This window comes from Sus scrofa, chromosome 9 (genome assembly GCF_054392235.1).
Source record: "Sus scrofa isolate SSC_HxYL_T2T_F1_AM1 chromosome 9, Sscrofa_HxYL_maternal_Yorkshire_Landrace_v2.0, whole genome shotgun sequence".
Taxonomy (NCBI): domain Eukaryota; kingdom Metazoa; phylum Chordata; class Mammalia; order Artiodactyla; family Suidae; genus Sus; species Sus scrofa.
In genome coordinates, this window is record NC_139391.1 from 3,946,657 (window position 1) to 4,018,042 (window position 71,386).

Sequence of the window (71,386 nt, forward strand, 5' to 3'; positions counted from 1 at the left end):
CCCAGGCCCTCCGGCCTCTGAAGGAGGCCTCCAACCCTCTGCCTTCCTGAAAGAGGCTGGCTGCGAGGAGGACGAACTCGGAGCATCTGATCAAGCCGGGGGACCCCTGTGGGGGCCTCCTGACCACAAGCAAGACCCAGGCCAAGCCCCCAAATTCTGGAGCCTAAAAGTGGCCTCTGTACCCCAGCCCCAGTTAGGTCTCAGAGACAGAGTTGTGGGTGAAACAGAAAGAAGAGCTTTACTGCTTTCCCGGGCAAGAGAGGCCACCGCAGGCTAATGCCTCCAAGCTGTGTCCTCCTTGAGCGGGACCAGCAAGGGGTCTTCCAGGGTTAGACTGAAAGACAGGGTGAAAGACTAAGGCGTCGCTGTTATTCTCCCTCCTCGGAGCATTTCCGAGTCCTCACGCCCAGCGTCTCAAGTCCTCAAGGCATTCACAAAGCAACCATGGAACATGCTTGGCTAGGCCTTTGTAAAGGGGGAAAAATTCTAACTGATTCTATAATATTTTGAAGTCTGGAATGGGAACGTTTTTCACAATGAGCGTTTTAGTCCTGGTCAGGTGAAGAATGGAGAAGGCCATTGCAAAGCACAAACAAGAAGGCGGACCAGACACAGAAAGGGTAAGGGAGGTGAAAAGAGAGCAATGAGGAGACGCAGGTGTCATAGTTCACGTCCGTTTCCCTTGGGATCAATACACATCTCAACAAACATCAACACCTTCCTCCTTTTGTGTAAACCCTTGCTTGAAACCCAAGGATTTCAAATAGGACCATCACCGTTGCTTTATTTTAACCTTGAGGCGGTGCCACAGATTCATTATAGGAAGCAAAAAGCTTCAGAGTGACCACTTTTCTGTTCTTCTCCATTAGGCACTCATTAGATGTCCTATTGGGCAGGTATCTGGAGACATCAAAACGTGAGTATCTTCTATGTGTTAGTTGTCCTTGACTTTCAGCTTAAGAACCTTATACAAGCCGTGTCTGAGCTCCTTGTTCTTGAGTGCATAGACCACGGGGTTGAGGGCAGGAGGAATGACATTGTGGAGCACATTGAGTAGGACTGGGATGAGGGGAACCGTCACTGCTGCTCTGTGGGTGACGGAGAGGACAATGATGACTGTGTAGAAGAACAGGATTAGGATGAGGTGGGACGTGCAGGTGCTTAGGGCCTTGGATGCAGCTTCGGCTGAGTTCAGCTTCAGCACAGAGTGAAGTATCAAAGCATATGACAACATAATCAAACCCAAGTCACTTCCCATGAGTGTCCAAGCCAGAAGGAGCTGGTACATGCTGTTGATGGTCCTGTCATCACAGGCGAGGCGGGTGACTCCATGATTCGAGCACAGACAGTGCTCAATTTCGTTTCTGGAGCAGTATTGTCTCTGGGCAGCCAACACAGGCACTGGGATGGTAAGTAAGCAGTTTCTCAGTGCCATGAACACCATTGCTTTGGCCACAAAAGATCCTGTAACTATGGATGTATAGTGTAGTGGTCGACAAATGGCTACATATCTATCCATAGCCATGCAGACAAAGACGCCCGACTCCATTGCTACAAAGCAATGGATGACATACATCTGCAGAAAGCACTCAGGGAGACTGATGGCCTTGGCATCAAACCACAAGATGGCCAAAATCTTGGGCATGATGGTGGTGGCCAGGCCCATGTCTACCACCGCCAGGATGCCCAGGAAGTGGTACATGGGCTGGTGCAGGGTTGCCTCGTGATTGATGATGATCAGGATAAGGATGTTGGCACTGAGAGCTAAGAGGTAGAGCCACGCCAGGGGCAGAGAGAGCCAGTGCTGCCAGGTGTGAATGCCTGGGAAACCCATCAGAACGAACTCAGAGACCTGGCCCTTCGAGCTGTTGGCACCGCTGAGCTCCTGGAACATCTTCACCAAGAGGAAAACATTCAGGGTGAGGACTCTGAATACTCTCCCTGACGTTGCCTGTTTCCTGGTCTTGAAGGAGAGGAGTGCTCATCCTTGCAGTTCTCATCTTACCATGACCATTTCCTGGACTCTTCTAATGAAACAGAACCTGGGATAACGCAGTTTGTACATTAGCTACGCTAATTATCACAAAAACTCCATAAGCAGGTCATGTTGAAACCATGCTCCAGACCATAGCTCTTTGAGTTTTAAAGCAAAAGTTCTTTCCTTTAGCCTCTCCGTCCTGCCTGGCCCCCAAGTCTTAAAAGGCTGACTCAGGAGTTAACTATTAGGAAATGCAGGTAGAGCTAACAACGGGTTAATGCAGCCTTCATGTTGTCATGTCCTGCCTTGGCCCCCTACCTTCCTACTCAGATGTACCTTCTAGTTAGAGTTAGATGGCACCTGATGTCTGGGGTCCCCCAATGACCTCTTCCTGGCTCAACTGCTTTCTTTTCCTAATGGTTACTTTCTACTTAGAGCTGTGTCCCTCCCAGCGCTGCCTTTTGTCATTGAACCCCTCCCTGACACCCCTTCCCTACAAGTGAGCTTCATTCCAGAGAGAAGGTCAGGAAACGATACTCCCACAGACAACCAGAAGCCCTCCCCGGACCGACTGGCCCCAGAGTTGACGACTCTGAAATGAGCTGTGGATGAAAACTACGACAGACACCGCGGTCAGTAACCCTGTCTTCTGAGCTCAGCCTCTGTCCCTCTCTGCTTTCTCTTTGCAAGAGAGGACATGGCTCTGAGGTACTAGCCTGCTGTGTCCTCCTCTGCCTCGCAAAGCAACAAGCCTGTCCTTTTTCTTCCTCAAAGAACTCGGTCTCTGAGACTTAATTGGTGCCGGTGTACAGAGCCTGCATTTGTGGCGACAACGTTACATGCACCTTGTCAAAATTAAGATACAGAGTATCAAGGAAAGTCAGGACCTTGGTCGTTATCTTCCACCGGGTACCACATTGGGGCTGGACAAGAGGAAAGCCCTCTGATGCCAGAGCCTGCTTCTTAAGTTTGACATTGCTACCAATGCATAGACTCAGAGCAGTAGCTTTTCTGTCCGAAAATAGTTTAGTAACATATTAGTTGATAGAACATCAGAAAACCTCTTTTGATCAAAGACCTTGGGAATTTGACGATACTCATAAATATGAGTTAATTTTCATGAAACTCTGGGTTATGTTAGCGTAGTCAGCATAACTTATGTTCTCCAGTGAGGAAACTATAAAATGTCTAAAAAATGGGCATGAACAGTCTAAAGACAAACTGCGCCAACAGAGAACAAGAGTAGTTGTTAGATCTCAGTATTCTGAGTCCAGTTGATTCTGGCTTTGAGTCAGTTTCCCCTACGTGGACATACGTTTGCTTCTTGGAACAGTCCAGACAGTCACCTCGTCATCAGTACAGAAGACATGAAATCAAAACACACTGAGTCTGAGATCGCTGTTATGACGGAAGGCCCGTTATAGCTCTCATATTGTACATAGGTACACCTGATGTAAACATCAACACTTGAACTTGAAAACCGAAGGCATAGTTTTATGATCTCTTTCTACCAGAAACATGCTGTTTACTTTCTTTTCTCTGCAAGCCCTAAATAGTAAGTACACCACACAAAGCCACAACACTTGAACATTCTGTGGTTCAAAATTCTGGTATGCAGAGGGGGGCAATGCTGATGCACACCTGGCGACTCTTTTAACCTTCAACCATGAACTCGTCGTGGCTATCGCTTCACTCTTCTCGTCGTGGGGGTGACTTATACTTAACACTCAGTACAACCTAACCAAAGTCTCCTACTTGCTTAGGAAAATAAGTAGGTATTTATAATAAGCCTGGAAAACCAAAGTGTGTTCATTGCAACTGGACACCTGGGGAATTGAACTTTTTTCCATGAAAACCCACTCTTCCTTAATCCTTCTGCCTCCAGATAGGGAGAGGGAATCCAATCTTAAGTCATGCAAATAGTCAATTCATGTACTTCCAGGAACAATCCCCATGTATTCTCTGTCCACAGAATGAGAAAAGGCTCATCTCCACTCCCCTATTGTGTTTCCTTTAGTACCTTTGTCTCTGGATGGCAGACCTGTGAGCTGAAGGCCACCTGCTCCAGCTGTGCCGGATCCTGATGAAGAAAGTACGACTCTGCAGGATATGTACATTTGCAGTCTTGGGCTACTACGTCTCCTGATGTTTGTCCTGGTGAACGAAATAGCTTTAACATGTGTTCTCTGTCCCCAGGCGAGTATCACAAAACACCAGAGATGCTGGTGCTGGTCTGGGAATTTAGCGGCCCCCTAGTGGAGGAGGAAGAGTGGAAAGTCCCATTTGCAGCCTCTCACCTACTGGACGAAGGAGAGACGCAATTTATCTGTGTGTTTCGATATCTCTGTGCTTGCGTGAGAGTGATACACACGAGGCAGTGAGAGTGAACCCAATTGCCTTTGAATGAGTATGAAGGACGTTAATGTTTCTTAAGGTGGTTTGTCTCTTTCCTGGTGGGAGCAAAGGCTGTGTGGGACACACCTGGAAAGCACTGACGGTGTTTCAGAAGGTTTTAGTTTCACTCACACACGTCCACACGTCATTTGACTCGCCAACATTTTCGTTCACGTGAGCATGGGGACGAACGTGGTGGCTTTGTGGGAGTTTGCCAGCAGTTCGGATGTACTTGTACAAATATTAAGCTGGGGGTATTTAGAAGAGATGCCTAAGTGTATATGGAGTAATGATGATGTGATGAGAGCAAAGAACCAATAAAACCCATGCTGATTCTAGTCTTGTAACCTGTAGCAAGATATTGAAAGCAGGACCTATAGTGTTCATTCGTTGGAAAAATACACATGATTTTGGAAGGAGATAAATTGCACCTTTGAAATTACGTAATGTGGAGGTAACTGCTGATACATTTCTTGGTATAAACTTCCTACATATGATTTTGGACAAAAATGGGGGCAGTGCCATCTTGAAACATAAATGCTGTCATTATAAAAGACCTTCACAGGTAAGTGATTCAAGGGGTGATTATTCAGCAATATCATGATTTAATAAACGTGCATAATATGTAGTTACACAATCCATTGCAGCACATTCCTAATACGTGTGTGTGTGCACGTGACCAGAGAGAGAGAAGATTTTTAGCACAGCGCTCTTTACACTGTATCAGTTGTTATTAAAGCAAAAGTCTCTTGCCATAGAATAATTATTTAAATCACTAAAAAGGTATAATTGAGGCGTTCCCCTCGTGGCTCAGTGGTTCGCAAACCAGGTGAGTAGCCATGAGGATGTGGGTTTGATCCCTGGCCTTGCTCAGTGAGTTAGGGACCTGGCACTGCTGTGAGCTCGGGTGTAGGTCACAGATGCACTTTGGATCCTGTGGTGCTGTGGCTGTGGCAGAAGCTTGCGGCTACAGCTCCGATTTGACCCCTAGCCTGGGCACCTCCATAGGCCACAGGTACAGCCCTAAAAAGACCAAAAAAATGTGTCACTGAGTGCCTGTTATTTCATTGAAAACATTGTGCAACCATTCGCATGATGTAACAGCAGGACACTTCCATTGCTTAAAAAGAAACCCTCCACAACTGTTACTCAGTCACCACGTATTGACCTGCCCCTCCAGCCCCTGCCAACAACGAAGTTGGGTTTTGATTCCACGGGTCACCTATTGGGGAGAGTTCAAGTATTGGAACCCGCAGCCTCTGGTGTCTTGGGCCTATGGCACATGGGGCCCTGAGAGCGAGATGGCCTCATTGGTGTAAAGTGACCAAGCTGACTAAAGGAGCCATTAGAAAGGCTGTTTCTAGGTGTCTACAGAAGGGAAAAGAGAGCTGCATCAAGGCCTCATTCCTAAGTTGCTGACTGAAAGAATATGCGCAACCTGAGAGTTGAGAGTTCACTTTTATTTGGGGCAAAAGGAAGCCCTAAGTCCAGGAGGCAGCATCTCCAGCTACCCTGAGGAAACCGCTCTAAGGAAGCGAGGAAGGGGCTGGGATATGGAGGCCTTTAGCGAGGAAGGGCAGGTAGACACCCAATGGTCACACACACACAGTGGCCAGGTGCTTTTAGCAATAGACCTAAGACAGGCAGAAACACACCATGAGTGGTTATCCTCATGGATCAAATCTCCCCCAGGTAACTCTTTTTCCTTCTGAACATCAGGGCAAAGTGTGACTGACACAGTCACTTTCACAAACCCAGACTCCAATGAATAGACCTAGAATTTAATGCCATTGAAACAATTTCGTTTTTTAAAAAATTATCCTCATATCCATTAAACAGAGTTAAACAAAGACTAATTCATTTTCAAAATAGGTTTGGCCCGTTGACCCTATAGGCTTTGTCACACCAACTCCGCAGTAATTCTTCAAAATGATTCTCAGACGACATCCCCCAAAGGCTCTCAAGGTCAAGAAGCCACACCTAGTGGTTGACATTAGATTTTGCCTGGGCAGATGTTTTCCTTGTAGAGGTGGCCCACGTATCTGGAGATTCCCATACAAGTCAGGAGACAGTCTTTCAAGTCCCTGATGAAGCTGCTGGGAACCCAGTGGTTTCCGGTTTCTGGAGCGACTAGGCAGAGAGAAAAGAAAAGTCTTCTATTTCCACCCACACGTGTGAATTCTCAACTTGCTATAAGTCATAGACGCCTTGAGGGGAATAGACTCTCTGCAGCTGAAAAACATAGATTAAAACCAGTAATAGGCCAGACCAAGGGTCATGGGAATTGAGTTCATATTGAGCAGTGTATTGACTCTCCCCTAAGTGAGTTCTGTTCGGAGTCCAGTTTGTAACCACTTCCCTTTTTCCTGGGAGGGCATCAGCCCAACAGCCAAGGAACGTTTTAACCCGTCCGATAAAGACGAGGTTTGCCGGGAGCCAGGAAAAGCCAAGGGGCCTTCTTGGATTTTTCCTGGCCCTTACTGCTTCTTTATAGCTGTCGGTGACCCACTCTAAGTTTTCTGGTTTGGGAGGAGACTGGGACCATGTCACAAGGACGTCAGGATGGCACCGGTCTGACAAGGAGGGGTCGATTGGTTTTCCTTCTTTTGTGCAAGTGGAGTGGACTTTATCTGCATGTGGTATAATCTTGAACTCTCCTGCGGTTGTTACCTTTTACTTGATAATGCTCTGCCTGTAATAAAAGCTGTCCAAAACATCCAGGTGACTTTTTCAAATTGTTCTGAAATGCTTCGGTGGCCCTCTGAGTTACCTCAGAATTCGCTGGAGAAAAAATTTAATTAGAACTTGACACTTGGGAAGTTTGTTAAAAATATCAAAACATGTATGAAATTTGGTCACATTGTGGAATGATACACTCACATGATCAAAGTCATGAAGGATTTGAAAGCAAGTAGGAATCACCCAACGATGAAGAAATTCACACAGTTTGCTCCCAGAGACAGCATGTTCCAAGAAAACTTGCTTCTCGTGACCGAGAGGTCAACACACAACCAAATTTCAATCTTTGTGTCTCCTATTACGGACAAGCATATATTTTATTGGTTTTACACACTGAAATGCTTCCTTGACTAGTTTGGTCGTTTTAAGCACATATTACAATTTTTACCTTTAAAAAATGTAAGCTTTAGTGAAAGCCAAGAAGAAAGCAACTGCAAACTTGATGTGATATTGGCATCCTCCGATTAGCAAACTTCAGAACATAGTCCATAATCTCTCACAACGGGCATTTTCCCAAACCAAATGTCTCCTTTATGAGGTACAGATGCATATTCAATAAACAGACGTCTTTAGCTTCCCTTTTGCTAGAAAACAAAGGTAGACAAGCTGGAATCTGTGCAGCAGTCAGTGTCCAGCCTTTCATCTCCTACGTGACCCAGACCTTTGCTGAGTCTTCATCACCTGCTCATTGAGTAGAAGTGTAGCATTTCAAGTTACCACAAATCTGGAAAAACGGATTAAGGTCGATATTTCTCAAACACAATTATTTTATTTTAACGTGTTCATTGAAGAGTTTCCTCTCATTGATCTCCATTTCATTACTCTACAACGTCATTACACCAAATCAATGTCCTGGCAGACAAATGCGGTGACAGATGTGGTATGAACTTCCTGACTCTCAGTAAACTTAGGTACAGCAGAAGTATTATACTTAACACTGATGACTCTAAAAACATGTCTGTATTAAGAAAAATGTGCTTCAGCAACAAACTTGGACTCACGTTAATACCAGACATTTACGCTAAGTACTTCCCAGATCATGGAAACCTTAAGTTCATTTAGCTTCGTTTCTCTTTTATTTAGAACTGCTTCTTTGTGTTTACTTGTCTTTAAGCCAAGGAGATAGAGCTCATTGTATCACAAAGGTACATTCAGAGACATACATATATTTCAGCAGAGAGAGAGCTTGGAGCTTATTTTAAAATTTGATCTAGGATGTATCATGCCCAGGCTGTCTTACAAAGGAAAGCCATCTTTCATACATTTCACTGGTTTGTAATTGCAAGTGGTTTCATTCTGAAGACTGCAGCTCAAGGGGCTGTCTTTAGGAGACAAAACGGAGTTCCCCATAGCTGGCACACGCATGTGCCTACAAGACAAATGCAAATATACCCACACAGAACAAAATCTGATTCTTGCAGGAGAAAGTCAAAACGGTGACATCTAACAGTTTCCTCCACTATTTTTTCAAATGCAACTTCCTCTTTTTAACAGTAAGGAACATGCCCATGGAAACATAGGGACTCGTGGTTGCACTTGACGTGGCAATTCACCTGGCGAAGGCAAGACCAAAAATAGCCCTTGGAATAAGCTGAATTTGCCTCCTTGAATGGAAAAGCCTCTTCCCTCTCCTTTCTCTCTCTCTTTTCCCTTCTGCTTGGAACGTCTACTAATTAACTCAAAGTCTTAGGCAAAGTTGGCTGTGTTGGGATACTGAGGGCATGACAAGGGTGAGCTGCATGCATTCCCCCAAGCATCTATTTGCTCTCTCAGGGTCAGAAGTCTGGAAAAGAAGTTATCAGGCAAGATTTCTCTAATGCATATACAAAGAGAGCAAGTTTTGAACTTTCAGACGCGTTTTACCTCAACCGATCTTCTCTGGAGTCTAAAGGATATCGTAGCCACAGAGTTTAAGTTGAATTTCTCCTTATTCATACATGTATCACTACAGTTTGCCACGGTTTTTCACAAGGGGCTATCCGACGGAATTGAAGAGGAAGAGATTCCCACATTTCCTTGAAGTCCAGTCTACACGCACATGGGAAGAAACCCAGAATCCTCACCAGCAGATGGAAGCCTCAAGTCCGAAAAGCAGAGTCGGACAGCACAAGGCTCAGATTGGCTTCCAAGTCCCTCTAAGCCCGGGACCGCAGCCCAAATGGTACCTTACAGATCAGGTGGATTGTCAGAAGCAAACAAACAAACAAATGCCCACATGGGACCAAGAGTTGCCCAGACAGAGCCATGTCCCAGGGTCCCCAGAGTGCACACTGGCGGACTTACCCAGATGCCGACAGAGCTGCTGCAAGGTTTTCAGACACTGTTTTCCACCTGCCCTCAAATAATTCCCCAGAGGGGGATGTAGGGCTCATGTGGGTGGGAGGAAGAGAGGCGCATCCCTGAGGCCAAGGGGGCCTTGGCAGCTGCTAGGGTGCTCTCTCCTCCGCCTGCCATCCCCACGCTGGAGTTCCTACTTCCCGCATGGCAGAATGGGCATGACTAGGGCATGGCCTTTCCCCAAGTGTCCCAGGCCCTCCGGCCTCTGAAGGAGGCCTCCAACCCTCTGCCTTCCTGAAAGAGGCTGGCTGCGAGGAGGACGAACTCGGAGCATCTGATCAAGCCGGGGGACCCCTGTGGGGGCCTCCTGACCACAAGCAAGATCCAGGACAAGCCCCCAAATTCTGGAGCCTAAAAGTGGCCTCTCTACCCCAGCCCCAGTTAGGTCTCAGAGACAGAGTTGTGGGTGAAACAGAAAGAAGAGCTTTGTTGCTTTCCCGGGCAAGAGAGGCCACCGCAGGCTAATGCCTCCAAGCTGTGTCCTCCTTGAGCGGGACCAGCAAGGGGTCTTCCAGGGTTAGACTGAAAGACAGGGTGAAAGACTAAGGCGTCGCTGTTATTCTCCCTCCTCGGAGCATTTCCGAGTCCTCACGCCCAGCGTCTCAAGTCCTCAAGGCATTCACAAAGCAACCATGGAACATGCTTGGCTAGGCCTTTGTAAAGGGGGAAAAATTCTAACTGATTCTATAATATTTTGAAGTCTGGAATGGGAACGTTTTTCACAATGAGCGTTTTAGTCCTGGTCAGGTGAAGAATGGAGAAGGCCATTGCAAAGCACAAACAAGAATGCGGACCAGACACAGAAAGGGTAAGGGAGGTGAAAAGAGAGCAATGAGGAGACGCAGGTGTCATAGTTCACGTCCGTTTCCCTTGGGTTAAATACACATCTCAACAAACATCAACACCTTCCTCCTTTTGTGTAAACCCTTGCTTGAAACCCAAGGATTTCAAATAGGACCATCACCGTTGCTTTATTTTAACCTTGAGGCGGTGCCACAGATTCATTATAAGAAGCAAAAAGCTTCAGAGTGACCACGGCTCTGTTCTTCTCCATTAGGCACTCATTAGATGTCCTATTGGGCAGGTATCTGGAGACATCAAAACGTGAGTATCTTCTATGTGTTAGTTGTCCTTGACTTTCAGCTTAAGAACCTTATACAAGCCGTGTCTGAGCTCCTTGTTCTTGAGTGCATAGACCACGGGGTTGAGGGCAGGAGGAATGACATTGTGGAGCACATTGAGTAGGACTGGGATGAGGGGAACCGTCACTGCTGCTCTGTGGGTGACGGAGAGGACAATGATGACTGTGTAGAAGAACAGGATTAGGATGAGGTGGGACGTGCAGGTGCTTAGGGCCTTGGATGCAGCTTCGGCTGAGTTCAGCTTCAGCACAGAGTGAAGTATCAAAGCATATGACAACATAATCAAACCCAAGTCACTTCCCATGAGTGTCCAAGCCAGAAGGAGCTGGTACATGCCGTTGATGGTCCTGTCATCACAGGCGAGGCTGGTGACCCCACGATTCGAGCACAGACAGTGCTCAATTTCGTTTCTGGAGCAGTATTGTCTCTGGGCAGCCAACACAGGCACTGGGATGGTAAGTAAGCAGCTTCTCAGTGCCTTGAACACCGTTGCCTTGACCACAAAAGATCCTGTTACTATGGATGTATAGTGTAGTGGTCGACAAATGGCTACATATCTATCCATAGCCATGCAGACAAAGACGCCCGACTCCATGCCTACAAAGCAATGGATGACATACATCTGCAGAAAGCACTCAGGGAGACTGATGGCCTTGGCATCAAACCACAAGATGGCCAAAATCTTGGGCATGATGGTGGTGGCCAGGCCCATGTCTACCACCGCCAGGATGCCCAGGAAGTGGTACATGGGCTGGTGCAGGGTTGCCTCGTGATTGATGATGATCAGGATAAGGATGTTGGCACTGAGAGCTAAGAGGTAGAGCCACGCCAGGGGCAGAGAGAGCCAGTGCTGCCAGGTGTGAATGCCTGGGAAACCCATCAGAACGAACTCAGAGACCTGGCCCTTCGAGCTGTTGGCACCGCTGAGCTCCTGGAACATCTTCACCAAGAGGAAAAACATTCAGGGTGAGGACTCTGAATACTCTCCCTGACGTTGCCTGTTTCCTGGTCTTGAAGGAGAGGAGTGCTCATCCTTGCAGTTCTCATCTTACCATGACCATTTCCTGGACTCTTCTAATGAAACAGAACCTGGGATAACGCAGTTTGTACATTAGCTACGCTAATTATCACAAAAACTCCATAAGCAGGTCATGTTGAAACCATGCTCCAGACCATAGCTCTTTGAGTTTTTAACCACAAGTTCTTTCCTTTAGCCTCTCCGTCCTGCCTGGCCCCCAAGTCTTAAAAGGCTGACTCAGGAGTTAACTATTAGGAAATACAGGTAGAGCTAACAACGGGTTAATGCAGCCTTCATTTTGTCATGTCCTGCCTTGGCCCCCTACCTTCCTACTCAGATGTACCTTCTAGTTAGAGTTCGATGGCACCTGATGTCTGGGTTCCCCCAATGACCTCTTCCTGGCTCAACTGCTTTCTTTTCCTAATGGTTACTTTCTACTTAGAGCTGTGTCCCTCCCAGCGCTGCCTTTTGTCATTGAACCCCTCCCTGACACCCCTTCCCTACAAGTGAGCTTCATTCCAGACAGAAGGTCAGGAAGCGATACTCCCACAGACAACCAGAAGCCCTCCCCGGACCGACTGGCCCCAGAGTTGACGACTCTGAAATGAGCTGTGGATGAAAACTACGACAGACACCGCGGTCAGTAACCCTGTCTTCTGAGCTCAGCCTCTGTCCCTCTTTGCTTTCTCTTTGCAAGAGAGGACATGGTTCTGAGGTACTAGCCTGCTGTGTCCTCCTCTGCCTCGCAAAGCAACAAGCCTGTCCTTTCTCTTCCTCAAAGAACTCGGTCTCTGAGACTTAATTGGTGCCGGTGTACAGAGCCTGCATTTGTGGCGACAACGTTACATGCACCTTCTCAAAATTAAGATACAGAGTATCAAGGAAAGTCAGAACCTTGGTCGTTATCTTCCACCGGGTAAGACACTGGGGGTGGACAAGAGGAAAGCCCTCTGATGCCAGAGCCTGCTTCTTAAGTTTGACATTGCTACCAATGCATAGACTCAGAGCAGTAGCTTTTCTGTCCGAAAATAGTTTAGTAACATATTAGTTGATAGAACATCAGAAAACCTCTTTTGATCAAAGACCTTGGGAATTTGACGATACTCATAAATATGAGTTAATTTTCATGAAACTCTGGGTTATGTTAGCGTAGTCAGCATAACTTATGTTCTCCAGTGAGGAAACTATAAAATGTCTAAAAAATGCGCATGAACAGTCTAAAGACAAACTGCGCCAACAGAGAACAAGAGTAGTTGATAGATCTCAGTATTCTGAGTCCAGTTGATTCTGGCTTTGAGTCAGTTTCCCCTACGTGGACATACGTTTGCTTCTTGGAACAGTCCAGACAGTCACCTCGTCATCAGTACAGAAGACATGAAATCAAAACACACTGAGTCTGAGATTGGTGTTATGACGGAAGGCCCGTTATAGCTCTCATATTGTACATAGGTACACCTGATGTAAACATCAACACTTGAACTTGAAAACCGAAGGCATAGTTTTATGATCTCTTTCTACCAGAAACATGCTGTTTACTTTCTTTTCTCTGCAAGCCCTAAATAGTAAGTACACCACACAAAGCCACAACACTTGAACATTCTGTGGTTCAAAATTCTGGTATGCAGAGGGGGGCAATGCTGATGCACACCTGGCGACTCTTTTAACCTTCAACCATGAACTCGTCGTGGCTATCGCTTCACTCTTCTCGTCGTGGGGGTGACTTACACTTAACACTCAGTACAACCTAACCAAAGTCTCCTACTTGCTTAGGAAAATAAGTAGGTATTTATAATAAGCCTGGAAAACCAAAGTGTGTTCATTGCAACTGGACACCTGGGGAATTGAACTTTTTTCCATGAAAACCCACTCTTCCTTAATCCTTCTGCCTCCAGATAGGGAGATGGAATCCAATCTTAAGTCATGCAAATAGTCAATTCATGTACTTCCAGGAACAATCCCCATGTATTCTCTGTCCACAGAATGAGAAAAGGCTCATCTCCACTCCCCTATTGTGTTTCCTTTAGTACCTTTGTCTCTGGATGGCAGACCTGTGAGCTGAAGGCCACCTGCTCCAGCTGTGCCGGATCCTGATGAAGAAAGTACGACTCTGCAGGATATGTACATTTGCAGTCTTGGGCTACTACGTCTCCTGATGTTTGTCCTGGTGAACGAAATAGCTTTAACATGTGTTCTCTGTCCCCAGGCGAGTATCACAAAACACCAGAGATGCTGGTGCTGGTCTGGGAATTTAGCGGCCCCCTAGTGGAGGAGGAAGAGTGGAAAGTCCCATTTGCAGCCTCTCACCTACTGGACGAAGGAGAGACGCAATTTATCTGTGTGTTTCGATATCTCTGTGCTTGCGTGAGAGTGATACACACGAGGCAGTGAGAGTGAACCCAATTGCCTTTGAATGAGTATGAAGGACGTTAATGTTTCTTAAGGTGGTTTGTCTCTTTCCTGGTGGGAGCAAAGGCTGTGTGGGACACACCTGGAAAGCACTGACGGTGTTTCAGAAGGTTTTAGTTTCACTCACACACGTCCACACGTCATTTGACTCGCCAACATTTTCGTTCAAGTGAGGATGGGGACGAACGTGGTGGCTTTGTGGGAGTTTGCCAGCAGTTCGGATGTACTTGTACAAATATTAAGCTGGGGGTATTTAGAAGAGATGCCTAAGTGTATATGGAGTAATGATGATGTGATGAGAGCAAAGAACCAATAAAACCCATGCTGATTCTAGTCTTGTAACCTGTAGCAAGATATTGAAAGCAGGACCTATAGTGTTCATTCGTTGGAAAAATACACATGATTTTGGAAGGAGATAAATTGCACCTTTGAAATTACGTAATGTGGAGGTAACTGCTGATACATTTCTTGGTATAAACTTCCTACATATGATTTTGGACAAAAATGGGGGCAGTGCCATATTGAAACATAAATGTTCTCATTATAAAAGACCTTCACAGGTAAGTACTTCAAGGGGTGATTATTCAGCAATATCATGATTTAATAAATGTGCATAATATGTAGTTACACAATTCACTGAAGCACATTCCTAATACATATGTATCTACACATGACCACAGAGAGAGAAGATTTTTAGCACAGCGCTCTTTACACTGTATCAGTTGTTATTAAAGCAAAATTCTCTTGCCATAGAATGATTATTTAAATCACTAAAAAGGTATAATTGAGGCGTTCCCCTTGTGGCTCAGTGGTTAACAAACCAGGTGAGTAGCCATGAGGATGTGGGTTTGATCCCTGGCCTTGCTCAGTGAGTTAGGGACCTGGCACTGCTGTGAGCTCGGGTGTAGGTCACAGATGCACTTTGGATCCTGTGGTGCTGTGGCTGTGGCATAAGCTTGCGGCTACAGCTCCGATTTGACCCCTAGCCTGGGAACCTCCATAGGCCACAGGTACAGCCCTAAAAAAGACCAAAAAATGTGTCACTGAGTGCCTGTTATTTCATTCAAAACGTTGTGCAACCATTCGCACGATGTAACAGCAGGGCACTTCCATTGCTTAAAAAGAAACCCTCCACAACTGTTACTCAGTCACCACGTATTGACCTGCCCCTCCAGCCCCTGCCAACAACGACGTTGGGTTTTGATTCCACGGATCACCTATTCGGGAGAGTTCAAGTATTTGAACCCGCAGCCTCTGGTGTCTTGGGCCTATGGCACATGGGGTCCTGAGAGCGAGATGGCCTCATTGGTGTAAAGTGATCAAGCTGACTAAAGGAGCCATTAGAAAGGCTGTTTCTAGGTGTCTACAGAAGGGAAAAGAGAGCTGCATCAAGGCCTCATTCCTAAGCTGCTGACTGAAAGAATATGCGCAACCTGAGAGTTGAGAGTTCACTTTTATTTGGGGCAGAAGGAAGCCCTAAGTCCAGGAGGCAGCATCTCCAGCTACCCTGAGGAAACCGCTCTAAGGAAGCGAGGGAGGGGCTGGGATATGGAGGCCTTTAGCGAGGAAGGGCAGGTAGACACCCAATGGTCACACACACACAGTGGCCAGGTGCTTTTAGCAATGGACCTAAGACAGGCAGAAACACGCCATGAGTGGTTATCCTCATGGATCAAATCTCCCCCAGGTAACTCTTTTTCCTTCTGAACATCAGGGCAAAGTGTGGCTGACACAGTCACTTTCACAAACCCAGACTCCAATGAATAGACCTAGAATTTAATGCCATTGAAACAATTTCGTTTTTTAAAAAATTATCCTCATATCCATTAAACAGAGTTAAACAAAGACTAATTCATTTTCAAAATAGGTTTGGCCCGTTGACCCTATAGGCTTTGTCACACCAACTCCGCAGTAATTCTTCAAAACGATTCTCAGACTATTCTCCCCCAACGGCTCTCAAGGTCATGAAGCCACACCTAGTGGTTGACATTAGATTTTGCCTGGGCAGATGTTTTCCTTGTAGAGGTGGCCCACGTATCTGGAGATTCCCATACAAGTCAGGAGACAGTCTTTCAAGTCCCTGATGAAGCTGCTCGGAACCCAGTGGTTTCCGGTTTCTGGAGCGACTAGGCAGAGAGAAAAGAAAAGTCTTCTGTTTCCACCCACACGTGTGAATTCTCAACTTGCTATAAGTCATAGACGCCTTGAGGGGAATAGACTCTCTGCAGCTGAAAAGCATAGATTAAAACCAGTAATAGGCCAGACCAAGAATTGAGTTCATATTGAGCAGTGTATGGACTCTCTCCTAAGTGAGTTCTGTTCGGAGTCCAGTTTGTAACCACTTCCCTTTTTCCTGGGAGGGCATCAGCCCAACAGCCAAGGAACGTTTTAACCCGTCCGATAAAGACGAGGTTTGCCGGGAGCCAGGAAAAGCCAAGGGGCCTTCTTGGATTTTTCCTGGCCCTTACTGCTTCTTTATAGCTGTCGGTGACCCACTCTAAGTTTTCTGGTTTGGGAGGAGACTGGGACCATGTCACAAGGACGTCAGGATGGCACCGGTCTGACAAGGAGGGGTCGACTGGTTTTCCTTCTTTTGTGCAAGTGGAGTGGACTTTATCTGCATGTGGTATAATCTTGAACTCTCCTGCGGTTGTTACCTTTTACTTGATAATGCTCTGCCTGTAATAAAAGCTGTCCAAAACATCCAGGTGACTTTTTCAAATTGTTCTGAAATGCTTCGGTGGCCCTCTGAGTTACCTCAGAATTCGCTGGAGAAGAAATTTAATTAGAACTTGACACTTGGGAAGTTTGTTAAAAATATCAAAACATGTATGAAATTTGGTCACATTGTGGAATGATACACTCACATGATCAAAGTCATGAAGGATTTGAAAGCAAGTAGGAATCACCCAACGATGAAGAAATTCACACAGTTTGCTCCCAGAGACAGCATGTTCCAAGAAAACTTGCTTCTCGTGACCGAGAGGTCAACACACAAATTTCAATCTTTGTATCTCCTATTACGGACAAGCATATATTTTATTGGTTTTACACACTGAAATGCTTCCTTGACTAGTTTGGTGGTTTTAAGCACATATTACAATTTTTACCTTTAAAAAATGTAAGCTTTAGTGAAAGCCAAGAAGAAAGCAACTGCAAACTTGATGTGATATTGGCATCCTCCGATTAGCAAACATCAGAACATATTCCATAATCTCTCACAATGGGCATTTTTCCAAACCAAATGTCTCCTTTATGAGGTACAGATGCATATTCAATAAACAGACGTCTTTAGCTTCCCTCTTACTAGAAAACAAAGGTAGACAAGCTGGAATCTGTGCAGCAGTCAGTGTCCAGCATTTCATCTCCTACGTGACCCAGACCTTTGCTGAGTCTTCATCACCTGCTCATTGAGTAGAAGTGTAGCATTTCAAGTTACCACAAATCTGGAAAAACGGATTAAGGTCGATATTTCTCAAACACAATTATTTTATTTTAACGTGTTCATTGAAGAGTTTCCTCTCATTGATCTCCATTTCATTACTCTACAACGTCATTACACCAAATCAATGTCCTGGCAGACAAATGCGGTGACAGATGTGGTATGAACTTCCTGACTCTCAGTAAACTTAGGTACAGCAAAAGTATTATACTTAACACTGATGACTCTAAAAACATGTCTGTATTAAGAAAAATGTGCTTCAGCAACAAACTTGGACTCACGTTAATACCAGACATTTACGCTAAGTACTTCCCAGATCATGGAAACCTTAAGTTCATTTAGCTTCGTTTCTCTTTTATTTAGAACTGCTTCTTTGTGTTTACTTGTCTTGAAGCCAAGGAGATAGAGCTCATTGTATCACAAAGGTACATTCAGAGACATACATATATTTCAGCAGAGAGAGAGCTTGGAGCTTATTTTAAAATTTGATCTAGGATGTATCATGCCCAGGCTGTCTTACAAAGGAAAGCCATCTTTCATACATTTCACTGGTTTGTAATTGCAAGTGGTTTCATTCTGAAGACTGCAGCTCAAGGGGCTGTCTTTAGGAGACAAAACGGAGTTCCCCATAGCTGGCACACGCATGTGCCTACAAGACAAATGCAAATATACCCACACAGAACAAAATCTGATTCCTGCAGGAGAAAGTCAAAACGGTGACATCTAACAGTTTCCTCCACTATTTTTTCAAATGCAACTTCCTCTTTTTAACAGTAAGGAACATGCCCATGGAAGCATAGGGACTCGTGGTTGCACTTGACGTGGCAATTCACCTGGCGAAGGCAAGACCAAAAATAGCCCTTGGAATAAGTTGAATTTGCCTCCTTGAATGGAAAAGCCTCTTGCCTCTCCTTTCTCTCTCTCTTTTCCCTTCTGCTTGGAACGTCTACTAATTAACTCAAAGTCTTAGGCAAAGTTGGCTGTGTTGGGATACCGAGGGCATGACAAGGGTTAACTGCATGCTTTCCCCCAAGCATCTATTGCTCTCTCAGGGTCAGAACTCTGAAAAAGAAGTTATCAAGCAAGATTTCTCTAATGCATATATAAAAAGAGCAAGTTTTGAAATTTCAGACGCGTTTTACCTCAACCGATCTTCTCTGGAGTCTAAAGGATATCCTAGCCACAGAGTTTAAGTTGAATTTCTCCTTATTCATACATTTATCACTACAGTTTGCCACGGTTTTTCACAAGGGGCTATCCGACGGAATTGAAGAGGAAGAGATTCCCACATTTCCTTGAAGTCCAATCTACACGCACATGGGAAGAAACCCAGAATCCTCACCAGCAGATGGAAGCCTCAAGCCCGACAAGCAGAGTCGGACAGCACAAGGCTCAGATTGGCTTCCAAGTCCCTCTAAGCCCGGGACCGCAGCCCAAATGGTACCTTACAGATCAGGTGGAATGTCAGAAGCAAACAAACAAACAAATGCCCACATGGGACCAAGAGTTGCCCAGACAGAGCCATGTCCCAGCGGCCCCAGAGTGCACACTGGCAGACTTACCCAGATGCCGACAGAGCTGTTGCAAGGTTTTCAGACACTGTTTTCCTCCTGCCCTCAAATAATCACCCAGAGGGGGATGTAGGGCTCATGTGGGCGGGAGGAAGAGAGGTGCATCCCTGAGGCCAAGGGGGCCTTGGCAGCTGCTAGGGTGCTCTCTCCTCCGCCTGCCATCCCCACGCTGGAGTTCCTACTTCCCGCATGGCAGAATGGGCATGACTAGGGCATGGCCTTTCCCCAAGTGTCCCAGGCCCTCCGGCCTCTGAAGGAGGCCTCCAACCCTCTGCCTTCCTGAAAGAGGCTGGCTGCGAGGAGGACGAACTCGGAGCATCTGATCAACCAGGGGACCCCTGTGGGGGCCTCCTGACCACAAGCAAGATCCAGGACAAGCCCCCAAACTCTGGAGCCTAAAAGTGGCCTCTGTACCCCAGCCCCAGTTAGGTCTCAGAGACAGAGTTGTGGGTGAAACAGAAAGAAGAGCTTTATTGCTTTCCCGGGCAAGAGAGGCCACCACAGGCTAATGCCTCCAAGCTGTGTCCTCCTTGAGCGGGACCAGCAAGGGGTCTTCCAGGGTTAGACTGAAAGACAGGGTGAAAGACTAAGGCGTCGCTGTTATTCTCCCTCCTCGGAGCATTTCCGAGTCCTCACGCCCAGCGTCTCAAGTCCTCAAGGCATTCACAAAGCAACCATGGAACATGCTTGGCTAGGCCTTTGTAAAGGGGGAAAAATTCTAACTGATTCTATAATATTTTGAAGTCTGGAATGGGAACGTTTTTCACAATGAGCGTTTTAGTCCTGGTCAGGTGAAGAATGGAGAAGGCCATTGCAAAGCACAAACAAGAATGCGGACCAGACACAGAAAAGGTAAGGGAGGTGAAAAGAGAGCAATGAGGAGACGCAGGTGTCATAGTTCACGTCCGTTTCCCTTGGGTTAAATACACATCTCAACAAACATCAACACCTTCCTCCTTTTGTGTAAACCCTTGCTTGAAACCCAAGGATTTCAAATAGGACCATCACCGTTGCTTTATTTTAACCTTGAGGCGGTGCCACAGATTCATTATAAGAAGCAAAAAGCTTCAGAGTGACCACGGCTCTGTTCTTCTCCATTAGGCACTCATTAGATGTCCTATTGGGCAGGTGTCTGGAGACATCAAAACGTGAGTATCTTCTATGTGTTAGTTGTCCTTGACTTTCAGCTTAAGAACCTTATACAAGCCGTGTCTGAGCTCCTTGTTCTTGAGTGCATAGACCACGGGGTTGAGGGCAGGAGGAATGACATTGTGGAGCACATTGAGTAGGACTGGGATGAGGGGAACCGTCACTGCTGCTCTGTGGGTGACGGAAATGACAACAATGACTGTGTAGAAGAACAGGATTAGGATGAGGTGGGACGTGCAGGTGCTTAGGGCCTTGGATGCAGCTTCGGCTGAGTTCAGCTTCAGCACAGAGTGAAGTATCAAAGCATATGACAACATAATCAAAGCCAAGTCACTTCCCATGAGTGTCCAAGCCAGAAGGAGCTGGTACATGCTGCTGATGGTCCTGTCATCACAGGCAAGGCTGGTGACTCCATGATTCGAGCACAGACAGTGCTCAATTTCGTTTCTGGAGCAGTATTGTCTCTGGGCAGCCAACACAGGCACTGGGATGGTAAGTAAGCAGTTTCTCAGTGCCATGAACACCATTGCTTTGGCCACAAAAGATCCTGTAACTATGGATGTATAGTGTAGTGGTCGACAAATGGCTACATATCTATCCATAGCCATGCAGACAAAGACGCCCGACTCCATTGCTACAAAGCAATGGATGACATACATCTGCAGAAAGCACTCAGGGAGACTGATGGCCTTGGCATCAAACCACAAGATGGCCAAAATCTTGGGCATGATGGTGGTGGCCAGGCCCATGTCTACCACCGCCAGGATGCCCAGGAAGTGGTACATGGGCTGGTGCAGGGTTGCCTCGTGATTGATGATGATCAGGATAAGGATGTTGGCACTGAGAGCTAAGAGGTAGAGCCACGCCAGGGGCAGAGAGAGCCAGTGCTGCCAGGTGTGAATGCCTGGGAAACCCATCAGAACGAACTCAGAGACCTGGCCCTTCGAGCTGTTGGCACCGCTGAGCTCCTGGAACATCTTCACCAAGAGGAAAAACATTCAGGGTGAGGACTCTGAATACTCTCCCTGACGTTGCCTGTTTCCTGGTCTTGAAGGAGAGGAGTGCTCATCCTTGCAGTTCTCATCTTACCATGACCATTTTCTGGACTCTTCTAATGAAACAGAACCTGGGATAACGCATTTTGTGCGTTAGCTACGCTAATTATCATAATAACTCCTTAAAACATATCGTATTATTTTCACCTTGTCATAATTAAGAAGTAGAATATTAGAGAAAATTTGATCCTTGGTCACTGTCCTCCATCTGGTAAGTCATGGAAGCTGGAGAAGAGGAAAGCCTTCTGATGTCACAGCCTGGTTCCTAAGTTTGCCCTTGCTAATGAGTTGTTTCCTTTGGAAACCAACTGTACAGATTTAGAGCAGTAGTTTTTAGGTATGGAGAAATTTCATTAACATATTAGTTGGTAGAACATAAGAAAAACCTGTTTTTAAATTTCTTAATTTTTTTTTAGTGCCACACATATGGCATATAGAATTTCAAAGGCTCTGGATTGAATTAGAGCTGCAACTGCTGCCTTTGCCACAGCCACAGCAACACGGGATCCGAGCCACATCTGTGACCTACACCACAGCTCACAGCAAAGAGAGATTCTTAACCCACTGAGCGAGGCCAGGGATCGAACCCACATCCTTATGAATACTAGTCAGGTTTATAACCTGCTGAGCCAGAACGGGAAGTTAAGGTAATGTAATAATCAATTAACATACTTCCAAAAACAATCTCCATATTTTTTTCTTTCTACAAAGTTAAAAAAATCCTATCTCCACACCCCTTTTGTAAATCTTTAATACCTTATTTTCTGGATAGCAAAACAGTGAGCTGAAGGCAACCTGTTCCAGCTGTTCAGGATATTTGGTGGAAAAAAAATCATGATTCTGCGATTTATGTACATTTAGGGTCTTTACCTTCTAAATCTCCTAATGTGTGTATTCTTGAACAAAACATTTAAAAATATGCTCTCTATCCCCACGGGGATATTACAAAACACCAGAGATGCTGGTGCTGGTCTGGGAATTTAGCGGCCCCCTAGTGGAGGAGGAAGAGTGGAAAGTCCCATTTGCAGCCTCTCACCTACTGGACGAAGGAGAGACGCAATTTATCTGTGTGTTTCGATATCTCTGTGCTTGCGTGAGAGTGATACACACGAGGCAGTGAGAGTGAACCCAATTGCCTTTGAATGAGTATGAAGGACGTTAATGTTTCTTAAGGTGGTTTGTCTCTTTCCTGGTGGGAACAAAGGCTGTGTGGGACACACCTGGAAAGCACTGACGGTGTTTCAGAAGGTTTTAGTTTCACTCACACACGTCCACACGTCATTTGACTCGCCAACATTTTCGTTCAAGTGAGGATGGAGATGAACGTGGTGGCTTTGTGGGAGTTTGCCAGCAGTTCAGATATAAATATTGTTAGGGATATTTAGATGCCTATATTTTGAGATAATAATGATAATAGCAAAAATAATAATAAAACATGCTGATTCTAGTTTTATATGCCTTAATAAGTTCTTGAAAGCAATGCCTGTATTTTTCATTAATGGGAAAAATAATCATGATTTTGGGAGTAGATAAATGGAACACTCTAAATTATGTGATGTAGTGGTAACTGCCGATGCCTTTCTTTATATATATTTTCTTTATATATTTTTTGACAAAAATTAGGTTAATGCCACATTAAAACATGAATTCTATCTTTTTAATTGACCTTAAATGATAAGTAATTCCACTGATGATTATTCAGCAACCTTATGATTAAATAAATGTGCATCATATGTATTTACACAATTTCTTTAAACATTTTCCTCATATATGTACATACATATGAAGGAGAGAGAACAGTTTTAGCACAGTGTTTTTTACACTTTGTCATTTTTTATCAAAGTAAAGTTCACATACCATAAAATAACAATTTAACTCACTTAAAAATGTATAACCGAGTGGCTGTTATTTCATTCAAAACGTTGTGCAACCATTCGCACGATGTAAGAGCAGGACACTTCCATTGCTTAAAAAGAAACCCTCCATAACTGTTAATCAGTCACCACGTATTGACCCGCCCCTCCAGTCCCTGCCAACAACAAATTTGTTTTTTGATTCAATGGATTGCCTATTCTGGAGATTTCATGAAACTGAATTCATCCAACAGGTAGCCTTTGGTGTCTTAGGCATGATATATTGGGTCCTGATAGTGAGATTGCTTCATCAATTTAAAGTGATCAAGCTGACTAAAACGAGCCATTAGAAAGATGGTTTTTAGCTGTCTAAAGAAGGAAAAAAGATGTGTATCAATGCCTGAGTCATTAAGTTGATTAAAAAACTATGCACAACCTGAAAGTGAGGATTTGATTTTTCTTTGTCTAAAATAGGACTTTAGGCTAGGAGTAAACCTGAGAAAACTGCTCTAAGGAAGTGAGTGGGGAGGTAGGACATGTAGGAGTTTAGCAACCAAGGGCAGGTAGTAGGAACACAAGATTACTGCTAATGATAGAAAACACGAGGAGTTCCCATCGTGGCGCAGTGGTTAACGAATCCGACTAGGAACCATGAGGTTGCGGGTTCGGTCCCTGCCCTTGCTCAGTGGGTTGGCGATCCGGCGTTGCCGTGAGCTGTGGTGTAGGTTGCAGACGCGGCTCGGATACCGCGTTGCTGTGGCTCTGGCGTAGGCTAGTGGCTACAGCTCCGATTCGACCCCTAGCCTGGGAACCTCCATATGCCGCTGGAGCGGCCCAAGAAATAGCAACAACAACAACAGCAGCAAAAAAGACCAAAAGACAAAAAAAAAAAAAAAAAAAGAAAACACGATATCTCAAGTTAAGGAGTTGAGTGCTTTTCAATGTATAGGAAGATGCATTGTCTGTGTTCACTGCAATGATTCCTTTCCTATGCACCTCAGCTGTCTGGGGCCAGTATCTTGTGTTTTCACATCCTGAGTTTCCAACCATGGTGCGTGGCTGCAGTCTAATGGCTACTAGATGGCTTGGAACTCTTTGTGGCCTTCCTGTGCTCCCTCAGGGCCCACCCGCGCAGAATAGCTGCAATGCTAATGACGCTGACATCCTCTGTATACTGATACGGCAGGCAGTATTTTATTTCTCATTGTCAATATGCATATCTCTCAAAGAACCAAGGCATGATATATTTTCCATTTATGTCACTGGTTTAACCTGGGAGCTTGGCATGTAATAGGCACTCAGTATATATTTTTATGTTAAGTATTGGAGGAGGATCCCACAGTTTACGTGTCTATGATTTTTGTATCATTCATGAGGAGGTTAGAGTGGCTGAGAGAAGAGTGTGTTAAGTACTTGAAGGAATGATGGTGGGGGTGTGGCGGAAATAATCACATCACAACAATAAAACATCATCGGATGCTGAAAAAAATATTTTTCAAACTGGAAATCCCATCCTCATTTGGATATAGGACAAAGAAGCATCTGGCTGTAGATGAATTCGTCTACACCCAAGCATTCATCTCAGCTAATTTTGTTTCTTTCAATGGTCTTGGCAGCCTAGTATGTTTTTATTTGCAGAAATATGGGTTAATAATGAGATCGATCCTTCACAGGGTGAGAAGCTGAAAAACTCTTAGGAAGGGTTGTGGGCATGCCTGTGATGCTGGGATTCTTAGGAAGGGTTGTGGGCATGCCTGTGATGCTGGGATTCTTAGGAAGGGTTGTGGGCATGCCTGTGATGCTGGGATTCTGGAGTCACTAAATGGGAATGCACCATTGGACACTCTCCCCTGTCATGGCCAAAATTGTTCTCTCAAGGAAGGCATTATTAGACCCCACCTATATCACCAACAGAAGTCACTTTCTTTCCAGTTCCTCCCCTGGCTTCCTGTGCTTCCCCTCTTCCCTTCATTCCTCTTCCTTTCTCTGATACATATCCTTTTATATGGTATGGGATTTTGTATCCTTAGAACGTGAAAGGATCCTTATGACACAGTCTCGTATCTGCTTGGTTTTCACCCCATAGACGATAGGGTTCATAGTTGGAGGCAAGAGCAGGTAGATATTGGCCACGATGATGTGACACGATGGAGGGATGGTGTGGCTCCCAAAGCGGTGGGAAAAGAAGCAGAAGAAAGCTGGGCTGTAGGAGAAGACGATGGCACAGATGTGGGCAGTGCAGGTGCTGAAGGCCTTCTGCCGAGCTTCTGCCGAGGAGAGGCTGACCACCGCCCGGAGGATCATGGTGTAGGAGACAGTGATGCACAGGATGTCGAAGCCCCCAATCAGGAGGGCCACCATCAGGCCATAGATAACATTGACTTTGATGCTGCCACAGGATAACTTGGCCACAGACATGTGGTCGCAGTAGGTGTGGGGTATGATATTTCCTCTGCAGAAGGGCAGGCGCTTGATGATGAAAGTCAAGGGAATGACAAGCAACACACCTCTCAAGAAAGTGGCAAGCCCAGCCTTGGCGATGACGGGATTGGTGAGGATGGTGGCGTAGCGCAGGGGGTAGCAGATGGCCACATAGCGGTCCAGGGCCATGAGCATGAGCACCCCGGACTCCATCCCCGTGAAGGTGTGAATGAAGAACATCTGGACCAGGCATTCTTCAAAGCTGATTTCCTTGAGATGGAACCAGAAGATGCAGAGGGCTTTAGGGATTGTACTGGAGCACATGACAAGGTCGGTCAGGGAGAGCATGGCCAAGAAGTAATACATGGACCTGTGCAGGGAGTCCTCACAGCAGATGAGGTAGAGGAGCCCGCAGTTGCCCACCACAGCCACGACATACATGGAGCAGAAAGGGAAGGAAATCCAGAGGTGCAGGTCCTCCAGTCCTGGGATCCCAGTGAGAAGGAAGGAAGCTGGTGTCAGGTCTGTTTTGTTCAGCATTTTCATGATCATTCTGGGATAATCATTAAACAGCTGATAGGACTTTTCTCTGTTTCTTTGTTTTTTTGTTTTCAGATCCTCCAGGATTAGGGAGGAGGAAAAGAGGAGAAAAATCTTAGTTGCGCTCTCTCTCTTACTCTCCTTTTCCATCTCTGTCAAATGTGCATTTTAATATCAAACAACCAAACCATTTAAATGTAATAGAATGCTTAAAGTTAAAATCACGTATGTATGGTTAGTTAGGTTCGTTAATTTATCAATTTATTCAACACATGTTTAGCACTCACTATGTTCCCAGGTTCTTTCAAATGTATTGTTTCCATACAGTTTTAAAACTAAAACATGACAGAGCTTAAATCCTCAGAAATTTATAATTAAAAGTAATTATGTTATGATCTTTCTAATGAGGTTTTTGTTAGTGTATCTTATTTAAACGTTAATTGCCATACACATCTCCTTTTGAGTATTTTCTTAAGGCAAATTTTTTTTGATCACCTGTCCAATGACCTAACAGATATGATAAGATTGTTTTTATTGTTATTATTTAATGTCATATTTCTGCTACACTAAATGATGTTGTAATAATTCTACCAATATTAACCCACTAATCCTCACTATAATCACAGCACATATTTTTATTAATCTACACTTTATAATTGAGCAAATGGAGGCACTATATCTGAATTACTGTGCATTCAATTCCCAAATTGAGCCTTCTCTGACCACTTCTTAGTAATTTATTTCTTCCAAATTTTGACAAAGAAATGTGTGTCAGAAAAAAAGAAAATAGTTCCATAGGATAATAATGAAAATAAAAAGTATCCAGCTCCATCATTTTGATTGTTGAAGTTAACCTTCCTGTATTTCAGATCTCCAGTAGCCTTGACCTTTGCATTTGTAAATTTGTCTAGTTTCCTTTTTCTTCCTTTTTCCCTTAAAATTGTCTCTGTTAAAATTGTTAATTAGGGGGAGTTCCCACCGAGGCACAGCAGAAACGTTTCCAACTAGGAACCATGAGGATGCCTCTGGCCTCTCTCAGTGGGTTAAGGATCCGGCGTTGCCATGAGCTGTGGTGTAGGTCACAGACGTGGCTCAGATCCTGCAATGTAGTTCTGATTCGACCCCTAGCCTGGGAATCTCCATATACTGGGAATGTGGCCCTAAAAAGCAAAAAAAAAAAAAAAAAAAAAAAAAAAATCAATTGGGTTTAATGTTTGTTATGGTATTATTGCTTGTTAAGTCACATGAATGGCAATTATATTTTCTTCCCCATTTGATATTTTGCCTTTTGTTGATAATTTCCTTCATGCGGCTTACTCTTTGATGTAGATATCTCAAAAATTTAGGAAAAGCATAGATATCCATAAATTGAAAATAGAAAATGTTCTGAAATTACTTGTGTTCTATTATTAAGAATATAATTCTTAAATATGAGATAAATATCCTATTTATGTCCTTTGTATTTTCATTCTACAGTTCTAGTGTCAATTAATGAAACTACTTTATCATTATGTGAAGAGTTAAGGTCCTATTTTCTGTAAATTTGTAAAACTCTTAATTAAAAATCAAAGCTTATACCAAGTAACAAAATAATAACCACAAATTAAATTAGATTTTTTTCCATATTATATATAAACTGATTTTGATTCATTAAGCTTAACTGTTCTATGAGGAACATAGAGTCCTATCGTGTTGTAGGTGGGCAGGTGTAGCCACACTATACAGAAATAGATAAGTAGTAACTTCAGTACATGAATATCACCCCTTATCTAGTACAGTTTTATACAGTTTGTCATATATTCTTGTTCCCAGTCTCCACACACAATAACTTTGTTTCCTTAACTAGACTGTCCTCTGTTTTATAGCTGCTGTCCTCTCGGTGTGACAGTGGATTCCTCCAAGTAGGCTTTGCCATCTAAAAGGGATGAACTCCAGTGACCGATAAGTGCCTCTGGAAGGGAAACAGGTAAATTAAGATGCTCATTCTGAGAAGAATGGAAGGACAGGTAAGAAGCAAGAGGACTGTGACCACGAAGGACTGTTCTCTAGTTATTCTCGCATTTTCCTTGTCACAGGAGTAAGGTGTACCTGACTCCACTATCACAGAACCAAAGATTCCTATTTGCTTAGGAAAATAACTAGCAATTCATAGTAAGTTAGACTGAACTGCAATCTGAGAAGTGGGGAAATAAACATTTTCAGGAAAACTCAATCTTTTACATCATTTCTGCCTTCAGCTCGGTAGAGGGAATGAAACCTCAAGTTGTAAGAATCTAAGGATCAATTCATAGATATCCCCAAACTCTCCACGTTTTTTTTGTTTTTGTTTTTGTTTTTACTGCTTACAAAGTAAAAAAAAAAAAAAAAATATATATATATATATATATATATATCTACTCCCACTTGTGTATGTCTTTAATACCTTCATTTCTGGTGAGGAAAACAGTATATGCTGCTTGCAGTCTGTTCCAGGTGTTCGAGAGTTTGGTCAAAAAACACCTACGATAGAGGTACACGTACCTTCCTCAACACCTTAAACCTTCGTTCTCCGTACTTTGGAAATGAGTCTTTAAAGGAAAATATGTGTTGTAAATCTCAAGGGGATATTTCAAAATATTAGCGACACAGGAGCTCTTGTGAGTATCAAGCTTACCCCATGGGGAGATGGACGTTAATGGAAGCTTTCTCTTCTAACTACCGATATGATGGTGCTTAAATAAGCAAATAATTTTGTATGCGTGCATGCATATTTTTTTGTGTGGAAGCGTATGTAAAGGGGAGAGGCATAAGAAGAAACACACTTTATAAGTGAAAAAGAATGATTTTAATATTTATTGCAGAGTGTTATTTCTCTGGGAGGCCTCGTGGACGCAAGTTGAAATCACTTAAGTGCAGAATGTTCTGATCATCCACACATCCATCTCTTTTTCCTTTTGTTTGTTTATTTTTTCATCTCCCTAAATAACATCGCTGCGGATTTAGTATCCCCCAAATCATCCTAGGAACTATGCAAAATCAGAGCGCATTGGCCCCTAGTTTTCAAGACGTTTGGTTTCAATTGAAGTAGATGGGGAATGCTGCGGCATCCTTGAAAGACACCAACAATACAGGCTTGTTATGCATATATCTTAGGTTAAGACCACTTAGATGCCCAAAGCTTGATATGGTAGCAATGGTGGTGGTAGCAATAGCAATAATAATAACGGAAGCTATGCTTTATGTTTTGACTGCTTTTGAAAAATAAAAATAAGTTTGTAGTGAGATAATTATCGTTCTTAAATTGTATAATGTAGAGGCAACTTATGATACATTTCATAGATGTGTATATATACATAATTTTGATGTGGAGGAGGAAGGGGAGTGGTTCAATGGACATATAGGGTGGATGCAAGATAAAAAATTCTAGACGCGAGTGACCCTTCGATGTGCATAACGTTAATATCACCACACTATAAACTGAAAAATTGTTGAAATGGTCATTTTTATGTTATGTCTTTTTTTACCACGATAATAAAATAATAGATTGGAATTTTGTCAGATCCCTTTTCCTTATCAATTGATAAGCCTGCTAATGTGGTCGGATATGGAATACGGAAGCAGTCTTGCACCCTGAGAATAAAAACCTTTTTTGACTAATATGTTAACAACATATATGATTTTTATATATTTTTGAATTTTATTTGTTATACATTAAAGGGATTTTTGCATCTATATACATGGGAAATGTTTTTGCAGATTTTGTTATCTTTCTCTGATTTGAGTATCAGAATAACACTAACTGTATAAGAATAAATGTGAAGGGTTCCCTTCGATTCCATTTTCTAGGAGATATTCCATAAAACTGGTGTCAATTCTTCCTTAAACGTTTGGTAGAATTCTCCAATGGAAATATCAAGCGTCGGAGATTCCTTTTTTTAAAGTAAAAATTCAATGTCCTTAATCGTTACAGGACTTTTCAAATTCTGTTTTTCATATTTGAGTAAGGGTGTGTTTTCTGATAAACTGGTTCATTTCATCTAAGTTGTCAAGTTTATTTGTTTAGAGTTGTTTGTAGCATTCCCTTATGACCCTTTCATATTTTCAGGGTCTAACATGATATTCCATTCCATTCCTGGTATTTGTTTCTTCTCTGTTTTTTCTTTGTCAATATTGATAGAATTTTGTCAAATTTAATGATTTTTTTTCAAGTAACAAGCTCTGTGCTTCATTGATTTTCTCTTTATTTTTCTGCTTTCAATTTTATTGAATCCAGCTCTCATCCTTATCATGTCCTTCCTTCTACTTGTATTGGAGTTACAGTGCCATTCTTTTTCTAGACGTCTGAGGCAAGAGAATTGATTATAACTTGGAGATTTTTCCTCTTATCTAATGTATGTGTTGAGTGCTCTAAATTACTCTTTCAACAATATTTTAGTGTGTTCCAGAAATTTTGCTACATTGAATCGTAATTTTATTTAGTCAACTTATATTTTAAATTTCCCTTGAGACTTTCTCTTTGACCATGTGTTATCTAGAAGTGTCTTGCGTAGTTTTCAAGTGTTTGTATATTTTCCTGTAGCTTGTTTTGTTATTGATTTATTGTCTGATTCTCTTGCAGTTGGAAAACACACAGCACATGCTTTTGATTCTTTTGAAAATTTTAGGTTTATTTTACGCCACAGGGTAGGTCTTATTATAGGTACATGTTCCATGTACCCATGAAAAAGAATGTATATTCTGGTACTGTCAGGGAAATTGTTTTATAAAGGTCAATTAGATACTGTTGATTAAAGTTTTGTTGAGTTCTACGTAACTGCTGGTTTTCTGTATCACTGTTCCGTCAGTTGTTGAGAGATAACATTCAGGTTTCCACTTGAAATTTTCTTTTTTTTTTTTATGCTCATACATGTAGCCAAATTTATTATTATTATTTTTAAGTTATTTCACCTGAAATTTTCAATAACTCTTTGAAAACAAGACAAGCTAGTGTCTGGCCGCAGATAGCACTTTCTTAATTATTAATTTCTTTTGAGAATTGCTAAGTTTCCCACCGTGCTTTTGTTTCTAGGAACTCGGCTTCGTGATGATACTAGTCCTCTGCAGAGATGAGAAGGTGAAAATTTCATTGACAAAGTGTGTGTAGGGTGGGCGCATGTCAATGATTTGGGGACTCTGAAGGCATTTAATGCCCCTCTCATCACCTTCATTTTTGTGGCCAAAATGGTACCTTTAGAAAGACATTTTTAGATCATGACCACATAGCCATCAGATGTACCACTTTCTTTTTTTTCCCTTTCCCGTTCATCTCTTCTCTGAAAACATACCTTTCATGTGCTATAGGATTTTGTATCCTTAGAACCTGAAAGGATCCTTATGACACAGTCTCGTATCTGCTTGGTTTTCACCCCATAGACGATAGGGTTCATAGTTGGAGGCAAGAGCAGGTAGATATTGGCCACGATGATGTGACATGATGGAGGAATTGCATGGCTCCCAAAGCGATTAAAAAAGAAGCAGAAGAAAGCTGGGCTGTAGGAGAAGACGATGGCACAGATGTGGGCAGTGCAGGTGCTGAAGGCCTTCTGCCGAGCTTCTGCCGAGGAGAGGCTGACCACCGCCCGGAGGATCATGGTGTAGGAGATGGTGATGCACAGGATGTCGAAGCCCCCGATCAGGAGGGCCGCCATCAGGCCGTAGATAACATTGGCCTTGATGTTGCCACATGACAGCTTGGCTACAGATAGCTGATCGCAATAGGTATGATGTATGATATTGCCTCTGCAGTAGGGTAGTCTCTTGGTGAAGAAAATCAAGGGAATGATGAGCAATACTGCTCTCAGAAAAGTGGCAAGTCCAACCCTGGCGATGACGGGATTGGTGAGGATGGTGGCGTAGCGCAGGGGGTAGCAGATGGCCACATAGCGGTCCAGGGCCATGAGCATGAGCACCCCGGACTCCATCCCCGTGAAGGTGTGAATGAAGAACATCTGGACCAGGCATTCTTCAAAGCTGATTTCCTTGAGATGGAACCAGAAGATGCAGAGGGCTTTAGGGATTGTACTGGAGCACATGACAAGGTTGGTCAGGGAGAGCATGGCCAAGAAGTAATACATGGACCTGTGCAGGGAGTCCTCACAGCAGATGAGGTAGAGGAGGCCACAGTTGCCCACCACAGCCACGACATACATGGAGCAGAAAGGGAAGGAAATCCAGAGGTGCAGGTCCTCCAGTCCTGGGATCCCAGTGAGAAGGAAGGAAGCTGGTGTCAGGTCTGTTTTGTTCAGCATTTTCATGATCATTCTGGTATAATCATTAAGAAGCTTGCAGCATTTTAGTTTTATTTTTGTTTTGCTTTGTTTTGTGACCCTCCTAGACTTGGAAAAACAGAAAAAGAAGTCTCAGTCGTGGTTCTTCTTTCCCTCTGTCTCTTCTCTCTGTTAAATATTGCAGTTTAAATCAAAGAACCAAAAATTTTAATGCCAGGAAATTTTATTTATACATAATTTAAACTAAGTATATAGTCTTTAACTCATTACTTTATCAATTCTTTCAACAAATATGTATTTATCACCTACTACATGCAAAACCCTATCCCAAACACTGTCTACATTATTTTAAAGGGAAAAATGCTTATAATATATGAATAGATAAAAATCTCAAAATAAATAAATCCTTATCAATTTTAATTATGTAATTGGTTCTGATCTCTCTGATTGACTTTTGCTGTAATATCTTATTTGAATATCTCCCCTTGGGTTTTCTTAAGGGAAATCTCATTGATACCAGTAACACAGCAGATGTGGTTAGGATGTGTTCAATATTGCACTTATTCTTAATTAAGGTTCCATATATTCATGCTTACTATACACCAGGCAGAGTTCTAGAATTTTATAGCTATTACCTCATATAATCCTCACCAAAGCTCGGGAAGTATTTTTTATTAATCTGTACTTTATAATTGAATAAATAGGCACTATATGTAGATGGGGCTTCTTCATATATAAATCTCAAAGTTTTTCTCAGTCTCCTAAATCCAGATATGAACATTAAGAGGATTTTGATCCTTTTTACACTAACCATTATTCTTCTGCCTTTTTTCATTTATTTATTTTTTTGGCTGTGAAGTATTTAGGAAATTTTTATGGTGTCCATGCTTTCAAGTTTAAGGCTGACAATGGTGACGACAGAGGTGTGTGCGTGCATTTATATCTTTTATTGTAAAGGCACGTACTGGGCATTTTAAATCTGGAAATCTATGATCTTTGCTTTCGGAAATTTTCTTTCTTTTTTTCTTTTTTTTTTTTTTTTTGCTTTTTAGGGCTGCACTCCTGGCATGTGGAGGTTCCCAGGCTAGGGGTTGAATTGGAGCTGTAGCCGCTGGCTTACACCACAGACACAGAAAAACCAGGTCCAAGCCATGTCTGCAACCTACACCTCAGCTCACGGCAACACTGGATCCTTAACCCACTGAGTGATGCCAGGGGTTGAACCTGTGTCCTCATAGATGCTATAGTCATAGTCATTTCGGCTGAGCCACGATGGGAACTCCCAGGAAATGTTCTCGCATTAACTTTGAATAATTTCTTCCCAAACATGGACCTTGTTATTTTCCTAGATATTGGATCTTCTGGGCTTTTTCTCTTCTTTTTGTTTGAAAATTTTTCTTAGACTGCACCAATTTATTTTTTGGACCCATTTTCTAGAAAGTTCCTCAACTATATCTTCGGAATATCTCAGCATTTTTTTTGTTCTTTTTGACTAATATTATAAACAAGTCATTTTCTGTATTTTGTGAATCTGACAACAGTATTTATATAAATGCATAGTATACTCATGTATAAATGTGTATGTTATACATGTATATGCTTCATATGTATATTTCCATATTGTCTAAATCTCAATGTGTTTCTTTTATAGATTTATTTTGGCTTTTAATTTGGAGGTGTTCCTAAATATATGATAACCCTTGACTACTAATTTACAATTAAAAAAGAGGCTATAGAAAATTTCTAATTCTAAAATCCAATGATGAATGAATCCATCAATTGGCATTTACTTCGTGTGATCAAGCAGGGACCACTGTTCATTAGAGATATTCTTAGTTATCAAGTTCATAGTTTTTTTTCCCTCAGGGACTTTCAATTTTTCAAGAACAAATTCCATTAATCTATGTCCTAGGAGTATATAATTGGCTGCCAATGATCTTGGAGTTAAGTAGTAGGATACTGAAAATCTCACACAAATTATGAATATTGGATTCAACCATCACATATTTAATGATGGCATTGTCAACACCTGATACATATGCATTCATAGTATTGAGAAAGTTTCTTCCTGGAATAATTTACAGTCATTATAAGAGGAAAGTAATATTGTTTAAAATGGTGAATATATCAGAAATACCAAATTGTTCCTTAGTTTTTCTATCTACATCTTGGTTTTATCTTCTTGTATTTGCACCTAGGATGACAGGGTAAAGACTGCAAAAGGAATCATTTTTGGAAATAATAAAGCAAAGTAAACATTTTTGGAAATAGTAAAACAAAAGATAAACATGTTCATAAAAGCACCCTTTAAAGTATTCTTTTCATGCCGTTACAAAAATCTTAGCGCCATATGTGAGCAGATAGAAATGACAACTAAGTAAATTTTGAGTTAGATCATGACCGTTTTCTAAGAAAACGGACAATTTTCTTAGACCTGAGACTTGCTTAGATCTTTGACAGACCAAAATGGGCAGAGTAATGTTCTCTTGTTGCTGGTTTCGGTTTCCCACCCAAATCATACTGACATTTTTTGCTTTGTGAATAGGCAATCCTCTCTCACTTTTTGCACTCTCCCTGTCCCCACCAAAATAGCCTCCAGAATGATATTTCCAGGAAGATTCAACTCTCAGAGAGGTGAGACTGCCAACCTCTAAAGCCTCTGGATATGACATAATTAGCTAAATACCAGGCTTATAGTCAAGGAATAGATTTGTTGATGAAATCATTTTTTTCCACTAGTTTAACATCATGGTACTGCAAAAATCTTATTATGTTCTGGAATCATCCACAATTTAATAAAACCCTTAGTACTGGCATAGATTTTACTTTATACCTGCAATATATAGCAAGACACTTAGTACATATTAGATGTCAATAAAATATTTTGAACAAGTGAACAGATTAATGATTTATACTTTTGACACTTGACTTTAAGCATTATTAAACTAAATGATGTAATATAAACATATTTACTTAGGGAGTTCCCTTTGTGGAGCAGCAGAAATGAACCTGGCTAGTATCCATGAGGATGTGGGTTTGATCCCTGCTTCACTCAGTAGGTTGGGGATCTGGCGTTGCGGTGAGCTGTGGTGTAGGTTGCAGATGCAGCTCAGATCCCACATTGCTGTGGCTGTGGTATAGGCCAGCAGCAGTAGCTCTGATTTGACCCCTAGCCTGGGAACTTCCACATGCCACACCTGCAGCCCTAAAAATAAATAAATAAATAAATAAATAAATAAATAAATAAATAAATAAAATATAAAAAATAAACATTATTACTAAGAAAATATAAAGGAACCACTAGAAGAAAAAAAATCATAAAGTCCATCTCATAGATCACCAGAAATTATACATGTCAAAAAACCCCATAATAAAGTAAGAGAAAACAAAATAAATCCCAAGAAACGAGAAAAATAATGAGGTAGACAAAATAAATATATTGGTTTGGAAATAGGATCATTTAAATTACAGAACATGGCGTTCCCGTCATGGCTCAGGGGTTAACGGATCCGACTAGGAACCACAAGGTTGCGGGTTTGATGCCTGGCCTTGCTCAGTGGGTTAAGGATCCAGTGTTGCCATGAGCTCTGGTGTAGGCCATTGGCTGTGGCTCCGATTGGACCCCTAGCCTAGGAACCTCCATATGTTGCAGGTGCGACCGTAGAAAAGACAAAAAGGCAGAAAAAGAAAAGAACAAATAAATAAATAAATAAAAATAAATTATAGAACAAATTGATCTTAATTCAGAGCCATTTTTTAAAAACGCATATATTTAAAAAAAGGAGGCCTATCAGAAAGAACATACTCAAAGTAGGCACAAAGCTTTTTATAGTAGATAGAAAACACCAAAATAACAGAAGCACACCAAAAATTTTGGGAGAAAACACTAATGTCAGATAATACAGAAATAAAAGCAAGAAAATTCTGGATAAATATCACTTTTGAGGAAAATAAGTGAAGACGATGCAATGCAATTTAAGTTAAAGTGCCAAATGTTTCCATTTTTAGGTTTTGCAAAGATTCTCTATAACCAAAAAATTAGAATGTACTGAAATAAGGTCTCTTACTCATTTTGTTGCTCCTCAGTTGAAATTTAAAAAAACTGGGCAATTGCTTAAATCATAACATGGCTTATTGGTTGATCCTCAATTTCTATTTTAACATCATTGGTGTTGCCTTAAACTATTAATAGCAATGCTAACAAAATATTACAACTTTAGAAATAAAGAATACTATAGATTTAAAATAAAGAGTTGTGTTCCCACAAATACCAAAATTTCCATAAACTTTCTTCCTGTCAGGCTTATAAAGGTACAATTTATGTTTGAATACATTTTTTTCAGATTACTTTCACAGCTGTTACTAAAAGAAATAGTAATTCTATAAAAAAATCATAAATATGTACATATATAAGGATACGTTTTAAGGATATATGTAAAATTTCCATTGAAATAAAATAGACATTGAAATTTGTTTTGATAAATATTTGACTAGCGTATGCCAAACTGCCATAAATTGTTTAAAAATATCATTACTCATCTATCTTTCTTAATATATTTGAACAGTAGAGAATTCTGGAAAAGTATAAGTATCAATAATTTTAAAATAGACCACTTATTACTGATTTACTGTTGCTATATTGTGAAGGATATCTTTCCTAAATATTAGACACATATCATGTTTATAGCTCTTGTGCTTGCTTCATAGATATATATTTTAATTACCAAAACTTCCATCTTCAGTATATTTGCAGCACTGTCAGAGATCCATGCTTATACCAAGGCAATATAGTATGAACCACAAAATAAATAAACATTTTCCAAAACAAGTTTAGAATGACTTCAGTACATCAGAAGTTATTTTTTCTTGCAGGGGAAGGCAACTGATATTATGCTGTGAATGTGGACAGATCTATTCGAATAGTAACATTTGCACATGAATAATCTGTTGTCTCTTCCCCTCCCCAAACCCTGGAGACAATTAGTTTGTTTTCTCACCAGGAGGTCCTCGGTCTTTAAGACCCATGTTTTTCTCTCCAAGTGACAATGGGTTCCTCCAGGGCAAGCATTATTATCTAAAATAAATGACATATATTTGCAACTAAGTCTCTCTAGAAAGGAACCACGAAAAATTAGACTGATTCTGAGAACAGTAGGAAGGCAGGTAAAAAGCAAGAATGTCCTGACCGTGATGGAGGAATGTTCTCAGCCTGTCCCTCTTTCTTCTTGTCATGGGAGTGAACCATACCTGGCTTCTACCACAGCTGAACCAAAGATTCCTCTTGGTTAGGGAAGCAACATAGCTATTCGTAATCAGGATGGAGGTTTACACTGAATTGCAATCTGAGACTTGGAGAAATAAACATTTTCCAGACTCCCGACCTCCCTGTATATTTCTGCTTTCACACACAGTGAATGGACTCAAAGCTGCTTTTCCTGAAAATATTATAAACAATTCTGTGTTCAAAATCTTCCTCCACTTTATCTTACTGTCCTGAAAGATGCTGTCCCTCCCCTCACTGTTTATTCCCGTTAATACCTTAGCTCTGGATGGGAGGGCCACATGCGGAATGTGGTCTGCCAGGTGCTCGGGATCTTGGTGGAAACCTCATGGCTCTACAATATGCGCAAGGCACAGCCTTCAACTTCTAATCCCTTGATGTCTCTACTGCTGAGCTGACTATTTAAGAAAAACGTGTGCTATAGGTCTCAGAGGGATATTTCAGAACATTAGAGAAACAGAGGCTTGGGTAACAGTCACGATTACCACTATGGTTGGAAGAAAATGGGTAGCAGCTTTCCATTCCTATTGCTTAATGATGATATTTAAAGAAGTGAATTATTGGAGTTCCCGTCGTGACGCAGTGGTTAACGAACCTGCCTAGGAACCATGAGGTTGTGGGTTCGATCCCTGGCCTTGCTCAGTGGGTTAAGGATCCAGCGTTGCAATGAGCTGTGGTGTAGGCTGCAGATGCAGCTCAGATCCCATGTTGTTGTGGCTCTGGTGTAGACCGGCGGCTACAGCTCCAATTAGACCCCTAGCCTGGGAACCTCCATATGCTACGGGAGCTGCCCTAGAAAAGAAAAAAAAAAAGATTAAAAATAGTAATAATAAATAAATAAGTGACTTATTCTACATATTGGCATCTATGCATGTGCTTATGTTTGAGCATGTGTTCAGTGAACAGGAATTAAAATGATTTTAATAAAAGTGAATGATTTTAGGATATATCACATAATATTTTTTTTCTAAGGAAGGCATTGGGAGACAATTTGAAAGCACTTAAATGCAGACTGTTTCAATGATTAGACACATCCATTTTTTCTTTCATTTGTTTATTTTTCCACTTCTCTAAATAACTACACTGAAGCCTTAGTACACCCCAAATCATGCCGGGAGCTATGCAAAATCAGATACCACGGCCCTTTGTTTTCAAGCAGTTTACTTTCAACTGAAGTAGATAATGAATGCTATGGAAGTTCAGGCTTGTCGTGCATATTGAGTTAGACAGATGCCCGGATGTCCCCACCTTGATGTAATAGTAAGGATGATTATAATAGTAGGAATAACAGAATTCAACAACGAATTTTAAGTTTACATTCCTTCAATAGATAACAAAAGGAATAACCATGTATTTTGATTAATTTTAAAAATAAAAATGACTTTAGAAGGAGATTAAAAGCACCATTAGATTCTATAATGTAGAGGCAACTTGAGATATTTCTTTTCTGATAAATCTTCATCAAATTTCTTAATATACATTAGCCATATGAGTTTTTGACAAAAATCTTGGACAACAAGGTATTAAAACATAAAGATGCTGTTTTCTTAGGCAGCTGTTTTTTTACTGTACATGAAATGATACATTAAATATACATATAGAGAAAACTTTTAGCTCAACTTTTCAGTTTTATTTTTGAAGCTGTCATAACATTAACATTAATCATTTTAACAATTTTAAAATGTACAAATCAGTGTTTTGTTTTGTTTTGTTACTGTTCCTTGTGAATATGTGTCTTTGTATGTATGTTGGCTACATCTTTTTATTTATTCTCCCAGTCCACTGCTTATATTTTCACCTTCTTAATAGGGTCTTTTGCAAATATTTTATTTATATTTTTATGTAGTCTAATTTTTCACTTCTTTTTTTTTATGAATTGTATTTTGGTGTCAAGTCTAAGAACTCTTACTCGTCCTTGATCCTAGAGATTTAGGTCAGGAGTTTCCCTATAGATTCCAAAATATTCCAACAGCTTTTTTTTGGAAAGTCTGTGTTTCTTTAATTGAATTGGTCTCCCATTTTTATCAAATAGCATTTGGGCATATTTGTGTGAGTCTGTTTCCGGGTTCTCTATTTGGTTCCATTGAATGGTGAGCTATTCTCTGGTGGCAATACCACAGTCTTGGTTACAGTTCAAGTAAATCTTGAAATTGAAGAGTCTCTCTCATCTTCTTATGCATTCTCAGTTATTTCAGATATTATGATTCCTTTGATGTTCCAAACAAATTTTCAAGTAATCTTGTCTATATCAACAAAAAAACCTTGCTGAGATTTTTTATAGGAATTGCATCATACTTGCATATCAGTTTCAGGACAATTGATCATCTCCCCTCCTGTGAACACTGTACTCATTTAATTGGAGTATTTATAATTTGTTTCACTGGCATATGTAATTCTATTACATTTAATAATATATAATACACACATTATTATATTATAATAATATATAAGCATAGCAACCATTCTGCTTTTAGCATCTATAAGTTTGACTACATTAGATGCTTCATATAAGTGGAATTGTTTTTGTCCTTCTGTAACTGGCTTATTTCACTTAGCATAATGTCTTCAGATTTTATCCATGAAGTAATATATGACAGGATTTCTTATTTTTATGCCTGAATAATACTTCTTCATATGTACACATCGCACTTCTTTACTGGTCCAACCATCCGTGCACAGACAGGGTGCTTCCGTATCTTAGGTATTGTGAATAATGCTGCAGTGAACATGAGCGACTCTCGCTGATCCTATTTTCAATTTCGGGGAGTAAATAACCAGAACTGGGATTGTAGTGTCATTTCATTTTCAATTGTTTGAAGAGCCTCCATGCTCTTCCCATAGTGGCTGTATAATTTTACATACTCACAGACAGCGCTCCAGAGTTCCAGTTTCTCCACATCCTCACTAATGATATCTGTTTGTTTTTATTATTGCCATCCTAACAGGGTGTGAGATAACATCTCACTGCAGTTTTAGTTGCATTTTTCTGATGAGTAATGCTGTCGAGTGTCTTCTTATTTATCTGTTGGCCATTTGCATGTCTTACTGTTAAAAAGGAATGAAGAAAATGTATGATGTGTTTTAAGTAAAAAAAAAAAAGGCAATGTTTCAGATATTGGGAATGCAGAACTGCATTCTGTATTTCTGAGATACAGTATTGGATGAACTCAAAAAGAAGCCTATTTAATTTGGTAACAGGGAAGTCACTAGCAAAACAGACAAAAGCAATTTCAGGTAATGCCTGCCATGATGGAAGGACAGTCTTAGGAAAGAGTGATCTCCCACTGAAAAAGGATAGGGAGAGAATGTTGACAACTTGTTCTAGAAGTTTTGAACTTAAGGTAAGCCAAGAAAGGGAGTGATACATGGAGGGTAATTACCGTTTAGGGGGTGAAATTGTTTTGCAGGATTTTGCAAGCTGGTAAAAAAAAGAACCAATTAAATAATTGCATGCAATTTGTTGGGTATAACTAACTGAACTGGGGAGAGAAAACGCATATTTATTTTTCAGTTGGATAGAGAGATGAGAATAAAAATTCAGTTTTCTCTAAATTCCTTGTATATAATTGGCTTAGTTCAGGAAACACTGGTAAAAAGTACCATTTCCTTCAGTCTTTCTCTTGTTTATTAATTTAGGAGAATCCTAACGTTCAGAAAGTTTAATTTTATTAGATTTAAAATTGGAAATAAGAAGAAACATGTCAATTTTGATTCCCTGTCATGCAGTTCTTATAAAAAAAATTTGCTGTTTTTCACATTTAGTTAAGAAATTTACCTATCTCACCCTCCATATTGTATTGTGGGGAAAAAGTTATTTTTGTAGTGATTAAAAATAGAAAGCACATATTTTCCAGGAGAAAGTCTCTCTATCTAGAAATTAAAATCACTATTTAGAAAGAGAATTATCTCCTTCCATTTTATTCACTTTTTCATGAAAAATTTTCTAATTTGGTTTTGTTCAGGAAAATTGGGTTAATTATTAGACTAATCCTTCACAGCAACGAGAAGCAAAGAAATGCATAGCAAGATTGTTGGGTGTGTGGTTAACGTTGAGATTCTCACACAAGGACATATATTTGGAAATGCACTACTAGACAATAAGCTCCATTTTCATGGCCAAAATCGCATTTGCAGGAAGATTTTATCAGCTCCCGCCTAAACAGGCAACTAGAAGAAAACTTTCTCCTCTCTTTCCTGGGAATGTCCACTTATACGCTATGGGATTTTATGTTCTTAGAACCTGAAAGGATCCTTATGACACAGTCTCGTATCTGCTTGGTTTTCACCCCATAGACAACAGGATTCATAGTTGGAGGCAAGAGCAGGTAGATATTGGCCACGATGATGTGACACGATGGAGGGATGGTGTGGCCCCCAAAGCGGTGGGAAAAGAAGGAGAAGAAAGCTGGGCTGTAGGAGAAGACGATGGCACAGATGTGGGCAGTGCAGGTGCTGAAGGCCTTCTGCCGAGCTTCTGCCGAGGAGAGGCTGACCACCGCCCGGAGGATCATGGTGTAGGAGACGGTGATGCACAGGATGTCGAAGCCCCCGATCAGGAGGGCCACCATCAGGCCATAGATAACATTGGCCTTGATGTTGCCACAGGAGAGCTTGGCCACGGACATGTGGTCGCAGTAGGTGTGGGGTATGATATTTCCTCTGCAGAAGGGCAGGCGCTTGACGAGGAGCGTGAAGGGAATGATGAGGAAGACCCCTCTGAGGAAGGTGGAGAGCCCAGCCTTGGCGATGACGGGATTGGTGAGGATGGTGGCGTAGCGCAGGGGGTAGCAGATGGCCACATAGCGGTCCAGGGCCATGAGCATGAGCACCCCGGACTCCATCCCCGTGAAGGTGTGAATGAAGAACATCTGGACCAGGCATTCTTCAAAGCTGATTTCCTTGAGATGGAACCAGAAGATGCTGAGGGCTTTAGGGATTGTACTGGAGCACATGACAAGGTCGGTCAGGGAGAGCATGGCCAAGAAGTAATACATGGGCCTGTGCAGGGAGTCCTCACAGCAGATGAGGTAGAGGAGCCCGCAGTTGCCCACCACAGCCACGACATACATGGAGCAGAAAGGGAAGGAAATCCAGAGGTGCAGGTCCTCCAGTCCTGGGACTCCATCCAGAACAAATGAGCATGGGACCAGGTCTGTTTTATTCAGCATTAGAGTAGTCAGGCTTAAACTTTGTATGATTTTTTCCTAGAGTAAGATAAAGAGGAGAGAATATATACTTCATGGGTACTTTTTCTCCTCCCTGTATTTTAAAATTCTGTAGTGCATTTTAATGATCAAACAACCAAATTTTCTGAGTGACGTGGAGTAGTTCTTCTGTTAATTTGTTATTAATTGATTAATTCATCTTTTCCATTCATAAATTTTTATTAAGCAATTCGAGTTCTCATCACAGACACTGATTCAGTTTTTTTAAATAAACATGTTTCCTATCCTCATAGATTTATAATAAAATGTAGTTCTGTTTTACCTTCTAAAAGATATTTTCATTAAATTCATTTGTTAATGAATATACGCATCCCCCTATGGATATGATTGTAGAGTCCCTTGATCAATGTACCAAAGTCCCAAAAAGTATGAGGACTTTAAAGATTCTTAATCTTAGTTAATACCTAGTCATTATAATTTAATTACTAAGGCACCATTCTAAGCCTTTTGGAAATATTAAATCATTTATTTCTCAATGGAGATTAGAGTCTCGCAAATCAGTAAAATTTTTGATTTGGTCTTCTTATAAAATTGCCTCATTTCATCATTTCTTATAATGGTCTATATGCATTTATAAGAATGATTTTAAATTTCTACTCAGAATAAACTTCCAGTAATAACTAAGAAGCAGCTAACTTTGCTTAGAATGATACATTTACCAATGATAATCAATCATGTATTTTATTTCTGTATTTCCACCAATTTTTCCATTTTACCTTTAAACATTGCCTTCTGAGATGATCTGGTGTCCACAGCAAAAAATAAATACAAAAGGAAAACAAACTACTTTCACGCTCTTATATCTGACTACAGGCATTGTTATACTTTGCTTTAGTTATGCTAGTTTCTCCAGTAATATTTTTCATTAGTAATATAGACATCTCCAGTTTGTATTGTTTTCTCATCTGTTTTCTTTGACCTTTCAGGTTTGCATTTTTAAATGTTTCACAATGGAACCTGTGTTAGTTGAGTTCTAGTGGGAGCCAATATAAATGCAACTTTGTATATATATACAAATTTATTTGCTTTTTAGGGCTGCACATGAAGCAGATGAAAGTTCCCAGGCTAGGGGTCAACTTGGAGCTGCAGCTGCGGGCCTACATCACAGACACAGGAATGCACCATCCAAGCCCTGTCTGTGAACCACACCACAGCTCACCGCAATGTTGGATACTTAACCCACTGAGTGAGGCCAGGGATCAAACCTGCATCCTCGGGGACACGAGTCAGATTCGTTACCACTGAGCCACAAAAGAAACTCTCACATTTATGTTTGATATTTCTCACCACACATCAATCGTATTTCTCCTCCAAGAGAAAAATTAATTAATTCAAAGTTCTGTGCTCAGGCCTAGCCCTCATTTTCAATTTAAATATTTGGGAAGAATACATGGTTACCTCATTCTTTAATTCATCTCCTACCTTTTCACATATAAGTGTTGAGCATCTGCAATGTGACAGTAGGGAGAACAAGACAGTTTCACCTGTTAAGAGACCACAGAGTTAGTGTATAGACCAAGACGCCTACAAAGAATCACAGCAAATTGTAACAAGAACTAAAATAGACGTATGTGGCATTGTCCTAAGTGAGCACTGGGCTGTTGAAGGGCATGTGCACGGCTGTCGGTGGAGAGTTGGGAGGAGGAAGGGGTGATGATAAAGAAAGCCTGTGTTGAAGAGACGCTGTCTGATGCATAGTCTGAAGAAGGGCACCTCGTGAGGGAGGCACGTTTGTAAAAGGAATTCCGGAGCGAAGAATCCAGGAGTGAAAGTATGGAAATCAAAGCCATCAAGGCTGTGAGACGTTGCTGGTGGGGAGGGGAAAAGGGACAAGCTAGACATTTGGCCAGGAGCTAGATCGTAAAGAATCTTATGACTACTGGATAATAGGGTTTTCACCAGTGTTGAGGAATGTCTGATAGTAATTCACAAGAATCAGAGATCATGAATTAACCCCATGGTGCTTGCCTCGGGAAGTGAAGAAGCCAGAATCTCTCCTATCCCTCCCTTAAGAAATATTTGCTTTCTTCTTCTTCTTCTTTTTTTTTTTTTTTTTTTTTTTTGGCTTTTTGTCCTTTTAGGGCTGCACCCTCGGCATATGGAGGTTCCCAGGCTAGGGATCGAATAAGAGCCTACACCACAGCCACAGCAACATGGGATCTGAGCCACGTCTGTGACCTACACCACAGCTCACAGCAATGCCGGATGCTTAACCCACTGAGCGAGGCCGGGAATGGAACCCATGTCCCCTTGGATACTAGTTGGGTTCATTAACCATTGAGCCATGATGGGAACTCTGAGAACTATTTTCTGCATTCTCCAGGAGTGAGGTCAGGATGAGGAAGGAAAAATCATGGAGCTATTGTAATCTCTGCTCAGCAGGTGAGTAAAAGAAGCATCATAGGATATTAAAGCTGATTGCACCACAGACAGTAATTTAGACAGTGGGCTCCAAAGCCCCCACGATTACGTAGTATAATGAAAATACTTCTGTGATTAAGCCAAAAAATTGGCTTCTATTAAACACCTTCCCACTAACCCTATAATTACCAAGAATACACAATGGTATATTGGATTTTTCATAGACATATTGTCAATTACTATGGTAGAAATCCCACCAATTTGTAAGACAGAACCTGGAATCTCGAACTGATTTGTGTAATTCACTTCATCTCTTCAAGGTTTTTGGACCTCTTAATTTCTCCAAGGTCATGTGAGGAAAACAAGAGCAGAATCTTCGTGATAAATGTGGACTCTAACCCTGTCTTTCCAATTTCTAAAGACAGGCGTGTTGCCAAAGTTGTAACTTTAAAAAGAAAATTATCCATCCTTTTAAAAATGGATAAAAATACTGTTGTAGGAAGTACAGAGCCCAGAAACCAAATTCTGAAGCATACATTAAGCTACCTAATTTATGACAAAGGAAATACTATAATTGTGCAGGAAACACAGTATTCTCCATAAATATTGCTGGGTCATTTGAATGTATTTTTGGGGAAATATATACATTTTGTTCCATCACATCATTTACAACAATGAATTTTTTTTAAAAAGGTAGAGCGAAATGCAAAATGCAAAACACACATCTTTGACGTGTGGACTTAGCCAAGATTTGAAATCAAGATACAAATGATACTGGAGTTCCCATCTTGGCTCAGTGGTTAATGAATCTGACTAGGAACCATGAGGTTGCGGGTTCGATCCCTGGCCTTGCTCAGTGGGTTAAGGACCCGGCGTTGCCGTGAGCTGTGGGGTAGGTCGCCGATGCAGCACAGATCCCATGTTGCTGTGGCTCTGGTGTAGGCCGGCAGCTATAGCTCTGGTTGGACCCCTAGCCTGGAAACCTCCATATGCCGCGGGAGCGGCCCAAGAAATGGCAACAACAAACAAACAAAAAAAGATACAAAAAATACTACCCATTGGAAAATGACATATTGAATTAGCTAAAATTATTTTTTAAATTAAAAGACACTGCTAAACTATTAAAAATGAGCTACAAACCAGGGGAAGATAAGGGCAATGCATACATAGAACAAAAATTCATACTCAAATGTCTAAAATAATCCTACCGCAGCAATAATAAAAGTGAGGGAGGGGGCAATTACTTAAAACATATGTTTCACAAAAGAGGGAAAAATGGCAATAAACATGTAAATAGTCACTGAATGGTATGGTAATTAGGAAAATACATAGCAACTTAATGTCCCATGGCATAGCAAACTAGACAGCTAAAATGAAAAAGGCTAAAAATGCCAAGAACTGGTGAGAACATGGAACCACCGGCATCCTCTGTGCTGCTGGCGGGAAGGTGGGTTTGGGCTAATTTTGAAAGATGAACATACATACGTGGGCACCACTTCCCTTCCTCACAAAAATATGCACATGTTTTTATCAGAACACAGCCACTAGGGTGTTGATGCCACAGGATTTGCAGTGTATTGGTAATCTAAGTCTGGAAAATACCCAAATCTCCACCGACGTCGGAATGGGTAAATAAATGTTGGCATGTTTCCGCAATGGAATTCATTAATGCCAGTAAACCCTCTTTAACTATATGCACAACATGAATAACTATCACTAGCCGTTAATTTTAAAAACTGGACAAAGCAAAGTGTCGTGTTTGATGCCATTTACATAAAATACAAAAATAGGTCAAAATACCCTGTGCTAGGATTTCACACAGAAGCGTGTTTTCACAGGTTGCGTTGAGTGAAAAAACTGGAAGAAGAATGAGGTAGAAAGGCTTTGTGAAGTGCTGGGAATATTATTTTTCTTTATCTAGTGATGGGGGATATAGGTTTCCAGTGGTAAGAATCCATTAGGATATAATTGTGAAAATTTCATGTATATTTTAGTTGACTAAAATAAAATCATATTGAAGAGAACATCAGGATAGGGTATTAAAACATCCTTTGGCATTTTATGTGCTCGGTATTATATTTTCTTCTCAAACCGATGGCCATTTTGGCATGCTTACAAAAATGAAGTCCTAGAAAGCCACGGAGTTCTCTCCTGTGTACCATTGGAGGAAATATTCATTCTACCTTCTGCTAATAAAACTGCCTATATTAGGTCAGCATCCGTAGGAAATATCGTTACATGGCTATTCTGGCATAACGAGACACCGAGAAAGCACAGTTTCTATTTGTCAAAATATTTGCTTTGGGAAAAGTAAAGAAACATAGGTTGCACATGTTACTAAGCATGGTCTTTAAGGGTCTCTCCTTATGTCACTGTAAAATCTTAGCGTTTATAAGAAGAGGAAGAAGGCAGAACAAGTATTTTGGTTTGGGCAATAAGGATAAATTATTTAACTTGGGTGTCTTAGGAGCACCTAGATGAATCTAACCTGGTCTCAGGAGAAGATTTTAAGAGGAACAGACAAGGGCTCCTAGACATGAAGCAAGATGAGGATTTTGACAGATAAAAACAGGGTCAACAGTGTCCTTTCTGCTGCTATTTGCTCTTTCTTACATCACGCTGCTGTTCTTGGCTTTGTCATACACGGTCCTCTGTCCTTTTGGCACCCCCCCCCAGCCCCTCCACCACCAAATGTAGCTGCTTCATACACATTCTTAAAGAAAAACCTCTTTCAGAAAAGCACGATTGTCTCCAGTAAAATTTAAAAAATAATGTAGTTACAAACTGCCATGATTAGAGGCAAGAAAATGATTTATTTATTCAAATAATCTTTTTTCCTTACATTTAACTCTTGGTACTATAAAAATCAGTTCATATGTGGAATTCTCCAAAATTCTATGAATTATTGATGTTAAGGACAGTTTGTATTCCTATTAAACCCCTGTTATCTAGCAAACCACCTGGTACGTATCAGTTACTCAATGAATGTTTCTTTTAATAAATTAACAGATGGATGAGAAATGAATAAATCCATGAATAAAGAGCATTTTATGTTTGACTTTGAGTATTACTAAATTAGAGTCTAGGTAGTGTTACTCGGAATGTTTAAAAGAAACTAGTAGAAGAAACCATAGGAAACATCTTGAGGAAGAAAGATAAACAAGATTTATCATCACAAAATAGGGAACCCAAAGTACAGAGAAAGTACGAAGAATAAAATGAAGAAGGCAGAACCAGTATATTGGTTTGGGCAATAAGGATAAAGTCTTTAAAATATCCATCAAATCTAACATAATTCTAATCAGTTTTAAGTATGATCTCTATTCTTTTCTCCCTCTATTTTAATACATTGAAGAGTTTCTGCTAACAGTGACAGTCAATACCTGCTTTGATCTGTATGTCATATTGTAAACAGCAGTGCCCAATGCAATATTGTACTTTTCTTGGCGTTAAAGGGACTCTTGATAAGCATGAACAATTATCAGTTCAGGGTCTTAATGATTTTTGTACAGAAATAACAAATACCTGTTGTGGCTCAGTGGGTTATGAACCTGACTCATATCCATGAGGATGCGGGTTCAACCTCTAGTCTCACTCAGTAGGTTAAGGATCCGGCATTGCCAGGAGCTGTGGTGTAGGTCACAGCTGCAGCTCTGATTCATCCCCTAGCTGGGAACTTCCATATGCTGCAGGTGCAGCCCTAAAAAGCAAAAAAGGAAAAAAGAAAAAGAGATAACAGCTACCTAGGTTGGAGGAAAAGGTCATACATTTTTTATCTATCCCGAGACATTTTCTTAATTCTATTGCATTGAAAATAATTTTGATACACAAAATGTAATTTCTTCTGCAAGGAAATTTGACTTATACTACCCTGGAATGTGGACAGGGTTACTGGAATAATAATATAAACACATGATTATCACCACTTATCAAATACAACTTTGATGTATCTTGTCTATCTTTAACTTTACAGGTAATAAACACATTTTTACTAAACCATCTTTCATCCTTTAGATCCATGTTTTTCTTTTGGTGTGAGAGTTGTTTGCTCCATCTAGTTTCTGCCATCCAAAATCAATGAGACAAAAGTCATAGCTCAGTCCCTGCAGGAAATAATCAAGGCAAATTAGACTATGATTTTAAGGGATAAGAGAAGACCAGGTAAGAAATGAGAATGTTCTGACCCTCGGTTTAATGATCAGGAACTAGTTTTATAACTATTCTCTCATTTCTCTTTGTCATGGGAGTGATTTACCTCTAATTCCATTTGGATAGAGAACACAGATAATCATAACTGGAATGTTACACTGAATTTTAATGTCATCTTTGGGAAAACACACATTCCCTGAGAAGATTTCATACCACGGTTCTGCCTTCAAATTGTGTGGAAGGAATCAGAGATTTACTTATGGAAACATAATAAACAAGTGCTACACATCCAAAGCCTTCCACTGTATCATACTACCTACAAAAATAGAAGTCCTGTGGTTATCTCCTCTTTTGAGTGTCTTAAATACCTTATTTCTGGATAGCAAAGCAGTAAGCTGAATGCAGACTGGTGCAGGTGTTCAGAGTCTTGGTTTAAAAAAAAATCCAAACCTTAGAAAAAATATCCAGGCAGAGCAGCCAATATCTAACCTCCTTGCTCTGTGTACTATTAAACTGAGTCTTTAAAGGGATACGTGTTATGTGTCCTAAGGGGATATTTTAGGGTAGCAGAGACACAGGTGTCGGTGTGGCAGTCTCTATGGAAGGAGGAAAAAGAACAAGAACTTTCCATCTTTGGTGCTGAAATAATGATACATACATCTGTAAATACTCTCGTGTGAGTGTGTGTGTGAGTGTGTGTGTGAGTGTGTGTGTGTGTGTGTGTTGGCATATGTATTTGGTAGGGAGAGAATGAAGATAAACACAAACCATTTTTAATGGAACGAGGATCAAATGTTTCATCTCAAATTTCTATTTCCTTTACCCACTGCCCTTTGGAAAGCCCGTCAAAAGCACGTAAGCAGAGCGTTTCCTCACTCACACATTGATTTGTTTTTAAAACTTCTTCTTTTATTCATTTGTTAGGTCACCTCTCCATTTAGTTAATGTTTATTGAGAATTTTCCACTCTCCAAGCAGCACAGGAAATACATAAACATGGACCCTGGTTTAAAAAGCTTACTTTCCAGTGAGGGAATTGATTAATATGACAGTAGTCTAGAAATAAAGTCATCAAAAGTTTAGGCTTATGAAAAATTAGATCAATACATAACTTTTTTTTCTTTTGCTTTTTAGGGCCACACTTGTGGCTTATGGAGGTTCCCAGGCTAAGGGTCAAATCGGAGCTGTAGCTGCCGGCCTGCACCACAGACACAGCAACGTGGGGATCTGATCCGCATCTGCGACCTGCACCACAGCTCACGGCAAACGCTGGATCTGTAACCCACTGAGCAAGACCAGGGATTGAACCTGCATCCTCATGTATACAAGTCAGATTCGTTTCTGCTGAGCCAGGATGGGAACTCCTTTATTTTGTTTTATTTTTTCATAAATCTTAAAATAATGATCACTATAAGGGTAATAATTTAAAAATAACTGATTCTGACAAAACGGAAACAGACTCGCAGACATGGAGAACAGACTTGTGGTCGCCAAGTGTGGGGGAGGGAGTGGGATGGGCTGGGAGTTTGGGGTTAGTAGATGCAAACTCTTCCACTTAGAATGGGTAGGCAATGAGGTTCTGCTATACAGCACAGGGAGCTGTATCAAATCTCCTGGGATAGACCATGATGAAAAAGAGCATTAAAAAATAAAGTCTCTGTGTGTATGAATGAGTCACTTTGCTGTGTAGCAGAAATTGGCACAACATTGTAGATCAACTACACTTTAATAAAAAATGGCAAAAATAACTGACTCTAGTTTTTATCTATTTAAAATAGGTAATAAAACTATGCCAACATATAGTGATTAATTTGGAAAAATATAAAGGCATTTCAAAAGGAGCCTAAGAAGCACTCATAGTCCTGTAACTTCGAAGAAACTTCTTGTGTATATATTTTTATTAAGCTCAATACATTTTATTAGGTTTATATTTGTACAATGATCATCAAACCCAATCTTGCAACATTTCCATTCCCAAATCCCAGGCCACCTCTGCCCCTGAACCTGTCTCCATTGGTAACCATATATTTTTCAAAGTCTGTGAGTCAGTATCTGTTCTGCAAAGAAATTCATTTTATCCTTTTTTAAGGTCCCACATATAAATGATAGCAAATGACATTTGGGTCTCAGTGTCTGACTAATTTCCCTTAGCATGGTAATTTCTAGGTCCATCCATGTTTCTGCAAATGCCATTACTTCATTCCTTTTTATGGGTAAGTAATATTCCATTGAGTATAGGTACCACATCTTCTTTATCCACTCCTCTGTCCATGGACATTTAGGTTGCTTCCATGCCTTGGCTATTGTATATAGTGCTGCAGTGAACATTGGAGTACATGTATATTTCTGAGTCATGGTTTTCTCTCAATAGATGCCCAGGAGTGGGATTGCTAGATCAAATGGTAATTCTAGTTTTAGTTGTTTAAGGAATCTCTATACTGTTTTCCATAGCAGTTGTACCAATTTACATTCACCCCAACAGGGTAAGAGGGCTTATTATCTATGTAGGTGGCAGATGTGGCTCAGATCCCGTGTTGCTGTGGCTGTGGTATAGGCCGGCAGCTACAGCTCTGATTTGACCCCCTAGCCTGGGAACTTCCAGATGCTCCAGGTGCAGCCCTTAAAAAAAAAAAAAAAAAAGTGGGAGTTCCCATTGTGGCTCAGCGGAAATGAATCTGACTAGCAGCCATGAGGATGTAGTTTCCTCCCTGGCCTCACTCAGTGGGGTAAAGATCTGGTGTTGCCATCAGCTGTGGTGTAGGTTGCAGACACGGCTCAGATCTGGTGTGGCTGTGGCTGTGGTGTAGGCCAGTGGCTACAGCTCCGATTCGACCCGTAGCCTGGGAACCTCCATATGCCAGGGTGTGGCCCTAAAAAGATAGAAAAAAGGGATGTTGGATGTCCAGAGACCAAAGTCATGAAAACGTCGTCACTCCCTTGTACTAAGGGGGAAGGGAAGGAAAATGTGTTTCTGGTTAAAACCGTGAGAGTTGTAGCTGTAGCCCGTGGTCTGCCTGGCGTGTGCTTGAGGAACACATCCGAGCCCTGATGTCAAGGCGGGCTGAGAGTCGAAGAAAAAACTCAAACTCTTTTTCCTCTTGCACTCCACTCTCCTGCCAGTGATTCCCAGGGACTCCGTCCACTGAATGCCAGAGGACAAGGGATCTCAGTTCATACAGTATACGAGCTTTAAACCTCCAGGGCCAGAGTGAAGCAGAAAGAACCCAGAGCAGATCTGGAGAGGCAAACGGAGCAAGAGAGAGAACCTCTGAGTACTTCTCTCCCCCTCCCTTTTTCTCCTATTCATCTATATCTTCTGGATTTTGTTTGTCCAAGTCTGGTCACCTTGCCACATCCTCCCCAGAGTCTCATCATCGTCTAGCTGGACTTGGCTTATCTGAAGTATCTTCTCTTTCTGCGTCTGCATTCGTATCTCTGCAATGATGTTTGTTCAGCCAGACTGACTTTGCTCCCAGGTCACAGCTATTATTGGATAAGCATTGTCTGTAATTCACACTCATGTTTATTTCTTTGGCTGTGTATGTGTATATTTATTTAAATTAAATCAAAAATATTTTTATTTTAGGGGAAAGATATAAACTTTTCATTATGTTGGGCTTTGATTCCATCTGATTGCTTTGGTAGAAAGTGCTTCCTTTTCGCACACGTATTTAGCGCTTGTCAATATTTTGGAGCTACTGTGAAGGTTTTTATTTTTCCCTTTTAGGTGCTTTCATAATTATTTATATGAAAATGTGAAAAAAAGCTACCTCGAAGGCATTCACTTTCCTCCTCATCTTTGGACTTCCGAAGTATGTTTGCATCACGGGGAAGATTTCTGGTGCCTTACTTTCTTCTCTAAGCTCAAAGGAAACACTTTTTGGAAGCCTGCCCTGAGTTCTTTAGTCCTAAGCGCATACACCATGGGGTTGAGGGATGGGGGAATAACGTTGTGTAGCACATTGAGTAGAACCGGAATCAGAGTAGCTTTCGTCTCTGCCAGGTGAGTTACTGAAATCACTACAACAACTGTATAGAAGAAGAGGATAAGGATGAGATGGGAGCTACACGTGCTCAGAGCCTTGGATGAAGCTTCGGCTGAGTTCAGTCTAAGTACAGAGCGCAGAATCTGAGTGTATGACAATATTATAAGACTGAGATCACTCCCCATGCCAAGCCATGCTAGAACCAACTGGCAGATGCTATTTGGCTTCCAGTCATCACAAGCCAGGCTAGTGACCCCCAGGTTAGAGCATAGGCAATGCTCAATCTCATTCCTGGAGCAATAATGACGCTGGGCTGCAAGCACAGGCACTGGAATGACAAGCAAGCCATTCCGAAGCACCATGAACAAGGTAGCTTTTAAGATGAAGGCATTGGTGACAACTGATGGGTAGTGAAGAGGGTGACAAATAGCCACGTATCTGTCGAAAGCCATGCAGAGAAAGATACCAGACTCCATGCCGACAAAGCAGTGAATGGCGTAGATCTGAGCAAAACACTCGGGGAGGCTAATGACCTTGGCATCGAACCAGAAGATGGCCAGGATCTTGGGCATGATGGTGGTAGCCAGACCAATATCCACCACAGAGAGGATGCCTAAGAAGTGGTACATGGGCTGCTGAAGAGCGGGATCTTGGCAGATGGTGATGAGGATGAGGACATTGGCACCAATTGCTAAGAGGTAGAGCACGGCCAACGGCAGAGAGAGCCAGTGTTGCCAGCTGTGAATGCCTGGGAATCCCATCAGGATGAACTCAGAGACCTGGAATTGGGAGCTGTTGGAGATTTTTGGAGAGGCAGACATATTTTCCTAAGAGAAAAACAAGTATGTTTTCTAAATTTGCTTTCTCTGAGCACAATTATATTAAACTTTACTTAAAAACTGTCTCTACATGTGTAGTTTGTAGTGTGCTGTAACTAAATAAATTCTGCAGCCCATCTCATAAAAATATAAGATAAAATACAATGAAGTTCTAGGGCTTTAAAGGAGAAGGTAAAAGTCACAATTATCAGTGTTGACTGCTCAGGGACATTTCAGCACAAATTTGAAATCTCTCTTTGTATTCTCCTCAGTTATCTCAGGTTGGGACCACCACATAAATATGATTCTTGGGGTTTTTTTGTTTTTTAATTTTTAATTTTTAAAATTTATTATTATTATTTTCTTTCCTTTTAGGGCTGCACCTGTGGCACATGGACGTTCCCAAGCTAGGGATCAAATCAGAATGGCCCCTGCCAGCCTAGCCACAGCCTCAACGCAGGACCCACCCGTGTGCCACAGCTTGCAGCAATGCTAGATCCTTAACCCACTGAGTGAGGCTGGGGATCAAACCCGCATTCTCACAGACACTATGTCGAGTTCTTAACCCACTGAGTCACAACAGGAACTTCTTAATTTGTTTTTTTAACCTTGCATTATCTCTTTAGAAATTTAGTGAAATCAAGTGAACGTGTTTATTTTCATCCTCGTCTCAATCTTTCTGGCTTTGGATTGTGAACTGAAGTTTGGCACTTATCATCAGCCTCTACATGGAGTAAAACACGAACCACTGCCGCTGCCCACCTGCAGCCCCCCCTGCGTGGAGCTCAGGGTGGAGACCCGGAGGGAGGCCCTCGTGCTCTGGGAAACTGGAAGAACAGGCCTTCGGAGAGTCAGGTATTTTTAGAAGAAGATCTTATGTGCCCAATTCTTGCATCTCCTCGTGTCTAAAAAAACACTAAAATCCTTCCTGGTGATGTCTGCTCCTTGTGACTAGCAGTGACCTTCAGGAGATCAGCCACACACTTGGGTAAAATGTGTGTGCGTGCAGCATGCAGCTGCCCTCACCTTTATCATGTCCAGACATTCCCCCCTTTTCCTCCTTGGGTGGTATTTCGGAGCCGTCTATAGTTAAGAAGAAAAGAATCCCACAGTCATCTGTGAGTGCATTCGCCTCCAAGGGTGAGAGCCAGTAAGTCCTGCAGGCTCTGGAAACCCAGGACACTGGCCCTGACAGGGGAGGTGCATATCAAAGGAATGATTTCCAGGAGCCCAGACCTCCTTTGTTGCAGACTCCTATATACGCTAGCTCCTCCCTCCCTCCTCGGAGTGGTTTCTTGGGGCTCCCTGAGATGCTGCCCCCCGGGGCTTAAGTCCTAATGTCACCCCACAGAAAACTTCACTCTCAACTTTCAGGTTGTGGATTTTTTGGGTCGACAAGATCATTAGTAAGTGACATCAGGCAGATGTACTTCCTTTATGCATAATTACGGGACACTGAGGTTTTTTGCAATCCCATTCGAACGTGTAACAGAGGTCCATTAATATTTTAGATCACATTCCAAATATTTGGTGTTTTCAAGATTTGAAGACATAACGGATGCTGCAGATAGGAAGAGGAATAGCTTTCTTTAACATTCTCCTGCATGTGGACTTCTGAGGAGGTCATGAAAGAAGGGCTTAAAAGGACCTTCATGATCAGTACTAATAAAAATCATACAAAGGCATTTATTTATAAGACAGAAACAAACTCACAAGTTTTAAAAATCAAACTTATGGTTACCATAGGGGAAACCGCATAGGGGAGGGACAAATTGGGAGGGTGGGAATAACACAGACACACGACTGCGTAAAACAGAGAATTAACAAGCTCTTACTCTCAGTAGTTTGTAATAACCTGTATGGGGAAAAAAGAGTGGATACGTGTGTGTGTGTATATATATATACACATACATATATATATAACAGATTCACTTTGCTGTACACATGAAAGTAATACAACATTTTAAGTCAACCATACTCCAATACAATTAAAAAAAAAAAAGATCAGTACTGAATTTGTTGATTTAGGGAGTCGTATAATGGAGAAAACTTTAGAAACTCATTATTTTTTTTCAGTTGAGTCTTAGAGAACCTACAGAGACATATAAACCAGGATTTAGGTACAGATAATACGGTGCTTTTGATTTTATTAATGAGCAGGAATCGCTTGCCCATCATAATGCGGCATTGGCCACTGCATACTCAGAATCGTGTTTAAAGCGAGAGTTATCATCTTTCCTCAGACTCTACTCTTTTTCACGTACATTTCATTCTGTACTGAGCTCCCACCAGACCCGCCTGAGCTTCGCCAGCCTTCCATGAAATTTTCCACTGACAACTGCTGCCTTACCGTATCGACTTCCTTTCTGCTCTGCTCATGAACCTCTTCGGTAATCTCACCTGGTCACGCGTGTCTCTCCCCGTGTTTCTCCCTTTTTGTCTACAGTCTGGGCTTCCTGCAACGGTTATTTCTCTGCTTAAAACAATTTATGACCTTACGCTTTCTTTCAAAGGCAATTCAAATTCCGTCACGGTGCATACGACCCTCTCTGACTTGAGCAAATCTACTGAGTATCATCTCTTGGCTTTGTCTCTGTGTATCTTGTTGTTTATTTTGCAAGGTATTTAATTAGCAATGCTTTGGCCATGCCAAAAGCTATAACACATATATCAATGAGAAAGAAGGAGACTGGAAAATGAGGTTTTAAAACAGAAAACATGAAATTCTTGAAGTAAGATGTTTAGATTACTCACAATTTAGCTCAATTACCTATAGGCTTATTCTTGACACAATTACTTTTAAATATGGGAGACAATTCTGTAAGGAATTAAAAATCTTCTGTAGTATCGTCTACAAAAAAGATTCATATTAACAAGTAGGTGCTTTCTTTTCAGATTTTTTTTGCTACTTGTATATTTGAATAGGCACATACTGCTTAATCATGAGATAAATCATCCTTTTTGATGAACAGTGAATTATCCAAATGTATTCACAACACGTTTTTTTTTTTTTATAGTCAACAATAACAGATTGCACAAGTTTTAACGAATAATAGAAAAGAAGGTTTAGGATGAAGCTTTGTCTTTGGTCTTTTAGATGAGAGAATTCACAGGGATTCCAGAAAAATATCTCCATCATGAAAGTTGGAAGTGTGTAACCCATTTGGTTGTACAAGGCCTGGTACTTTAGTCAAATATTAATTTATACTATGTATCCTTGTATCAAATACACAGGCTCGTATCTTTGATTTTTTTCCCATCTTCTCTAAATGCTCTCCCTGGATTGATATTTGTGTGATACAGTTAAGAGAAGGAGCACGTTTGAGCTCACAGAAAGAAAAGAATTGTTTTCCTTTTTTTTTTTCCCCCAGCAATTAGAGTTTAGCAGGACTTAGGACAGGATTCTGTTACGTAAAACAGTTAAGATGGGACTCCTGAAGATAATCTGGCAGCAGTTTTTAGAAGAGGTAGTTCCTAGAGCACCAAACAATAGTTATGTTTTCTAATAACCCCTTTGAAAAGTTTCTCCAAGCCTCTATATCCTGCTAGGGTGGGGGAAGGCACAATCTCTTGTCAAGGGCGTTGTCAAAACAGCGTGAATACAGGTTAATGATTAGTTGTTGAAAGAGGGAGTTAACCAGTGCTCAAAGGTTTAGTACTTACTGTGGTTCTGAGCTGAGACTCACAGTCTAATGGCAAGGGTTTCCTATCAGGTTAAAAAACAAACAAACAAACAAAAAAAAGAACCAGCTTTTTGCAAGAGGAGATTTCACACGGGCTACATATGTGTTCTCAGATGACTCACAGCCCAGAAATTTTGAGTTTCTGGAATTTATGGGAAGTAGTAAGTAACTCAGGGATCTAAGGGGAATAGACTTCCTTTGGAGACTTAAGGAGAGACTGGCCCATGGAGAAAGCTCAATTCCTAAGATGCTAAATCCCAAGAGGCTGGAAAGGAGATTAACTAAGAGACATGTTTCTAGTAATGTAATGTGAAAACTTGCATAAACACTAAAAAAAAAAAAAAATCCTTTTTGAACACAAGATGATCCTACCATAGTGGGCATGAACAGATATTTACGTGATTTTAAATTCTGTGGCTAGGATGTTGCACTTAAAAAATACTCAAAGGAGAAATTACTCATCCATCTTCAAATATATATATATTGAATTGCTATTGTATTTAGAAGACATGCTAGGCATAGAATGATCAATAAAGCTGATGTAGCCCCTGTCCCCATGGAAATGTTGATGTAGTTGGGGAGATGGGATAAAATATTAAGTAAATAATCCAGCAAACGTATTACTAGGGACTGAAGAATATGTCTATATTCTTTGAAACAAAAGTATCCAGAGATTTGAGAACTGATAATAGGGGGGAATTAACGTAGTGCTGGTGTTAGAAAGGCTTTCCCAAAGCAATGCCAGATTGTGCTGAAGCTAAATATTGTTCGAGCGTGAGTTAACGATGGCATGTGCTTGGTGGGATGAAAGGGAGGCAGACAAGTATTACAGGAAGTTTAAGATGCTCAAAAGAGAGGGATCCTGGCGTGTGCAATATAGTAAAAGAGGATAAACATGGCTTCGCTTTGAGATGTGGTGGAAAATGACATATGGTGGAAAATAGTGCTGTTGAAAAAATTACAAGCAAATGTATGCTTGAACAGGAGGGAGGTCAACTGAAAGTGGAGACTTCCTACACAGCAGCAAAGCGGAGACCAGATTAGATGTCACGAGAATAAATTCAGGTAAATCAGAGAGGCAACCGCCATATAAGGGAGAGATGGCTACATCTTGGACTGGGATAGAGGAAGTGAAGACGCAGAAAAACAGACGGATTTAGAAGCTAAGCTGGAGGTGAAATCGATCATCTTTAAGGCTGAAGAATGATTCTTAGTTCCTGGTATATGCAGTAGGATGACATGGGATGGCATTCACGTTTTTAAGGAAGGTTGGAAAAAGACTAAGTTGCAGAGGAAGAGACTAAGCTCAGGTTAGGTCTGTCAAACGTGAGGTGCCTTTGAAGCATCCATGTGAGATCGCTTAGTCAGCAAAAGGAAAAGTGGTCCCAGAGAGCAAAGAAACAATTTGAGAGGGAAAAAGGCATGACCGCTATATTGTTTGGCAGCCTTTGGAACGTAGAAGACATTCGTCTAGTTTATCCAATTTGTTGACATATAATAATCCATAGTAATTTCTTATGACTCGGTATTTTCGTGGTGTCAGTTGTAATGTCTCCTCTTTCATTTATGGTTTTATTTATGTGAATCTTCTCCCTTTGTTCTTAGTCTAGCTAAAGGTTTGTCAGTTTTGCCTCATTAAAAAAAAATAAGATCTCAATTTCATTGATCTTTCATATTGTTTTTCTCCAGTGTCCATTTTATTTACACTCTTATTTTTGTTATTTATTCCTTTGCTAACTTTGCACTTAGTTTAACTATTTCTGATTCCTGGAGGTGTATAGTTAGGTGGTTTATCTGATGTCTTTCTGTTTTGAGTATATGGAGGTATGGTTATAATTTTCCCTCTAAGAACTGCTTTTACAGCATCCCCTAGGCTTTGGTGTGTTATCTTTCCATTTTCATTGGTTTCAAACTTTTTGAACATTAATGTCTTTTATTTCCTTTCATTATTTTATTCTACTGTTTGGGCCTCTAGTAGAATGTTGGATAGAAATGTGAATAATTGACATTTTTGTATTATTATCCTCCTATGGATAAAGATTTTAGTATTTCATCATTAATTAGGAATTTAGCTACAGGGCTCTTTGTATCAAGCTAAGGAAATTTTCTTCTAAATTTAGTTTGCTGTGCTTTTATCAGAAATGAATGTTCAATTAAAACAATTTTTTCTGAAACTATTAAAATAGTCATCATATTTTTTCCTCTTTACTTTGTGGTATTTGACTTGATTTGATTTTTTATTAAGCTTTATTGGCGTATAGCTGACTTACAATGTTGTGTTATCTCCAGGCGTACAGCAAAGTGAATCAGCCATATGTATACATAACATCCATTCCTTTTCAGATTATGTGCCCATACAGGTCCCTACACAGCACAAAGTAGATTCCCTGTACCACACAGTAGGTCCTTGATACTCACTCATTCCATATACAGTAGTGCGTGGTATTTTAAATTAAAGTCTTTTGTACTCTAAACCAACTTTGAACTCCTGGAATATATCCCGTTTGGTTATAATGTATTATCAAACAACCCCCAGCACACACATGTACACACAAGCACACACGATTATGGAGATTTTTAGGTAACCGATTAAATTTCTTGAATATGTTTATGACATTACATTTCCTCTTAGATCCGTTGTATTGCTTTTAAAACATATCTGTTTCACTTACATTTTAGAGTGTATTAGCATACAGTTGTTTCTAATATCCTATTGCTATTTATTTTAGTAAATGCTTTATTTGCATTTGAGAAATAAAACCTCTACCTTAAAGCGATTGGCTGTGTTCTCTGTGTTGACCAATCAGGTTAAGCTACGTATTCTTCAGATCTTCTACAGCTCTTTTGATTTGTCCAACTCCTTGTTCTTCAGTTACTGAGAAGATGTGTTAAAAGATCCAACTATAATTTTACTGTGGACTTGTTACTTTCTCCTTGTTGTGTCAGTCTCTTCTGTGTGTATGTATGTGTGTGTATGTATCCATAATGATATTAAGAAAATTCAGAATTAGTTATTTCATAGTTTTCTGTTGGCTTGCTACTGTAATCATCACAAAATGCTACATTTTATCACTGCTAATATTTATTATGTTAATAGCCACACAAGGTTTTTTTTGTATTTATATATACAGTATGCATCTTTTAAAATTATAGACATTTTATTAAGGGTGTTTTCTAATGTTGTGTTTCATTTTCTTTCAACTTGATTTCTTAATGTAATTACTGTCTTTTTTTAAGTTTACTAGGTTTCTACTGTCTTAGTTTAGTCTCATCTGTTTTTTCCTTTGTTCTTGCCATTTTTGAACCAATAAAATAGGTGTTATTATTGTCGTTACTATAATTTTCTCCAATGATAATTTTTGGTTATGCATTTCTTTCTTTTGTAGAGTTAATATAGGTACTAAAACATGCTTTCTTTACCTCTTAATGTCTATTAAGGTAGCACATTTATTACTTTAACAATATAAGAATTTTATAAGATTGCAACCTCATTAACTCCTTCCCCACCCTTTTAGTTTATGGCTATATTTTTCAGCTCTATATAATTTTAGACCCTTTGTGATTTATTTTCCCCATTTTAAAGAGTAAATATTTTTCATTTTCACCCTTCTTTTCTTTCTAGTGGTTACATTAATTTCCATAATTCTGTCTTTCAGTAGCAATCATTATTCTACATTCTGAATAACATACTTTAGGTGACTAAACAATTATTTTATCTTCTTTTTTGATGAATATTTTCCATTTTAAGATGGAAGTTGTTTTTTCAGAACTTCAAAAATATCATTTCACTGTCTTCTGGCTCCCACGGTTTCTATTGAAAAGTTCACCATGAGTATAAAGACTCTGCTACATTAAAGGTAATGTGCAGAGATCATGATTCTGAAAACCCACTTGTGTATATTCTAAATAAAATATCCCTTGTTCCATAAGGATGCAGACCTGTGTGTACATGTGTGCACATGTGAAAGGTGTTCATCATGGCATTACTTCTGGGGACAGGGAGACTGAAAAAGCTTGGATATCCATAATCAGAAAATGATTAAGAAAACAGGGGTGGTGGCACACTATGAGTGTCTATGAGCATCTATAAAATAATTAGAAGCAAAAGTCAAATATAAATAACAAACATTTAAAACAACCAAATTAAAAATAAGCAACAAAGTAATATTTAACAAAATAAAAAATATATAGGTTTCTAAAGTAAACATTCAGTAAATGACTTTGTAGTCCCATATCTAAGAACATATGCCAATGGGTAAGACCTGAGAGGAGATGTGAAACTCAGAGATAAAAGCAAAGCAAACAACAGAACAAGACATGGATCTAGAAAAGACAGTGTTGATGTGGCATTGAGTAAAAGGTATCATGAATCTTACTTCACCTTGAAAATACTCATGAGCTTCAATAAACTTTTTAATGAGTCTATCAGTTTGGGATTCACAGGCATACAAGGATATAAATGGTTATTGATAGAGAAATAAGGCAAAAGGACCTAACCCAGGGATATGCTACTATAAAGGAATCCAGAAGAAAAGGAAAGGCACATGAGACCATCAGTAGTTTCCATGAGAATGAAGAACAACATGGGATGTGTGGGATGTTCCAGAAGTGGAAGAAAGAAAATGGACAAAGGAACGATTCAGTTACATCCAGTGTTGCAAGACTGACACAGAGGAGAACCTATGGGATGGAAGAGCAAGAAAGTAACATGTGAGACTGATCAAAACTCTTTCAGTGAAATGCTGGCATGAAAGGTATTCTGGATAAAGCCAGAGGTGGGTGAGAATTATGTCTGGATGAGTGACTAGAGGTAATGAATATTAGCAATCTTTCGTTACATTTTGCTATCAAGGTGAACAGAAAATATGCGAATTTTGCGATGAACATTTATGTGTCTTGTGCCTTTGTAAAATTAAAAATACTAGAAGATATATCAGAAAATAGAAATTAGTGTAAAGTAACCACATCAGAGGAAGGCAACGTGGATTCTTGAAAGTTGTGCAGGAAAAAGAGACTCTGAAATCCGTTTTATGACATCTGAGACAATGCTTCAAAACTGAGTTTCGTCATAGCCTCTCACCTTCATGTTAATTTAGAAAGAGGCTGAATATTACACAGAAAATGTTTAAGTGAATCAATTAGTTTTATTTTCAGCTCAAAAGAAGAAAAGTACCCACTGTTCTGCACAAGGCTGTACTCATAGAAATGCACTTATTAAAATATTTTATAAATTTCATTGCTCTATGTCTCACTCCACACTATGCAGTCTTTGAAATCTTTCTCAAAAAAGAGAAAACTCATTACCTGGGAGGAAGCAATTATGAGAAAGACTTGGGCAAGGAGAAAACTATTCAGATACCAGGTTTCTAGGTTTCTTAAAAGACGCACAGAGGCTTACACGTCATTATATTATTGTCTTCATGGTAAACTTTCTAGTTTCATCTTTAAGATGTCATTGAGAAAACAAAGAACTTTGGTGAATAAAGAGACTACACAGTGCATTTTTTTCAAAGCTAAATCTGTTCTTAAATTGAAATTCCAATGACAATTAAAAACAGCAATTTCAGTCATCTGGCCCCAGATCCTTGGGTTCACAAGATTCAGTTTTCAGGAAAATTGCTCCTACTCCCAATGAGTATTTTTGTTTCTTGGAACCTGATAATATTGAGACCTGAATTATAGAGAGAACCTGGAGGTGAAAAACTCATGCGGAGGTTGATCTGGCAGGAAAATTATTTGCTAGTCTGCAAACAATATAATGGGGATGGACCTTGCTCTCTTGGCAAGGTCAGTTGCCTATTCTTGGAAAGTCTCTTGCCTAAACAAACAAAGAGAAGCATTTTTGTCTTCTCATCCCATCTGAGGCAAATTTTCCTTTTTCATAAATCATGGGATTTTGTGTTCTTAGAACCTGAAAGGATCCTTATGACACAGTCTCGTATCTGCTTGGTTTTCACCCCATAGACAACAGGATTCATAGTTGGAGGCAAGAGCAGGTAGATATTGGCCACGATGATGTGACACGATGGAGGGATGGTGTGGCCCCCAAAGCGGTGGGAAAAGAAGGAGAAGAAAGCTGGGCTGTAGGAGAAGACGATGGCACAGATGTGGGCAGTGCAGGTGCTGAAGGCCTTCTGCCGAGCTTCTGCCGAGGAGAGGCTGACCACCGCCCGGAGGATCATGGTGTAGGAGACGGTGATGCACAGGATGTCGAAGCCCCCGATCAGGAGGGCCACCATCAGGCCATAGACGGCATTGACCTTCACGTTGCCGCAGGATATCTTGGCCACAGACATGTGGTCGCAGTAGGTGTGGGGTATGACATTGCCTCTGCAGAAGGGCAGGCGCTTGACGAGGAGCGTGAAGGGAATGATGAGGAAGACCCCTCTGAGGAAGGTGGAGAGCCCAGCCTTGGCGATGACGGGATTGGTGAGGATGGTGGCGTAGCGCAGGGGGTAGCAGATGGCCACATAGCGGTCCAGGGCCATGAGCATGAGCACCCCGGACTCCATCCCTGTGAAGGTATGGACAAGGACCATCTGGACCAGGCATTCTTCAAAGCTGATTTCCTTGAGATGAAACCAGAAGATGCAGAGGGCTTTAGGGATTGTACTGGAGCACATGACAAGGTCGGTCAGGGAGAGCATGGCCAAGAAGTAATACATGCGCCTGTGCAGGGAGTCCTCACAGCGGATGAGGTAGAGGAGCCCGCAGTTGCCCACCACAGCCACGACATACATGGAGCAGAAAGGGAAGGAAATCCAGAGGTGCAGGTCCTCCAGTCCTGGGATCCCAGTGAGAAGGAAGGAGCGTGGATTCATATCTGTCTGGTTCAGCACGAGCATCATCAAACTCATTTGATCATTAATCTAGTCTGGTGTTTGTGGATCCTCCTAGACAGACGTAAGAGAAAAAAAAAAATCTTTTTCATCACCGTGTCTTCATTCCTTTTGCCTCTTTTCTTCAAGGTACATTTCAGTGGCCATATAACAAATCTTCCTGACTTCCAAGGAATATGAACACAAACATAATTTAAACCAAATGGATTTTTCTGCCTGCGTGTATTATCTTTTCATTCAGTCTTTTATAGAAGTATTCAACAAATACTTTTGATGTCTAACTTGCTTAGTTCTTTAATAGACCAAATGTATCCATTTATAAAAGATGAACATTTTGTGACTATTTTTCTAAAGCAATTTTTTTTCTCTTGTGGCTGCACCCATGGCATGTGGAAGTTTCTGGGCCAGGAATTGAATCCCAGCTGCAGCTGCAGCAATGCAGAATCCTTAACCCACTGCCCTGGGGCCTGGGATCAAACTGGCACTGCCATAGAGACAAGCCGGATCATTAACCCACTGCAACCAGAGCAGGGACTCCCCAAAGCTGTTTTTGTTGATATATCATTTAAATATTTGTAATTATGTACATATTCCAGACAGAAAAATCAACATGAAAAATGTAAAATATCATATTTTGAGAAAAAGATAGAATATAGTGGTTTCTCTTGAATGTGGGCATCAGGGGGATAGCAGTGGGGCTAGATATTGGGCCAGGCCAGAATGGCATACTTTATCAATTTCTGAACAGCAGGATTCTCCTAAGGAGACAGTCAGCCTGAGGGACATATCTTGGCTAGCTTTTTTTCAGATGTTATACTGAAAACTGCATAAGTCAGAATACTTTAAGAATTCTTGGGGAGTTCCCGTCTTGGCACAGTAGAAACAAATCCAACAAGGAGCCATGAGGTTGTGGGTTTGATCCCTGGCCTTGCTCGGTGGGTTAAGGTTCTGGCATTGCTGTGAGCTGTGGTGTAGTTTGCAGACGTGGCTTGGATCTGGGCTTGCTGTGGCTGTGGCATAGGCCAGCAGCAACAGCTCTGATTCGACCCCTAGCCTGGGATATCCGTATGCCACAGGTGCAGCCCTAAAAAGACCAAAGAAAAGAAAAAGAAAAGAAAAAAGAAAGAATTCTTGAATTGTAGGTTAATGACTAAAATTTGGAAAACACGGGAGTTCCCGTCGTGGTGCAGTGGTTAACGAATCCGACTAGGAACCATGAGGTTGCGGGTTCGGTCCCTGCCCTTGCTCAGTGGGTTAATGATCCGGCGTTGCCGTGAGCTGTGGTGTAGGTTGCAGACACGGCTCGGATCCCGAGTTGCTGTGGCTCTGGCGTAGGCTGGTGGCTACAGCTCCAATTAGACCCCTAGCCTGGGAGCCTCCATATGCCGCGGGAGCGGCCCAAGAAATAGCAACAACAACAACAACAAAAAAAAGACAAAAGACAAAAAAAAAAAAAAAAAAAAAAAAATTTGGAAAACACAAATTTAGCCTCTAAAAGCAGAATGTAAATGCATAAATCACTGTAAAAAGATAAACTAGGTGCAAATTTATATACCACTCATCATCAATCTTCATTTCCAAAATTTGTTTTGGCCGCACCTACAGCATGTGGAAGTTCCTGGGCCAAGGAGCAGACCTGCACCATAGTAGCAACCCAAGCCCCTGCAGGGATAACGCCAGATCCTTAACCCACTGCACTGCAAGGGAACTCCCCATTTCCAAAATGTATATGCAGTAATTTTCCACTCCTCCTGCAACCATACCATTCTCAATTCTTTGGACATGAAAATAGATTCTTCCTGGTAGATAGAGCTGCAAAATATATATTGGCTTAAAATATAAGAATGAAAGGATTTATACACAGATTCTAATTCAAGTAATAAGAACAGGGGCAAGCAAGTGGGCAGCTGAAGAAATTGAAACACGATCCTGGTGACTTAGAACGGTTCTCTGTGTATTTTCCATTATTCCCTGACACGGCAGTAGTTCATTCCTGACTTCCACCCAAGCCCTCCTACGTATTTGAAGGACTCTTTATGCAGATGCATAGGTGTTGTAATCATTTTAATTGAGAAAATAAATGTTTTCAACAGCGAGGAATAACCATTTCCACTAGAGCTTGCACTATCCCCATGCATCTCCTCTGACTTGTGCCTGGATCGGTAGAATAAAACATTTGTATCTTCAGGGAAAAAAAGAAAAACAGCTCGCGTCCATCTTAGATCCATTCTCCTCTTTACCTCTATGGCTAAATTGAAAATTCTGCTGTCACTGACCCTTATATTGTTAGATTTAGACACGTTAGGCTTTGGAAGGCAAAGAAAGGAGGCAATATGTAGCAGGTTCGGTTTCCATGAACTTGGCTGCCGAAGCATCACAGTCTCTGGGAAAATTTTTAACTCAAGATTTTCTTGATGTGAAGACTGTTGACCTAAGCCTGAAGGAAAATGAGTGTTATATATTCCTAATATCCCAAAGGAATATTTCAAAGCATCAGAGACATAGCTGGTATTGGAATCAAGCTAACCTCCAGGGTGTTCAAAGGACAACTGATGCATATCTAAACCAGTATGAGTATGTATACACACGTGTACGTATGGATGCAATTTTGCATGTATGCAGTGGTTATATGAATATGAGTGTAGTTGTACAGTGGGGCATAGATCAGAAATGAGATATTTTAATTTTAAAAAAAAACTAGTGATTTCCCTACTCTAGGGCTCAGTTTCTTTCCCCATTAAGTTTTGCAAAAGCCCCAAAAGAACTAAGTTGAATACCTTTAAATATATAAATAATTTATTCACACAATCATTTATTAAATCATTCTTTTAAAGTATATTTTTGTCACTTCATTGAAATAACATTTATTAGTGTATTTTTAGACTTTGTTAATATGAGCATATGCCCAGGTAGAAGCTTTAATAGAAATGGAATGATATATCACTACACATATATTGCTGCGTTTATAATTGAGTGTACAGGATAAGCAATGAGATCCTGCTGTGTAGCACTGGGAACTCTGTCTAGTCACTTACAATGGATCATGATAATGGGAGAAAAAAGAATGTTTGCATGTATGTGTAACTGGGTCACCATGCTGTACAGTAGAAAAAAAATTGTATTGGGTAAATAACTATTTAAAAAAATAATAAAAAAATAATAAAATGTAGAGGATTAAAAAAATAAAAAAATAATTGTGTACAACTAGCACATTAAATATTCTTCCAAAAGAGGACATTTAAGTCTGCATAAATGTTTATTAAATAGAACATTTTAAAATATTTTCTGTCTTTTTATGCCCAGTTGTTTTTTAAAATTATAATTTAATAAAATGCTTCAACACATATACTTGTTCATGAATCATGTATGGCACTCTGGTCTTATTATTTATTTAAAACAAGTTCCTAGTCATGTATGAGTTTCCACTGTATTGTACAAAGAAAAAGCTTATGTTTAGAAGCTCTATACCAGTTTTATTGGACAAACTGATATATGAATGCCATTTAAATTTAGAGTTGTTTAATGACTAAAGATACTGTAAAAAATTAATAAACAGAAACTTCAATTAAATAGAGTTGCAAGGCCAGCAGGGGGAGCTATCTCACCCTAAAAGGATAGTAGAGCCCAACAGGAAGGGAAAAGACAGGAAGAACAATTTTTTTCCTGGCAAGGACTTAGCCAATAAAAAAATAAAAGCTAAAACTAAAACCAAACAAACCAAAAAGCCAAAGCAAACAAACAAACAAAACCCCATGGACTCTGTTTCCTACCCACACTCCTCTTCTCCTCTAGGAGTGACATGCTGGGACTAGCACGGGGCTCAACAGGGGGCAGAGCCCAGATGGCAAGTCCTTGCTGCTCCCAACAGACTTGCTTTGCTGGAGAACTAGCTGTCAGTCTGTTTGTTTCAGGTCAACCATATTGACATTAAAAAAAAAATTCCTAGGCAGGATCTGAGCCGCGTCTGCTGCCTGCACCACAGCTCACAGCAACACCGGATCCTTGGTCCACTAAGCAAGGCCAGGGATCCAGCCTGTGTCCTCATGGATGCTGGTCTGATTCGCTTCCACTGACCCATGATGGGAACACCTATAGTTCTAGTTTTTTAGAACTTTAAATCCCTATAAAATCCTAATTTTTTTTCATAACATGCTAGGTCAGTTCAATTACATTTATATGCATAGTATGTTCCAGAGTTGACTTTTAAAGGATGATGTTTGTGCATACCCACATATGTTTCTTTTGTTAATTTTAAAAAAGAAAACCCCAAATTGTATTGGAGCTATTATATATCAGAGTGGAAAAAGAAAAGAAAATGTCTAGCCTCATAGTACTCAGTTTTGAAATGTTTTTGTTATTTTTTCCTATGGACCTCACTGAGGTTTTGTGTTTATTTAATATCATTTCTTCGAGAACAAGAAGGAAAGCATAGATATAGAAGAAAAGCTGGCACTGAGTGGTGTCACAGAAGTCACAGCAGACTGATTGGAGAGGTAATTGGCCAGTGATACAACTTGTAACGTAGTCCAATTAGATGAGACTACCGGTGGCTTTGAAGACAGAGTCTTCACCGGAAACTTAAAATTGTGGTGGAAGCCAGGTTACAATAGACGTCAAGGAAGCTGAAATAATTTGCTCCAAAAATATTTTCCAGAAACTTGCATAAAAAAAGAAGTCACTAATGGGAGTTCCTGTTGTGGCTCAGTGGTAACGAACACTTCTAGTATCCATGAGGACGTAGGTTTGAGCCCTGGCCTCACTCAGTGGGTTTAAGGACCTGGCATTGCCATGAGCTGTGGTGTAGGTCACAGACACGGCTCAGATCCCCTGTTGCTGTGGATGTGGTGTAGGCCAGCAGCTACTGTTACGACTTGACCCCTAGCCCGGGAACCTCCATATGCCATGAGTGTGGCCCTAAAAAAAAGAAGTCACTGAGGTCAAGAGAAATTTTGCTCTTGGGTAAAAAAATCCAATACATTCAAACACACTGTGAACACAAGAAATAGAAGAAAAGAGTGATGGTCTGAGCTCCCAAGAGCATATTTTGAAAACTTTGCTGATCAGAGAAATTAGTAATAAACAAATGCAGTAATAAATGAGGAAAGAATGGTTGTCTATGTAAAAAAAAAAAAAAAGATTAGAATTTGAGACCGTTGACTTCTAATAATTTCATTTTTATTTCCAGAATAGAAATTAATGGACTGTGAAAACCCTGAGGAGCAGGGCTGTATAAGAGTGGAGTATGACAAAAACAGAGAACTATAAACCATGTAGCAGGTAAAGCATGGCCATGTAGCGAGATCTCAGTTAAAATCTAAAATTATGAACAAACGGTGCTTGCAGTCTGCATGTCTGCGCAGTTTCTTCCCAAGAGCTCCGCTGTGAATAGAGCAACATGTGACACAGAGCCCGGAATTGTTCCGGAGTGGGGTTGAAGGGCTTGTATGATCATTTTGAAACATAAAATAGAAATTTGGCTGATGAACTAGGGTGTTTAGAATTGTGTCAAATTCTTAAAAATCCACTGAGATGCTCTCCATTTGAAAATTATAATAAAAAATTAATTGAAACCAATGCCACTCCACCCGCTAGCAAGCCTCCTGTAGAACAGTGTAATGATTGTCTTCATTCGAAAAAATAGACGGTGTTCTGCATGCTTTATTGAATTCTTAGCATTAGTTATTGAACATTTGCAAACGGTTTACTCTCATCTGAGTGATGTATCATAATCAAAACGCTCATATTCCTGAGAATGGAAGCTTTTAAAAGCTCATCGCTCATCTTCTGCCTCCAGGACTGATGTGGGAGGGTCTGTGATCTACAACGGGGATCTTCCGACTTGTCCTCATGACAGTGCGAGATGGCCAGTGAGAGGATGACAAGGGGACAGTGAGCGCCATCAATACATTTACATACAAGTGTTAATTTCTCAATGAACTGTGTTAGGCCAATTGTCCGAAGCTACTCCTTTTGGAAAACAGAAGACTCGGGATGTACAGTAACAATTTCCAATCCCAGTTTCAAAAGATGCAATTAAGCACTTTCCACGACATCATGTTGGCTTAGATTGATGGATTCAGGTCACCTTGGGCCTTTTCTCCTTCTACATCAGTGTATGGATGAATGGCTAAGACTTCCTACCCTGATTGGTTGGAGGAAGAGTCCATCCTTTATAGGCTCAGAATAGGATGCAAGGACCTCTTGAAGCCTTTTCCAATTTTATGAACATGTAGCAATATACAGACACCTTTGTCCAGGAATTACGTCCTGGTCACTCAGACTCAGGTTGGCTCCCTAGAGACTAGAGACAGAAATATATCTGTGACATGAATATGCCAAGATGAGAAACAGCGATTCCTGGCCTAGCCTGTGCCCTCATCCACAGACGTGTTATTGTTTTGCACCAAAGGAGTCTTAAGTTTGAAGCCTTTGATCTGCCACCTGCTAATATCGTGAGTATTGGTGAGTTCTCTCTCTCATTTTGGCTTCAAGTTCTAATGGAGAAATGTAGCATTAGTGCAAACACGCCTGAGTCCCTTGCAGCTCTGATTTCTTTAACTGTGGCTGTACGGTCCTATCTTCTGATCTTTCAGAAGGTAGCACAGCAGCCTAAATTAGGATATGAGAAATCCATGCCCGATGTATTGGGAGAGAGGCAGGGAGTGAGGAAAATTCCAATGAGTATGCAGAGGTTCTTCCAACTTAGTTTGGAAGACTCTTCCCCTGTTATATTTCCTGGAGGGAAGTGTAACATC

General features: G+C 40.8%; 8 protein-coding genes across 8 annotated transcripts; all 8 read right to left on the reverse strand.

Annotated features, from left to right (window-relative positions):
• Positions 1 to 934: 934 nt before the first annotated feature.
• On the reverse strand, positions 935 to 1,894 carry LOC146399672 (olfactory receptor 56B2-like). Its single transcript, XM_084978198.1, has one exon. The coding sequence runs from the start codon at positions 1,892 to 1,894 to the stop codon at positions 935 to 937; it is 960 nt and encodes a 319-aa protein (XP_084834324.1).
• Positions 1,895 to 10,570: 8,676 nt separating this feature from the next.
• Positions 10,571 to 11,530, reverse strand: LOC146399673 (olfactory receptor 56B2-like). Its single transcript, XM_084978199.1, has one exon. It carries the CDS (start codon positions 11,528 to 11,530, stop codon positions 10,571 to 10,573), a length of 960 nt encoding a protein of 319 aa, XP_084834325.1.
• Positions 11,531 to 20,193: 8,663 nt separating this feature from the next.
• LOC100523079 (olfactory receptor 56B2-like) lies at positions 20,194 to 21,153 on the reverse strand. Its single transcript, XM_003129482.4, has one exon. It carries the CDS (start codon positions 21,151 to 21,153, stop codon positions 20,194 to 20,196), a length of 960 nt encoding a protein of 319 aa, XP_003129530.2.
• Positions 21,154 to 25,085: 3,932 nt separating this feature from the next.
• Positions 25,086 to 26,057, reverse strand: LOC100515910 (olfactory receptor 52N4-like). Its single transcript, XM_084978201.1, has one exon. The coding sequence runs from the start codon at positions 26,055 to 26,057 to the stop codon at positions 25,086 to 25,088; it is 972 nt and encodes a 323-aa protein (XP_084834327.1).
• A 5,294-nt stretch (positions 26,058 to 31,351) lies between these two features.
• LOC100523266 (olfactory receptor 52N4-like) lies at positions 31,352 to 32,323 on the reverse strand. The gene has a single exon (XM_003129483.5). The coding sequence runs from the start codon at positions 32,321 to 32,323 to the stop codon at positions 31,352 to 31,354; it is 972 nt and encodes a 323-aa protein (XP_003129531.2).
• Positions 32,324 to 41,779: 9,456 nt separating this feature from the next.
• LOC100516093 (olfactory receptor 52N4) lies at positions 41,780 to 42,739 on the reverse strand. The gene has a single exon (XM_003129444.2). The coding sequence runs from the start codon at positions 42,737 to 42,739 to the stop codon at positions 41,780 to 41,782; it is 960 nt and encodes a 319-aa protein (XP_003129492.2).
• Positions 42,740 to 53,128: 10,389 nt separating this feature from the next.
• OR56B1 (olfactory receptor family 56 subfamily B member 1) lies at positions 53,129 to 54,112 on the reverse strand. The gene has a single exon (XM_003129485.2). The coding sequence runs from the start codon at positions 54,110 to 54,112 to the stop codon at positions 53,129 to 53,131; it is 984 nt and encodes a 327-aa protein (XP_003129533.2).
• A 9,559-nt stretch (positions 54,113 to 63,671) lies between these two features.
• LOC100523809 (olfactory receptor 52N4-like) lies at positions 63,672 to 64,637 on the reverse strand. The gene has a single exon (XM_003129486.5). It carries the CDS (start codon positions 64,635 to 64,637, stop codon positions 63,672 to 63,674), a length of 966 nt encoding a protein of 321 aa, XP_003129534.5.
• Positions 64,638 to 71,386: the final 6,749 nt, after the last annotated feature.

Excerpts from the sequence above, each read along its gene's own strand:
- LOC100515910 (XM_084978201.1), bottom strand. The coding sequence starts at position 26,057 with ATGATCATGAAAATGCTGAACAAAACAGACCTGACACCAGCTTCCTTC.
- LOC146399673 (XM_084978199.1), bottom strand. The coding sequence starts at position 11,530 with ATGTTCCAGGAGCTCAGCGGTGCCAACAGCTCGAAGGGCCAGGTCTCT.
- LOC100523079 (XM_003129482.4), bottom strand. The coding sequence starts at position 21,153 with ATGTTCCAGGAGCTCAGCGGTGCCAACAGCTCGAAGGGCCAGGTCTCT.
- LOC100523266 (XM_003129483.5), bottom strand. The coding sequence starts at position 32,323 with ATGATCATGAAAATGCTGAACAAAACAGACCTGACACCAGCTTCCTTC.
- OR56B1 (XM_003129485.2), bottom strand. The coding sequence starts at position 54,112 with ATGTCTGCCTCTCCAAAAATCTCCAACAGCTCCCAATTCCAGGTCTCT.
- LOC100523809 (XM_003129486.5), bottom strand. The coding sequence starts at position 64,637 with ATGCTCGTGCTGAACCAGACAGATATGAATCCACGCTCCTTCCTTCTC.
- LOC100516093 (XM_003129444.2), bottom strand. The coding sequence starts at position 42,739 with ATGCTGAATAAAACAGACCTGGTCCCATGCTCATTTGTTCTGGATGGA.
- LOC146399672 (XM_084978198.1), bottom strand. The coding sequence starts at position 1,894 with ATGTTCCAGGAGCTCAGCGGTGCCAACAGCTCGAAGGGCCAGGTCTCT.